Source organism: Neofelis nebulosa, chromosome 3, assembly GCF_028018385.1.
Source record: "Neofelis nebulosa isolate mNeoNeb1 chromosome 3, mNeoNeb1.pri, whole genome shotgun sequence".
Taxonomy (NCBI): Eukaryota; Metazoa; Chordata; class Mammalia; order Carnivora; family Felidae; genus Neofelis; species Neofelis nebulosa.
This window is the reverse complement of record NC_080784.1, coordinates 11,990,605-12,062,693: the sequence shown is the minus strand read 5'-3', so window position 1 is coordinate 12,062,693 and position 72,089 is coordinate 11,990,605.

Here is a 72,089-nt window from a genome sequence, read left to right as displayed (position 1 = left end):
ACCAGGTCTCCAGTCTTCTAAAAAAAGGAACTTATTTTTTATGTAGTAACTGAGAACTTTTTGTTAAGTTATGATAAATCTGGGCTAAGCCCAGTATAATACATTTGTATGGCCAGATCATGGATCTGTAATGACTGCTGCAAGTAAGCTTGCTATGCATTCGTTCTTCTTCAGAACCAGACGCCAACTGCTCAACATTTAAGGAAGCGCTCACACTCAGGACTCCGCAGGTGTTTGGTGAACTCCTTAGACTTGAATGTGAGCGTCTCCTTAGACTTCGAGCCCAGGGTGCCTTGCTGCTGCTAGGTCTATGTAAGTGGCAAAGCGGATGTACACATTCAACAAGCGGTTGGGTGTAAACTAGGCTGAGGCAGTGAACATTCAGGTCAAGTGCTACTTGCAGTGATTGTTTTAGGTTACCAACGCATCAACACTCTATGGCACAGGAGCGAAATAGAGTCAGTTTTCCAAAGGGCTTCATTCATATAGACAGTAAGCCTAAAAACACAGTGGCCCCAAACTTCATCCTCAATCGATACTCTTTATTTATAAATATATATCATCTTTTTTTTGTTTGTTTGTTTCTGTCTTGTTAAATTTCAAATCAGTAAAATTCTAGAGAAAGTAAGTCCAGGTTTTACCTGTGGGAGAATAAGGCCTGTGAGAGGTGCTGCACACTGACATGCCTTCAGGGGCCAGGCGATCTGCAAACAGGCCCAGCAGCCTTGATACGAACTGTAGTAAACAACAAACCATGCTAGTCTGATGACATTCAACTCCACATCTGTAAATAGTGTGCCTGAAAACCCGTTGGTACTAGTGTCCTAGAACTTGGTCTTTTATAACTACTCTTTGCAAACCTCTGTCTATTAGAGGCAGGATTAAAAGTTTATATTTTCTCCTTAGTTTATCCTCTCCTTCCCTCACCGCAAACAACAATAAAACAGCAATAACAGCAAAAAAAAATAATAAAAACTCAGTCTTGCACCTGAGAAACTGAAATGATCCTGATTTGTGGCCATTTCTGGAAAGAAGAAAGACTTGAAGGTGTTAACTGACAACTCAGTGTGGTTTTCTCAGCAATTGTCAGCCAATCACCCGGCAAGGTCTTGAAGGGATGAGAAAAATCTGCTGCAGTTATAGTGGATGTGAGGACACGGAAAGTCCAGAGACAGATCTTAATGGGCTGCAACCAGAGTGGCATTAAGCACTGGGGCAGCAAGAAGATAAGGCCAGTCGCTGGGTGAAAGGAGCTGTTTGGAAAAAAAACAAAAAGGGAAATCAAGAAAGATCAATTTAAACGACTTTCTCAAAAAAATCTTTATTTAGTGGATTCATTTGCCTAGGACTGGTGCACTGCAAACAGCCTCACAGTCTTTAATTTCTTTCCTTGTTCTGCAATAACTGTTTTTTATTTTTCATCAGTATAATTTGTTTGGAACAGTACTAGCATATTGCAACACCTAACATAATTTTTGTAACTAATTTCATGACTTACTTGAGTCCAATTGGCCTTGATATAATTATAACATTGTCGATAGGAAGGCCATGGGTATTGTGGAATGTTTAATTTTTAAATGAATTGATGATTTAAATATAGAAATAACCATACTCAATCCTATGTACAAAACTAAACCTTCTAATGCTTTGTGTCAAGTTCTGTCACAAAGAATAATAAGGTAGTGAAAGCAAAGAAAATGTGCATTCCTATAGTGGGTTCTTTTACTTAGGAAGAAAGTGTTTCAAGGGAGCATGCATAGAAATGGCTTATACATATAATCATTGGGCCATTCAGAAGGGTTCCTGAGAAATCACACAACATTATCCCTCCCTCCTGCACTATCCTTTGTGCAACTTTTGGTAGCATGAAACTTTTGTTCCTGAATCTGCAAAGAATAAGTTTCATAAGCTCCCTTCAGTAGCTTTCGGGCATTAACGCTCGGACTGTGATCACGCACAGCGGAACCCAATTGAAAACTCATTTTTTTAAGGGAAAAAAATACTGTACATAACTATGGGTGCCAGTATATCACTTAAAAAATGTTCATTCATAAAATAAGGTACATTCACCTTTGAAATTGAGTCTCGACATCAAAACTTCTTTTACAGTTATGGACACAATGGTTTCTGTATGAGAACAGGAACTGAATATCCCGTCACTTACTTTTCTGAGCCTCAACAGTCCCATTAAAAACCTCATTCCCTGCTGGTGCCCTGAAAGCCAGAATTTGAACTGGTTTTTATATCACTTACAAAGAAGTGAGAAATCATTTTTATCTTGCAACAAGATGTTACCATTTTAGGGGAGAAATTTTAGAATGTTCCACCTCCCCAAACCATGTAAGGTTAGGTCATTTGAACCACTCTTCAATGCAAGTGTCAAGTGTCATTTTTTTTCTCTCAAAAGATTTCCTGATTCCAGTTGTTTTACAATTTTAGTAATTCATTCATCTTTCCTTTAAATAAAATTATTTCCAAATCTATGATTTATACGGAATCCTGATTAAATTAGTAACGCTCTTGAGGTACTCAAAGGTTTTTTTAAAGAAACAATGAAAGCGAGAAACAGTCCTGGATCTTTAGTTCAGTTTCTTGCTGTTGAAAAATTAAAATAACACTAATATATTAATTATTTTAACTTATTAATTCAGCCAAAATACTGCCAAGTTTTTCCCCATTTTTGCTACTTATTTTTCTCTCATATGGATGTTTTAAATTTTCATCTGGTTAATTCCAATTATCCTTTCCCTTGTGATTTATAGCTCTGAAGTGTAGAAGATCATCTTTTAACAGATGTTGGATAAATATTAATTGGTTTTATCTTCTATTTTTTGTTTATATTGATATTTTAATGTGAAATTTATTTTGAAATACAGCATAATGTTAAGGTGTTAAGATACCTCTTTGTAAATTACTAGTCAATAATTTCGTATTATTTACTGAATAATTCTTCCCTTTTCTTTAACTTCTTACACTTCCCTTATCAATACTAAATGTATGTGACAAGATTTACCTATATCTTTTCCTGCGTCTTCTGTGACTAGATGCCTTTATGCTCCCTGTGACCAATGTACTATTTCCCTGTTCTTACTGGTGCTGCTGAAAAACCCCATCCTTTGTTGTAGCCACTCACACACCTTTAACAACAACAAAAGAATGGTTTCAAGAATAAACTATCTTTAATTGAAAAAAAAAAAAAACACTGTAACAACCATGTGCTAAGTGATCTATTAATCCTTGTGATTATAACAGAGAATAATAAAGCAAAACTATCCTCCTGTGTCACTCACCATCCGAGGGAGAAGCATTGAACTAGTACCAAGCTGATGAGCATGAAAAAGGAGAAAAAAAAAATCAGGTGATTTGTAAGAGTATTAAAGAGTTACCTTTCTAAGCTGAAATAAACAAAACACATCAGAGGAAGGATATGTCAATGGATCCTTGAAGTATGGGAGGTGTCAGCAAATTGAATAAAGGAAGGTGGTGAAAATGAAACTATAAGAAATGTATGAAATAATAGAAAGTACATTAAAAAAAATTCATACTAACTCTCACTGGAAAACACCAAAGAGTGCTATCAAAACACCATAATATTTGAGGCATTCCTCACAGATAGAAAAGAAATGGGATCACAACAACAGAGAACAAGCAGACAAGAAACCAATCACAGGTCTCAGAATACAAAGAAGACTGGATGGAGGCAGGTGTGGCTGCCCCAGCAGCGGACTGAATGGAGGATAATTGTTGGAATTACAGACTGAGGCGCACATTCAGAATGGACTGCGCAGCTCAGCCCCCCTCCGTATTCTGGACACTCAGTGTCAAAAGCGTTTGTTCTCAGGCAGAAGCAGTATCTGGGGACAAAATCTGCAGCATCCATAGTATCTGTGAACAAGTGAACAGTAATCTTTACCAGTAAATAAAATGTCAATAGGAAATTGAGGACACTGGGCACCCTGAGACAAAATAGCTCACAACAATAAAGAAAAAGAGGAACATCATTAAAGACAAAGTTATGAGAGAATAAAAGAAAGAGAAAACATTTAAAAAATGTAATTAAATAGCCACCCTCAGAAGAAAGTGAGAGGAAATTGCATACATAATGGTGGGGTGAAAGAGGTAGAGGCTACAGAAAATAAATTTTTTTTTTCCTGACAGAAAAAAAAAGAGTTGTTAGGTTTAATGCAGAGAAAGAGAAAAATTAGGGAACAGAAAAATGAAGTCTAATATTTCTCCCAGAATTAAATGCAAAGGGAGAATGGACACTATAAGTTTCTGAAACAAAGAGAATATACACATAAACTTGAAAACCTTTTATTTATTTAGTTAAAGTTTTATTTAGAGAGAGAGATCACGAGCAACGGGGGGGCGGGGGCAGAGAGAGGGAGAGAGAGGGTCCCAAGTAAGCTCTGCTCTGTCACCGCAGAGCCTAACGCAGGGCCCAAACTGAAAAACTGTGAGATCATCACCTGAGCTGAAACCAAAAGTTGGACGCTTAGCTGACTGAGCCACCCAGGTGCCCCTGAAAATCTTTTAAATAGGTATTGCAGAAATAATAGAGACATGAAGAGAAGTAAATGACCAAAAGATAGAATTAATTACCAGAGGGGCACCTGGGTGGCTCAGTCACTTAAATGACCGACTTCGGCTCAGGTCATGATCTCCCAGTCCCTGGGCTCAAGCCCCGCCTTGAGGCTGGAGCCTGCCTCGGATTCTGTGTCTTCCTTTCTCTCTGCCCTGCCCCCGCTCGTGCTCTGTCTCTCTCTCAAAAGTAAATAAACGTTAAAAAACATTTTTTTAAAGAAAAAAGAAATAATCATTGGAGCTCAAAAAGAAAAAAAAAAAAAAAAGAAAGACATGGCTATTACAAATTCCTTACTTTGAAAAAAGATGAGTGAAAACACTTCCATATCTGCTTGTAGGAAATTAAATAGCTATGTCCTGGGTTAGGAGATCATAAGGAACACAGTACAAAGCAGAAAACTGCTTTCTGGCCTTGCTGAGAACAGCAGACCACACTTCGCTTATCTAGTTCGTGCCTATCTAGGGGGCACTCACTTTGCTTATCTAGTTAATGTATATCTAGGGGTTAGATCCTGCCTATTCTCATCAATTCCTTAGACCATGTTATTGCATGGAATATTTTACCCTGTCTTGCTTTTCAGCATGTTTTCTATAGGTTCTTACTGGCATGTAACCCACTGACGTATTGTGCAATGTTACCCTAAATGCAGTTCAATACATAGGGAGCTTGAGACCGGCTCAGGGAGACTTCCCCTAGCCTCCCTCTCACCTCTCTTGACTTGCATGGAGTCCTGAGTAATCCTTTCTGCGGACATCGGCTTTGCTAGACAAGGCCTGAAGCCAAACCCACATCTGGTATTATCTCATTGAAATTTTAAGAGGCCAAGGAAAAATAGAAAAACCTAATACAACAGAACAAAAATAATTATTATCTGGTAAGTTTTACCTTTCGTATCTGCATGATCATTCATTAATGGTTTTGTTCAGACTATAATGGTAAGCAACATAATGGCTTCCCAAAGATGCCACTTTCTAATCTCCAGAAACTGAGTATATGTTAATGTGAAAACTAAAAGATACTTTGTAGATAGCATTAAATTAAGGACATTAACTTGAAATTATTCTGGACTATTCAGGTGAGCCCTATGTAGTCATAAGGAAGATGGAGGAGGCAGAGAGTATCTAAGAAGAGAAACAGAGGTTAGGTTATGTGATTGAGGGCTATAAATATGGAAAATACCTATGAATCAAAGAGTATGGGCCAACATTTAGAACCTGGAAAAGCAAGGAATCAGTTCTTTCCTAGAGCCTCTGTTGCAGGCTAAGTGTTTACACCCCCCAAAATTCATATCCGCAAAGTGATGGCCTTAAAAGGTAGAGCTTTGGGGAAGTAATTAGGTCACGAGGGTGCAACCTTCATGAATGGAATTCATGCCCTTATAAAAGAGATCTCAGAGAGCTCCTTGCTGCCTTCACACAGCGAGAAGACGGCCACCTGTGAATCAGGAAGTGGGATATCACCAGACACTGATTCCTTTGTCTTGGACCTTACAGTCATTGGGATGACATTGTCACTTCACTGGGCCTAGAAGGCAGAGCATTCAGCCAAGAGAATTATTCTAGAGACTGAAAGTTGACTGTTGTTTGTCCTGTTAGGTTTTGGAACATGGGCCTTTTACCCTCTTCTTTTTTACGATTTCTCCCTTTTGTAATGAAGGTGTACTTTCTATCCTTTGCCTGCCTACCCTAGGTGTGTCCATTCTTTGCCTGCCCCACCATTCTTTGGAAACGCATAACTTGTTTGTTTTCACAGGTTCACAGTTGGGAGAGGAATTTGACTCAGGATGAATTGTGCCTTGGGTCTCACCCATATCTGATTTAGATGATATTAGGTAAGACTTCGGGCTTTTTTGAAGTCTATCCCAATCCCCCTGATTAGTCCTCTGGTGGCTGTTTCAAGAAATGTGTCCAGGCCTTACAGTTACAGTCAGTGAAAGAGGCAGGGTAGAGTGTGGTAACATCATCTTATCCAGAACCAGAAGTAGAACTGTCATTTTTAATGCTTGCTTACAACTTGATTTAAATTCAAATTTTCAGAGACTAAAATAGGCAGGTCATGGTCTTAATAACCTTATATTTGTGGGATAAGACTGTTCCAGAGCTCTGAACCAAAGATGTATCTTGGACTAACTCTGTCTCTAGCGTTAAGCCGAAAGCATAGTTTCACTAATACTACTGGTCAACTGGAACAGGATCAAGGCCCGATTTAATCCTTAAGCATGATGAGCTGGGAATGATACCAGAAACCCAAAGCTACAGCAGGAAAGTCACTGTTGCAAATGATCTCTCTTTTCTGTATGGGGCATACTGGCAGAGAACACAATCTAGGGAGCATTAAATTAAAAATAGATTTCAGGAATGAAATTTATTTTGCCCTAACTTCCAAATACATGATTTCTTAAGATATTAGATGCCTTTTCAGATGACGATATGAGACTAACTGAGGAAAAATCATGCTATTTCACAGGATCTGCTATGCTCAGAATGAATGTCTTGGACATATGGCCATAACTAATGGATTTACAACATACAGACATTGGAAATGCTGAGCTAGATGTTAGTCTACAAGATTCACGTGAATTCTGTGGAGAATATATCCCAGGATCCAGAGAGAAGGACTGATTTGTGGTTCAAATGTACTACAAGAATGGATGACCCGGAAACTGAGAGATTTCTAAGAATAAGAGAAATAAGGTATACATGTAAATCGATAAAATGACTAGAATCCCAATTGCTTCATTTTTTAATTAATTAATTAATTTATTTTTATTTTGGAGAGAGAGAGTGCACGCAACCAGGGGAGAGGAGTGAGAGAGAAAGAATCTTAACCAGGCTCCCTACTCAGCATGGAACCTTACACAGGGCTCAATTCCATGACCCCAGGATCATGACCTGAGCCAAAATGAAAAGTTGGAGGCTGAACCAACCGAGCCATCCAGGCACCCCTGGAAACCTAATTTCTAACCAATAACTGAGAATCACAAAAACTGTCAAAGGAGCTTGTAAAGGAAAATTTAAAATTTTAATCTTTATATTTGCCCCTTTTCAATGAAAATGTATTTATGCTGCATTATAAAATTATAAAGAGAAAACACTTTAAAATAAATAATTGAAAGTCAACTTTATTTTATTTGGCGTTGTTTATAGGTCTTCTTTTCTGCCTTATTGAATGCACACACTATCACATACACAAAAAATTAGTTTAGGATTTTTTTCCCTAGTATTTGCTTCCTTTTTACCCTTAAAATGGAATTGCTTGATATATACTATTTCACAACATATTTTTATCAAATAACTCTATCTCAGTGATATTTCTCCAGACTGGTAGGCATAGATATAACTCATTCAGAGGGCAGTCCTAAAATTTCTTAAATCAGACCATAATTAATGAATGTTATACTTATTTATTATAAGATGATACATTTTTATGTGTCTTTGATTTGTCACACAGCATATAATAAAGAAAAAAATATAAAAAGATCTTTGGTGCTCAAAATACCTTAAAAATATTGAGATATTTGAATGAAATGCATTTAGATATCTTTAGTTGTCACATCATTACTTGCATTATTTTTATTATTCAGTTTCTTATTTTTCTTACATTTTCTTATTCAGTTTCTTATTTTTCTTACATTTTCTAGATAAAAGAAAATGATCTTTACTTCAATTGATATCAGCTTTATTACCACTCTCTGTTAGTATAAGTATATTCTAGAAATATAATATTGGCAATTGATTATTGGAAACAGAAAAGTCTAGCTTTTGAAATGTGTTTTACAACAATTTACCAAGAATATTATCTTTATGTAATATTTAGAGTATTACCTACCTTAAAGGTATAAAATTAAGTAATAGCCAACTAACTCACACAAATGTCAAGATCAAGGTTATTCTATTGAGTTTTCTGTCTTAAGTTCTTTATTAAAAAATTAATATTGGTGCCTTGGCAACCTGAATTATTTATTTGCCAATACTTTAGTGAGAAACATAAATGCACATGATTTTGAAGACACTAGGATCCAAGATGGTAATCAGGTGAAGGTATCTACATTTGGAGTTATTTTTATTTGGGGCTGAGTTGTTGTTACCCGCTTTGCGATAAGGTAGGCCTTATTCCAAGGAATACCGACCCACTGATTACTAGACTTGTTTTTATCCCCTCTTGAAATAATATATTCAGCAATCCTGGGAATTTCTGCTGTAATGAGAAGTTATGTTTTATACTATGTACATCTACACCTTTATAACCTAACAATATGTCATAGTAAAAATTTCAAAAATATTGTTGAGTCTTATTCATCTTCTTATTTCTGAAATTAACTCACAGGCTTATTGTCAAAATGAAATGATATTAGGAAATATTAAAATAAAGTTATATAGCTTAATAAGATGGCCAATTCTAAGATTGCTAATACTTTTTTTAAAACTGAAAAATGGAATACTATAGTATACATTTTTATTGAAATAGAAATTTTCAAAATACAGAGAAACGGCAAATTGTGTGAATGGTCAAACATATAACTAATATATGTGAAGAAAAAATTAAGTTATTTAAAGCCTACAGAAAAAAAATGCATTAATAAAGATTTCACAGATTATGAGTTTTAGAGAAACTTAAGAAGTTAAAATTTAAAGCTTCTTTTTTGCACTTAGTAAATGCAACAAAATGTTCAAAGAGATTTATAGTAAATATGTGAAAAATATTATATGGAAAAATAAACCAGCTAATACAATCAAATATATTTATTTGTGCAATGTCCTTCAAATTGTCTTTGGAAAGAAATCTTTTTGTTCTGTTTTTGTTTGTTTCTTTGTTTGTTTTACAGAATTTGATATATCTTTAAAGTTAGTTTGTCATTCTGTACTTTATAAGTTATGGCCTCTTTCTTATTAAGTAAGTGAACATAAAAGCAATGTATATTGCAAATGTTGTAGTTGTATTCAATTTAAGGCTCATTGACATAAATAGATTAGAAATGATCATAAGATATTATTTCCATGAAAATCTATTCTTAGTAATAAACAATGAAAAATAGAAACTGACTCTAATGTGGCATACCATTTAAGGCTCTTTTTGTGGAAACCATTCCAATGAGGGTGGCCCTTAAAAAGAACTTTTTAAGACACTGAGTAATATGAATAACACAATTCACTTAATGACTACAACAACTGTGGTTGTTTTGTTGGAAAGAGAATAAATTATATCTCCATAATTATGAATCTTATTTTCCCTTTCACTATGGTGATACGACTAAATCTCTATCAAATTTTACTTACTCATACATTTAGGTAATCACGACATACTCAAGCATTGTGTCTGTGTGTCAGGCATGCCCAAGATCATTCCCAGTTCTGTTGATGAGCTAGGCGGACCCACAGAACTTAGCATATATAGAGTCCTACCCCAGGTTATGCTTTACTGCAGCAAAAGGAATCAAAGTCAACAGAAGGAAAGGGTGTGTGGGGCAAAGTCCAGAAGAAACAAAGTGCAAACTTCCAAGTCCTCTCTTTGTGGAATTACACAGACACACGTAATTCCTTCTGCAATGAATTTTATAACACGTGTGTAGTGTTGTCTCCCAGGGAAGCCCATGGCAGATTTAGTGCCCAGGGATTTTTTTTTTTTTTTAATTCAGGGTGAGTGATGTGGGCATTCTCTGGCTAGCACATATCAAAATTCCAGACCCCAGAGAGAAAAGAGATATTCAGCAGTGACCATTTTACATGCACAAACTGTTTAAGGATATTGTGACACTCTTATTCAGTCAGGGTGCTGGAAATTCTATTGGAACTGTGTTTCCTCAAGCCAGTCAAGAGCTACCCAGGCAAGCAAGCCTTTGTAAGGATAAGAGGCTCAGGGCTGCTATGTTAACTCCTTTTGTGTGGTATGACACAGAAATAAAATTTGCTGAGAATGACTTAGGGAATGTAATAACTCAAAATGCTGTAATGTAATTTAAATCTTTTCCTACCATTTTCATAATTATAGGACAATATTACCAAATACTTGTTAAAATGAAGATGAACTTTATAACTGGGAGTTAACAGAGTTACCTGAACTAATACCATGAACATAGGAACATAAAAACATTTATTTATCTTATTTTTAAAGTTTCTTTTTAAGAGAGAGTGAGAGCAGGCAAAAGCAGGAGAGGGGCAGAGGGAGAAAGAAAGAATCTTAAGCAGGCTCCATGCTCAGCACAAGGCCCTACACAGGGCTCGGCCCCACGAACCACAAGACCATGACCGGTGCCAAAATCAAGGGTCGGGCGCTCAGTCAACTGAGCCACCCAGGCACACCTACCTAACTTATTTTAAAGACAATATACCAAAAGGTCAATAATTCTTCACTCAGTCTGAGAAATGTCAATATAGAGATTAGACATTTCATAGTTTATTCACTGTATTTTTACGTAAGTTATTTGAAAAAATTAAAATGTGATAAAAGGGATGTCTCACATGTGACAAAGTTTTGTGCATTTATTAAAAACCACCCCTAATTTAAAAAATTCACTGAACATCCAAGGGAGGATAACAGAGTCATCATCTATGTGAATAGAGTTCACATACTGAAACCATCAAGTCGTTCATAACCTAAATCAACTTTTTGTTGTCTTTTCTAATTCTGAATGAAGGTGGTTTATTCATCGTCCCTTTGTTGTTATTTGGTTTGGAGTTATACTTGGTTGATGGCATTATTCAGAAACTTTGGAGGTCTGGTGGAAAGATGCTTTCCGGCACAGAGTGATTGATTTTTGATATGCCCAGGGCCTCGAGCACTTCAAACTTAGACCCACAATTATCCCCTGCCAAGTCTTCAGGTTTATATGTTAGTCTCAGTAATCCAGAGAAGGGCCCAGTGTCCCAAAAGCAGTACTGATAATGTGTTCCTGTCCACAGAACCTGTCCTTCATGTGTTTGCAGGGCTCACCTCTCCAGTAGAAGCCTGTACTGTTCCTCTATCTCATTCTGTCTGTCTGTCTCTCTCCCTCTTTCTAGCACGTGTGTTCTAGCTCTCTCTTTATTTGTAGTGATTTCTCTTGCATCCTGGAAGTCCAGAAATGAAGTATAATTTATCTTTTATGCCGGATTTTGTTTCAGGAAGGCTCCTCAGAGAATGTAATCCACAATACTGGTGGAAACAGAAGTCCCTACAGAGCACTTTGATGCTGTGTTATTCAGTGAATGATGGCTGATATTGGATCATGGAATTATAGTACAGAAAAAAATCACCATGGAAAAAATAATGTTCATTTTTCATCTTTTCATTCAATAAATCCTATAAATTCAGTATGCATTTATAGAGGGTTTATTGAGATCCAAGAATTGTAGTAAACATTGAGGCTTCAGAGAGAAAGAAAGAAGTGGTCCCTACTCTTAAGGACCAATGTATAGTGAAGACACAAACCAATTTGTAATGAGTATGTTATAATACAATGTGATATAGAGAAAATTAGGGAAAACAGGGATACACGAATCAGACGCAGTATCATGAAGTCATCACATTCTACTCATATTATTTCTCCCTAAGCATAATGAAAACTATCCTTTGCCACTCGATGCAGGTGGCCTAGGCCATATAACCTTTAACCAAGCTGATTAAATGCAGACCAACTAGAAGTGGACCACTTCAAAGTGAAAACTGTGAAAATCCTGTGTGCAACCTCTAGTTTCTCCATTCCTTCGCAGTGACAAATATGGAAGTCTTTAATGAGGCCACAAGCTCAAGGTTGACTGGGTTACCTGGGTACCACGAGGTGGACCAGTGCCTTTGGCCATGACTAGGACTCCTGGTGAACTGTGTAAAAGTTGGAAAGCTACTTAGATCTTGGAGACATTTATTAAATGTAGCACAGCTTAGACTATCCTAGTAATAAAATATGGAAACAGCAAAAAGAATAGAATTGACTTTGTTTGGTAGAGTAAGAAAGGATTTGGGGAAGAGTGGTGTTTGCAGGTACACAGAGAGAAGATCGTGTGCAAAGTCATTAAGGTGTGAAACTCATTATAGTATGTGGGAAAGTAGAAACTATTTCAGAGATAATTATTTTAGGTCTCAGGAAAGGAATGAATGTTAATATGTCAGCAATAATGAACAGCATTCTATAACGACTTATTAGTCAAGAGTTTTGGGTTGCAAGTAATAGAAACTAATTCTTGCTTATTTAAGTAGAAAAAGGGAAATGAAAGAAAGACAAAGGAAAGAAAGAAAGAAAGAAAGAAAGAAAGAAAGAAAGAAAGAAAGAAAGAAAGAAAGAAAGAAAGAAAGAAAGAAAAGGAAGGACGGAGGGGGAGGGAGGGAGGAGGAGAGAAAGAAAGAAAGAAAGAAAGAAAGAAAGAAAGAAAGAAAGAAAGAAAGAAAGAAAGAAAGAAAGAAAGAAAGAAAGAAAGAAAAAGGAACTGGACAAGTTTTTAGTAGATTACGGAAACTAGGGAACCATCTCAAAAAACAGATATAACCAAAAGATTCTGGTGATCAGGAACCATTGCCAAGGTTACCCAACACAACATACATAGTCTAGTCTCAAACCCATATTAGGCAGTTCCTACTAGACTCCCATTTTTTTTTTCTTCACTGGATGCTGGGGTTCCTGCCACTGTAGAATTCTTCTCTGAGATTAATTACAACTGTCCTTGTATTTACTCATTACTTGCCCAATATCCCAATCATTTTCCAGAGACATTTTATTAGATAATGTGAGCTAAAATAGTATGACCCATTAACTGGCAGGGTACAGGGAGTGTGGATATCCTCTTGGTTTTTGTAGGAGGTGGCAGGGTTTGGATATGGGACAGACAAAACAACAATCAAACAAACAAATGAAAATATGCAAAACAAACCTATATGGCTCTAGTTTGTCTCACTTTTTTTTAATGTTTTCTTTTTGTTTTTGAGAGAGAGAGAGCGTAAGTAGGGGAGGGACAAATAGCAAGGGGTACAGAGGATCTGATGTGGGCTCTGTGCTGACAGCAGAGAACCCCTTTGCGGGACTCGAACTCATGAACCATGAGATCATGACCTGAGCTGAATTCTGGCGCTCAACTGATTGAGCCACCCAGGTGCCCCTAGTTTATCTCATTCATCTCCTCCTTACTCTCTGCATGTCACTGTGCCTTTCTTTTATGTCTTCAAATAAACTTGACTCCAACCTACATCCACTTACGCTTGGTGTTCTCCTTCCATGGAGTTCTCCTCCCATCAATCTTCACATTCAGTGTTTCTACAATTCCAGCGCCACCTCCGAGATAGACGTTTCTCAGACATCAATACCCTGCGGTCCACTCTCCCCGATCACTATATGGCATATGGCTCTTTTATCAGCCTTTGTTGATATTTGAAGTGATATCTGTCATTTTGTTTGGTTACATGTTTGTTTGCTGTCCTCCAGCAGACTGTGTTAGCAGGTGCATTTTCCAGAACACAAGTACTACAGCACATTGAGCATTAGGTTGCCCATATTATGTGTTCGATGGACCCCCGGTGAATGAAGGACTAGGAAGCTGCAATTCTTTTGACATTAAAAGGTTACTGATGAGGGGTATGTAGGTGGCTTAGATGGTTGAGTCTCCCACTCTTGATTCCAGCTAGGGTCATGATCCCAGGGTCAGAGGATCAACCCCTGCATCCGTCTCTACCCTGAACATGAAGCCTGCTTAAGATTCTCTCTCTCCCTCTGCTTCTCTCCCCAACTTGTGTTCTCTCTGTCTCTAAAATAAAAAATAATAAAATAAAAATGAATTAAACATGCATTTTAAAAATACAAATAAAATTTTAAAAGGTTACTAATGATTATATGGAGATAATTTTCACCTCATGATAAGGAGTAGGAAAAAAAAATTACAGTACACTGAGGAATTTTTACAATAAGAATAAAAAAATGAAGATGAAAATTGCAATTTTAAGAGGAAGCAGTGGTTGTTGTTTTTTTCTTCCTAAGAAAAAGCACTGCAGATAATCAGTCAAGGGTACCTCACTCTAGGAAGGAGATTTAACTTCTTTACCTTCTTCTACTACTGATTCCACAGCTCCTTCCTCACACGTGTCACATCCATTAGTTTAGTTCCTGTCAGTGTTAGGTTTTCTGAGTTTCACTAAAATCTCTCATCCTAAAATAGCACATGAAACTCCCATAAAGGTAAACAGAAAGCTAAATTAATAGGATAATTCTATTTTATATTTTTACTATAATTTCAGGATCAGGGAAACTTCATTATCAATTACATAATTTTACTATTTAATGATATTTAGCTTGTGTTAGGAGTCTTTCTCCCTTTCACACTTTTCCATAACCAGTAATTTTCATCATGTTTGTGAAAGATTTTCTTCTAAGAGAATCACTATTTCCCCCTCATTAAGAGGCATCTTACCATTGTAAGGTAAGTCTTAAAATTGAAATGGGAAGCATAATATCCTTCCTAGCGGTACAAAATCCAATGGTGTGTCTTCAATTAAGTTTACATTCAACTTGAATAAAAATTACAGAATAACCCAAGAAGTTAAGTAATTTGCCCAAATAACACAGTTAATAAATGATTGGATTGGAATATAAACACAGGCAGGCTAATGATGAAGTTTTCACTTTTAACTGTTCTTTTAGTATTTAATAAAATATTTTAATATGTTATTTCCATTAATCTCAGTATATTATATAATTATTATGTGACTCTTACAAAAAAATCTTGTTTTGTTTACGGGGGAACAATATACAAATACATACTTCAGCTGTCCATGTATCAAGAGTACTTACACTACACGATGGAAAATATCATTTGAGTGATTTATGTTTTACCGACTCCCATTTTAACAGTTGGCAATTATATCATCCAATTTCTTCTGCTCTGATCTTTAGGATGCAGTGAAACATGAACATATCCATACATTTTGAAGCTAAAACTTCAATGTTTCCATGATATTCCTGACTTCACCTATAATTTTACTAAGACCTTTATTTGATATGGAGAAAGGTTAATGGAGAAGGAATTAAAACATTTAATTATGTGATATCAGAAATGGTATAATTATTCATCAGAGGGAGTTTAGAAAGCTCCCTTCAGTCCCCTATATACAAATAAGTGCAGTGTAAGTAATACAGCATAGGCACAGACACGACTATTCGTTTCAGAAACACAACCAGAAACCCAGAGACATGTATGTCTTCAAACAATACACCTAGAAGGCAGAGTTACACTTGAGTAAGAAAACAGCTCTTGAAGCATATTAGAAGCCCTGGCTTAAAAGGAAGTATACACATGAGCAAATCAAGTGGGGCTCTTCTGCAGGAGACTAGAGCATCAGAGCATAAACCACAACATCTGGAGTGCTTTCCTCACAAAAGCATGAGGGTTATGAGATGGAAAATGAAATAGAAAGAAAATAACTCCACCAAAAGTAGGGTTGAGTACAGACATGAAAATGAAAGTGAATCCAAAAAAAGAAAAAAAAGCTGATATAAAGTTCTTTCAGGGTCATAGAAAATGTATTCCTGTCATATTATCCCTATTTATTTCATTAAAAAAATGGTCCTTGTAGGTACGAATAGCGTTTTCATTGCATCTGTGTCATAGGGGCCTCTAAAACAGAAGGGATTCATTTTCTATTGAAGATAGCTTTTATTTTAATTTGAATATTAGGATTCTCTTCCTTGTATTTCAGTTTGGAGACTTTGAAATTAAATAGGTATCAAGACTAGGGGTGCATGGGTGGCTCAGTTGGTTAAGCATCCAGCTCTTGATTTCGTCTCAGGTCATGATCTCACATTTCATGGAATCGAGCTCCATGTGGGGTTCTATGCTGACAGCACAGGGCTTGCTTGGGATTCTCTCTCTCCTGCTCTCTCTGCCCCTCCTATGTTTATTCTCTCTCTCTCTCTCTCTCTCTCTCTCAAAATAAATACATAAACATTTATAAATAAATACATACATACATAAACAAATAAATAAATAGTATCAAGTCTAATTGAAATTAAAAAATGGCATTATATTATCAATAGTCAAAAATTCTTCGTAAAATCAAGAGAGATTATTTTCCAGATTTTCAAGAGTTCTCAAGGTAGCATACTTAGATAGGTTGGAAAGAAAAGTGCAAAGGTAAAAACTTCCTTGAGATTAGCAAATCTGAAGTGAAACAGTGAAGTTATACATCAATTTATTAATCCCAGAAATACCACTTCCTGGGGATAGAAAGAACAGGGTTATTCATTATTATCAAAAATCTCACAAGCCAATAGATAAAGGAAGCCAAGGAAAACTAATTTATAATACATTATACTTGTTATGAGGAGTTATGTTAAATATTATATAAGAGTGCAATACTACATTATACTTGTTGTCATGGAGTTATGTTTAATATTATATAAGAGTACAGAAAATAATTGCATTTTTCTCATCTCTTATTTTTCACTAACGCTCCTTGCTTATTACCTTCATGAAATTGATCAAAATATTTTACTAAACGTTTCTTTGTTCACTTATGTCTCTTATTAGATATTAGTCTACAGTGCTAATTTATCGGCGAGGCATTATAATGTTCTATTAACATACCAAATGCATGACATACTTTTAATGTTATACTTATTTGGTCCAGAAAATGCACACAAGGTTTCTGAATCAGAGGCTGAGTTAGAAGAAGTAACTCCTAAGCACATGCATCTCCTTCAGGGCAATGCAAAAAGAGTCAAATGGCTATGCTGGTGGGGTTTGTACCATACCAGAGAAATCTCAAAATTGTGACTCTGGGGTCTTAGATGGTACCTGGCACTTACCTGCCTCTCTTTCCCATCTTTCTAAAAAAAATCTCTCCAGAAAGAGAAAGGAAATGGAATTGGTTTACAATCCTTTGGAATATGGACAAATAACTTTGAAAAAATAAATCTAAAACTCTGGAATTCTGTTTATTCAATCACCCTTTAGTTTCTAAAGCTTGTCATTTAATTCAGGAGTTTTATTAATTTTTGCTCAGGAAGCCCTGATCAAAACCAAACATAAAAATATTCATATTCCTTCCCCACACTAAGGAAAATGCTAATAGAGAATAAAAAGAACAGTGTCATACAGAATTCTTAAAAGGCATATGTAACAAACAAAACCATATTTATCCCACTCCTTCTTGTCTAACTATTTCTTGAAATATTTTTGAATGTCATTTATTTGGATTCTTTTCCCAATAAATTGTTTCACATCTAAAGGATTCAAATAAAAATGATGAAGTAGTAACTAAATTTATCGACCACTTACTGTAATCTGTCGACTTTTTGTGTGTGTGACACATGGAATAAGTCTGTGTACCTAGGACCAAAGATAGAAAAAGAGGACTAATAAAGCATGATATGGGAGTCAAGAATACTATTTCATGGGATTTCTTATGTTAATCTATATGGAGCTCCATAAATATCCTAGCGATATAGATATATATTAAACTGTGGATATAAGGAAATACTCATATACCTTTAATATGTCTGAAAAATGAACAGGGTAAGAAATATGGACGATGGAATTATAGTGTGGGGAGCCATTGTGTTTTGTAAGTCATTCAAATTTGTAGGACTATTTCTGGTTTCTGATTTGTGAAATTTGGGGTTTGGACTACATGGTATTTATCGACTTGTGAAATTATATGGTTAGACTAGACAAAGTTATGAGGTTGTACAACATGATATTTAAAATCATTTTCAACTCAACAGTCTATGTATTGTCTTGTTCTATACACACACACACACTTTAAGAAACAAAGTCAGAAAAAAAGTAACTGAAATTATAAGAAGATTCAGTAAAGCCTCACAGGTAGAGAGTATTATTAGTCTTTTCTTATACACACATTACACATTACATAAAACAGGCTGTTATTTTGCATGGATCTTGTTTTTTTCAAATTATGAACAAGAACAAGGGTTCGATAATTGAATTTTCATCTGCTCTCTAACATCCTTTGAATTATTTGTCAAGAAAGAATATCAATGTTGACTCCGCAGCCATGCTACACTTAATCACACAGATAGAGAATTCCATTTTACATCAACCTGAACATATTAAAATATTGGATATTATGATTTGAAGTTATAGACTTACCTTTTATTTTTTAATTAAAAAAATATTTATTTTGGGGAGAGTGCGAGCAGGGAGGGGCAGAGAGAGGGGGACAGAGGATCGGAAGTGGGCTCTGTGCAGACAGGTTGAATGCAGCAGGCCTGATGTGGGGCTCGAACTAATGAACTGTGATATCATGACCTGAACCAAAGTCAAGACGCTCAACAGACTGAGCCACCCATATATTTCAAGAATCGTCTTACAAGGTTTTATAGCATTTAAAAAACATTAAATAATGATATCATAAGATTTTGAAAGTGAACATATGGCTGTTCTAATTGTAAAATAAGTTTCTGCACGTGTTAGGGTAAACCATTAATTATCTCTGGTAAGTGGAGACAAAAGATACCTAGGAGTCTTTATGTAAGTTCAACCTCTCTAAATCTTAATTGTATTAAGCCTTTTCAGTCTTAGCACAAACAGAATATAAAACATGAATCAAACTCAGGTGTGTGTGTGTGTGTGTGTGTGTGTGTGTGTGTCTATACATACATACACAGGAGAGCACTCACCTATACATCCCAACAGAAAACTTGGAGCTATTTTAATTAATTATATCTGAAATAGTTTTCACTTCTATATAATGTATAGATTTCTACGATTCAGATAATTACCAACAAAAAAATAACTAAAATACAATATGAAATAAACAGAATTCAAAAATAGCTCCCACCATTTCTGCTCCCTGGGGTACAGAACCTGACTAATCCCTGGAGACTGATAGGATGGACTTTCCTGCCATCGTTAGGTTATGCTATATGGCACTGTTGACTTTAAGCAAGGGAGATTTTCTAGGGCCTGACTGACCTAATCAGAGGAGCCCTTTAAAAGAAAATTTTCTCCAAGTGGTCACATAGGAAGAAGCTGGAGATTAGAAGCAGGAGAGAGGTTTTCCATTTCCGGCTTTGAATACAGAGGCAGCCATGTTGCATAGATGGGAAAGCAGGAGTTTCTGAGAACTGTCTCACTTACCAGCTAACAAGCAACAGGGACATCAATCCCACAACCACCAGAAAACGAAATCTGTCAACAACCTGATTGATCCTGGAAGCCAATTCTTCCTCACAGCCTCCGGAAAGGAACACAATTATGGTATTCCTGATACCCTGGCCTGTGAGACCCTTAGCGGAGTTCATAGCAAACCTGTGTCTAGGTTCAGATATTCAGATTGGTAAACTAATAAATGGGTGTTGTTTTCAGCTTCCAGGTTTGTGGTAATTTATCATGCAGCAGAAGAAAAATAATACAAAAACAAAACAAACAAACAAAAACAAAGCTTGAAGTACAACTGAAAACTTTTATAAAATGGGTAAAATTTAAAAACTGTATAAAATTGCCTGTCAAGTTGGTCAGTCTTGATAATATTTTGCTTCATAAATCAAAATAGTGATTTGGTAGAAAGTCATGAATACCACCTAATTTTTTTCTGGGTTATTTTTGTACAATGTTATCATCTAATGATATATTCAGGAGATTATATGTATTTTCCAGATGTTTTTCAACATTTTCGATTACTTTTTATATCTCTATATTTTAAGACATTTTTACTGTTCCAATTTTGTTTGGAAAATGTGGGGACTTGAATGAACAATAAAGGGAATGAGAAACTGAATCTTTAAGGATTGTCAACACTGGTTTTGATATCTGTTTCAGTGTTACTGACATTACACTAAAATAATATTTAACTGAAACTCATCCAATTATATTTCAATAAAAGAAGAGGACTGTTAACAGCTTTTAAATTTTAACATGGAATCAGAAAAATTATTAATCCTAGTTAATATAATCACTCCCTGAACATTTTCGGGCTTCATGCAGTGATCTAATTCTGTTAAGTCAATGGACTTCTGTCTTCTTTTTCCCATAAATATATAAGTTGACTGAAAAACATATAAGTTGACTGCAAAACAAGAGAGCAAAACAGTTACACTCTTTCTTTCCTCCGGTGGGCGAACCAAGAACAAGTCTTTGTTTCAACTAAAATCATTAGATTTTACTACATAGTGAATAGATAAAATGTTAGCATATAAAACCGGATCTTAAAATAACGGGTAAAGAAATCAAGAAATATAAGCTAATTGAATTTTTTTCCTAATTTGTCCTATTCTCCTATTTTGTTAGTTTATTATTATTTAGCAGTGGACAGTAGGGTCAATGTATGTAAGATCTTTATTGAGCCAAAGGTACTTTCAAAGTTTTTCCATTGCTCAGTCCCTATTAACAAGAAAGAATGAAAATGGTTCTTGAAGAAATTAAATACATAAACAGGGCTCAGCATACCTATTGAGCCGAAACGGTCTTAGTTTTTCTCAAAAGCGGTTTTAACCAAGAAGTTTTGTTTCCTTTAACACATAATATATTCAGAGAAAAACAACAAAAGAGTGCAAACTCAAAAGCATCATAATTTAAAATATAGAATATAAAATTTAAAATATAAAATATAAAATATAAAATAAAAAATAAAATAGATGTTATTTTTAAAATATTTTTCTAGCTTGTTCAAAGCTTATTAATTGAAATAATTTTACCTGTAACATTTCAAATATTTACTAATGATTATCTAGACAATACATAACTTAAAGTACTACCACATCATTGCTGCTGTAAGTTAAGAAATTTTTTTTTTAATGCAGGAAAACATAAGTAAAAGAATGTGCCAAATTTTAATCTCCTTGGTTAGGAAATAACGATGGGTTAACAACAGTGTTTTACTAAAAGACATTTAAACATTTTTTAGTTTAGAAATTTAAGTTCCATAAGCAGCTTAATTTACTTCTTTTAGGAGCAAAGTCTCATGCACTTTTATCTATGTCTATGCTATTTAATATGCTATACCTTACTTGAGCTAAGTTACTATTCTGAAGCAAATTTTAAAAAATAGCACTGAGATACTTTGAAAGTGCTCTCTGCCAAATATGATTTTGCCCTGGTCATATTTGGGCCATTATCATTAGTGTTTTCCTGTAGTTTTATTTTAACTTTTTTTTTTACCTTTGTTATGACCTTGGGCACGAATAAGCTCATTAAAAATTAAATTGCTTATTATAGCTTGGCATCACTTTCCGCTTTGATCAGAAAGTACAATAGGTTCCTTGAGTGGATTTACCTATAAAATATTCTAGCAATGAGAACAAAAAAAGGCAAATTTAATAACCTTAATGCTGAAACAAAAGCTAAGGAAATGCCACCAAGAGGGCGATAAGAAACATCGTGTATGGCAAAAGTAAACTATAGATTTGTGGTATCAAAATTTGGTTTTCTATCTCATGAAGTAAGCCTTCCTTACATTAAAAGCTAGTTGTCAATTTCAGCTCTACGATATTAGGTTCTGCCACTCTGTATACTTATTTTGTGAATCATCGTCACGTCCATGTCTTTCTCCTAACTCTCCCCAAACAGGGGAGTACCAGGAGCAATTCTCGAATTATTCCTTTAAAAAGAAAATTACAAAAATAGTTTCTAAATTAGGTATCTTAAATATGCTCAAAGCTTTATGCTTCTTTTTTTTATATTCTGAGGCTGTTATTTCCCGGTTTTGAGTGTGCTATAACAACGTAGGGTGGGGCAACTCCATTTCTAGAGCTGTAGTATAATTTGTAGTCTACCTTTTCAGCATATGGGAAGGGAATAAAGTAAAAGCAGAATGGATCATATCCAAGGTTTACAGTAATTAAATATGAACTAAAAATTCTGAAATTTTTTATTTGCATTTAAATTTCCTCACATTTACAGTATATAAAGGTATTTGCATTTGAAATTTGAAGGCTCTCTGTGTAGGATCCCTTTGTATTGATGAAAGGAAAAAAGCTGGCAATAAAACACATTACATTTATATCTACTTGCTGTCCTTGGATGGAGTGAGATCAACATGAAGAAAAGGAAATATTTTAAAGTTATTATTTATTTATTTACTCAATATTTTTTAAAAGTGATTTATCTTTTTAAATGTTAGGAGAAAATGTACTGTAGAAAGGAAAAATTTAATATCACTTAAGCAAAAATTCTAGTACTGTTCAACTCAAATTATCACAAAACCATCAGAAGCATCGAAAGGATCAGAATCGCTATCATTAAACTTTTAACATTAACCTAAAACCAATTAAACAATACAGAGGTCCATAGTTAGGGTCTACTCTGGACTTAGGGGTTTTGGACTTAGGGGTGTATTTAATAAAATGCATATAAGCTATTGTAATGCAATAATACTTATATCAAATTTTGTAGGCAAAATGCATTTCTATCATTAAAGAGTAAATTAATTTTGATTTGTAACTCACTTTGTACTCCAAGTATAAGATAAAAGAAACTTAACCCCCAAAACTATATTTTTATTATCTATATATTCTATTCTTTTAGGTCCATACTAATTTTGCTACAATGAGTGTGTACCTGCAGCTCTGAGAAACATTAACTCTGGCTATTTCTTTGCATTAAAATTTGAGGTGGATTTATTTATGTATTTAACAGATTATTTATTTATTTAATTTATTTGATAGGCAATTCTATTATCTGTTGCCCAAAATTTCAAAGAAAACATAATGCTACTTTTATCATACACAAGAAGCAATTTGAATAACTCACGAATTTTCATACGTTTTACAATAAAGGGCAGAGAATAAAGACAGACAATTAGAAATAACACTGGAGATGTAAATTTGACTCTTTCTACATATGGGTGTTCAGGATCATCAGTTTATCATGTTGACATAGAGTTGCCACATTTTAATATACTTATTTGTTCTTATACTATAGTTTATTTTGGCTATTAAGGGTTTTCCCTTTTATAATTAATACCACAATATGTATAATCTTACCTTGTAGCTTTTTACCTATACCTATATTTGTCCCACTAGATAAATGAGTACTCAATACTTTTTTCAATCAAGAAGCACACATAGTTTCTAGTTTCTTAACAAACTGGTCAATTGACTTAAAAAGCCATTTTATTAACTTACAGTGATGTGAAGCAAAAGAAAACTAGTAAGTATCGATTTCTCAGTTTTGTTGTTACTTTTGCTTATATGATTGTATGCTAAAGCAAATGGACCATGACCCATTTTTCTTTCCTTACCTGCAGGACATTCTGAGAAGGAAGGCAGGTGACCCAGGCTAATCTTCCTAGAAGCATGCTAATAATTGGACCTCTTGGCAAATAGACTAATTATACTGCCATGAGGACAATCTTTATCTGTGGAATGGTTTCAGCAGACTGTCTGCAGTTTAGGATTGCTTTTTGGAAAACAAACCCAGAATCTTATATTCACAAGGCATTCTCCTTGGAAATTGTCCTATAAGCTACATCTGTGTGATTCGTATCCAAAATTCTCTTTGTGGGTGAGACATCTGAGGAAACTTGCAGTGTAGTGGGGGAACATTTTCTAAGTGCCTTCTGTAGCAATTCAGAAGGCAGATAAATGTACTAAATGAGTCCATGACTTTAGTTGGGTCAGGAAATGGACCACTGGTTACCATTGGCTACATTTCACAGAGTACTATAAAACAAGTTTAGAGAAGCAAATCCTTTACAAATAGAATTAAAAGAAAAGTCAATGAGTGTACATTCTGGGACTTGTAGGGTAAATAAATGCAACTGATCTTCATTTAACTGTGAAAAACAAAACAAAAAAGGCTATCAGGTAGCAAGATAGAAAATCAACCTGTGGTAAGGACTGAATTAAGGTAATTTCCTTTGTTACATCTTCTAACACTGCTTAAGTTGGTACCCAGAAAAGACTAAGAATTGGTCAAAATTGGCTCAGAGGAAAAGGTCAAAGGAATCACTATCCTTTTAAGTTCAAAGTACCTATAATTAAGACTAGAGAGAGATGCTGACCAAAAAAATCTGGGTATGGTTATAACACATGGAGCTGATTGGAGGAAAAGATAAGTTTTTGAGAGATATAAGCCACCAAACAATCCACCAGTGATTGACCTTAAACCCCAAATCCTCCAGATTATGGAAAATCTGCTTAAGCAGCCAAGGACAGACTTCTCTGTAATGCTTTTTGCAGATGCAACCAAGAAAGACATTTAAAAAGAACATTCAGAAGGCAGAGGCAGGGATCACTGAAATCAGTAAACCACAGTGCTTCCTCTCCCAGTGAGACTTCAGAATTTTTATGTAGTGGTGTCTGCTCTGCAATTTACATTCTTCCCTTTCCTGAGTGTGTGTGTGTGTGTGTGTGTGTGTGTGTGTGTGTGTGTGTGTTTGAGGTTATCCTGTATTTATGGGGCGTGTTCTTTTAATTCTTTGATTTCTACATCAAGAGAAGTTATATGCAAATCTGACACAGACACAGGACACTGATTCTGATGATTCTAAATCTAGACTAGATTCTTGGATGTACATTGCAGGGGTGAAGAGGGTGAGCATAGGTGCATGTAAAAGGAGGTAAGTCAATTTTTGTGACCAAGAGAACAGTGTGTAAATTTTTTGATTTTCAAATATTTACCTCCTCCTTTTGGTTATTCAGGATGAATAATGATCTCCCAAAGATGTCCATGTCCTAATCCCCAGGAACTATGAATGTGTTAATTTACATGGCAAAAATATTTTTGAAGCTATGATTAGTGTATGGATCTTGAGATGAGAGACAGTCTTGCCTTATCTAGGTGGGCACAATGTAACACAATGTAATCACAAGCATCCTTATTAGAAAGGAGCAGGAGGGTCAGAGTGAAAGAAGATGTGATGATAGGTGAGAGAGAGAGGTGAGGGAGGTGAGGGGAGGTGGGGAGAGGGAGAGAAAGAGAAAGAAAGAGAGAGAGAGAGAGAGAAGACATTTGATGATGCTATGCTGTGCACTTTAAAGATAGTGGAAGAGGCTGTTAACCAAGAAATGTAGGCAGCTTCCAGAATCTGGGTAAGGCAGGGAAATGGATTCCACCCTAGAATCTCCAGAGGAAATGCAGTTCTGTTGATATCTTGATTTTAAAACTTCCGACTTTTAGAACTGTAAATTAAATTTATAAGATAATAAATCTAAAAAATAATAACTTATGGTAATTTGTTACAGCAGCAGTAGGAAACTAATAAAATGACTTTCGATTCTCATCTCTGTGAGAAATTATACCTGCCTACCACATTGACAGCATTCTTGACAACATGACTTCCTTTAATTAATTATTCTGAGCAGAAGTGACATGCTACTTCCAAGGAGAAGTTGGGTTTTTTTAAATTTTTTTTTAACGTTTCTTTATTTTTGAGACAGAGAGAGACAGAGCATGAACAGGGGAGGCTCAGAGAGAGGGAGACACAGAATCTGAAACAGGCTCCAGGCTCCGAGCTGTCAGCACAGAGCCCGACACGGGGCTCGAACTCACAGACTGAGAGATCATGACCTGAGCCGAAGTCGGATGCTCAACTGACTGAGCCACCCAGGCGCCCCCCAAGGAGAAGTTTTAAGACCCATCACATGTTTCCCCCATGTTTCTTTGTTTTTCCTCTGCCACAAGAACAACAATGTCCCGGGATAAGGATAGCTTCATTCACCTGGGCTCTAGAATGAAGATATATGCAGTATGACCATAACCAATTCACAACAGACTAAAAACATGAATGTAATAGAACTTTTGCTGCCATAATTTACATGTTATGCAGCTATAGCTTAAGTTGGACAAAATGGAGATTTTTCTCCAAAACGTCTAAGTCTTTCCATTCAGGATTTTTATGTATTACCTTTCACATTTTTAAAATTCGCCAAATACAATGGATTAAAAACCTTATTATATATGGTATATACATTTCTTAAAGATTTACCTAGATTTGTTATTTTTTATATTTTAATGAGTAATTGTTATATGTAAGGAAAGAGGAACATGGATATATTCTCAAGCAATTTGAGGCCAATTTGTGTAAAAACAGATTATGAGCCCTGGAATTGTATTACATCTCTTTTATGTTGGCTTTAATTATGCATTCGACATAAAGTTTCTGGGTTATATAAAAGGATAGTATCCCATTGGCTTCTGAAAGTTAGCATATTAAAGAATACTGTAGTCAGATGAAATTGTATTATAGATATGTCATGTATATTATATATTACTTATAGCATGTATACTTCATATGTATATATTTTTTAGAAAGTTCAATCTCAAATATGTTAAAGATTCTTGTGGCAGACTGAATTCTTTTTCCAGTTCTTTACTTCCCTATTTATACTTCTACACCGTTGCCAATAATTGTTGAGGGCATCATAGCAGAATAGGTAGAAAAAAGCATTCTTACCCCATCAGTGGCTTTTTAACCATGTGACTTGCTTTGACCAATAAATGTTAGTTGACATGATGTGAGGGGAGGGTTAAATTTGCTTGATCAGTTTGGCATTGACTTCTTGTACTTCTGAATTCCTTCACGAGAACACTCTAATGTATAGTTTCTGATATCAGAACAGAGACACATGTAAGCAGACCTGTACACAATCATAGTATGAAACCAAGCTCAGCTGATATGGGCTGAGTTCAACACAGCCACACTTGATGTGTATCAATAAGAAAAATTAATGTTTGCTGTTTTAGCCATTGAGATTTTAGGATTATTGATTAAAGAAGATTATGAAGCAATAGCTCATTCAATTGTTACATCCTGTTGTTTTATCCTGTTGGGCATATATCTCTTTAAGTCATTTAAATTACTATTTTATTAAATTCTATTTCTCTGGTATTAAAATTATCTAATTAAAAAATGCTAACCTTGCTTTATTTGGCTCACACTGGCCTTGAATTCTTTAAAAAAAATTTTTTTTAATGTTTAATTAATTTTTTAAGAGAGAGAAAGACAGAGTATGGGTAAGGGAGGGGCAGAGAGGAGACACACAACTCAAAGCAGGCTCCAGGCTCTAAGCTGTTAGCACAGAGCCCAACATGGAGCTCGAACTCACGGACCATGAGATTATAACCCAAACCGAAGTCAGACGCTCAACCGACTGAGCCACCCAGGCACTGAACACGTGCCTTGAATTCAATTTTTTTTTTAAATAATTTTTCATGGTATCAGTTTAAGTATTTTTTTTTATTTTTGGACAACTCCTTGATGAATTATGTTTATTGTTGTTCAGGTGACGGGAGTAATTTTGTGCAATATTTCAGTCTTCGTTTTTCAATTGTGACCTTTAAATTTACTGAAATTAATTACTTGTTCTGAGTTAGTTTACCCAAATCTTTTATGGGTCTTCAAAATATCAACCTTTTGTGTTTTGGCTTCTTATTATTTATATTGGTTTTTTTTTTGGGGGGGGGTTCTTTTTAATGATTTGTTTACTTACGGAGATTTCTCTCTATTTTGGTTTAAATGTTACACCATGTGTTCTAACACCATTGCTGTCTAGGTACACTGATTATAATTCTGAAAAAAGCTAAAGAAAAATAATTTGAATAATGTATTTAAAATCTTCATAAACAAGTACCTGTCCTGGCAAGAATATAAGCTATACACAAAGGCCAAAATTAAATTGAAACAGTGACCTTGGGATGAAAGAAAATCCCAAAGTATTCATTTTGAAGATACCAGTTAAATGATGTGTGAGTTTCCACTTTGAAAGCATATCCACATTCCAAAGACAGCCAGTATATAGCCTGCCCAAGGTGAAAAGTCTAATAGGAATGTTCCATATAAGGCTGACAGTAAACATGCAAATGAATAAGAACTAATCCCATCTGTGAAAATGAGTCTTGGCTTAATTTGGTGCTGAGAGATAAGAGGGAAAAGAAAAATCCCTCCAGAATTTGGTAATAAAAACTGGGATATCAAGAAAATGAAAACCCAAATTGGAACCACATGTGTGATTTCCAAGTATAAGCAAATCATTTAATTCAAAGTGTTCCAAGATTGATAGGGTCTTCCTCAATACATGCAAACAATCCCTGAATAGACACAACTGTAACTCATTCTTGAGGAACACAAACAGCCTCAAAAATTGTGAGTAGTATATAGCTTTTTTTTTTTTAATGGGCACCATACATGAAAGACAAGACTAATACAAACAGAATTAGGTCTTCAAAGACTGCATAATGAAATCATTAAACTGTAAGAAAATTATATTCAATAGGATTTCATAAATAAAAGGTTTGAAAGTATGATAAAGAGACAAAAGTCCAATAAAAAAATGACCAGATAGATTTGATACAGGACTAAATATTATCAGTAGAAATGTATGTATCCATATCTATCCATAGAATTGAATAAAAGAATTTCAAACTGATTAGTCATCACTAAAGAAAGAATAAGTGGCTGGAAGACAGATGCTAAGAAAGTATTCAGAACACATCCCAAAGACAAGAAAAAATGGAACAAATTTTAAAAGTTTAACAAATATGTAGGAGGGGCGCCTGCAAGGCTCAATTTGTTAAACATCTGACTTTTGATTTCAGCTCAGGTCATGATCTCACAGATCATGGGATCTAGCCCCATGGCAGCAGAGAGCCTTCTTGGGATTCTCTCTCTCTCTCTCTCTCTCTCTCTCTCTCTCTGCCTCTCCCCCCAACTCTCTCTCTCAAAATAAATAAATAAAAACTTTAAAAAAATGTTGGATATAATGAGCAAGTGTAATATACATCTACTTGAATGTTTAGAATGATAAAATATACACAGAGAAGAGAAAGTATTTGATAATAAAGTGAGTAAAAAATTTTTGGACCTATTGAACAATGCCACATTCAGATTTAGAAAGCTGCAAGGAATCTCTACCATGGCAAATCAACAAAAAGCCACACACAGATTGATCCTTCAAAACTGCAAAACATAGGGGTACCTAAGTGGCTCAGTTGGTTAGGCATCTGACTTTGGCTCAGGTCATACGCTCATGGTTCATGGGTTCGAGGCCCATGTAGGGCTCTGTGCTGATAGCTCCGAGCCTGGGGCCTACTTCAGATTCTGTGTTCCCTTCTCTCTCTACCTCCCCCACTTATACTCTGTCTCTCTCTCTCAAAAATAAATAAACATTAAAAAATCCTGCAAAACATGAACAATCGAAAATCTTAAAGACAGCCAAATAAAAATGCTGATCACCTAGGAACAAATTAATCTGAGAGTTGATTCATAACAGCACCATTTGGAAGCCATAAATCAACAGGATACCATGAAGAATGTGCTGAGGGAAAAAAATAGCTGTCAATCTAAAATTCTGCACCAAGCAAAACAACTTTTCAAGTTCAGAGGAAATAAATATCAATCAAGCATATAAATTGATTGCATTTATTGCCAACACAACTTCACTTAAAATACATATACTTTTTCTAATGTCTATTTTATTTTGGGGGGGGCACAAACAGAGAGGGAGACACAGACTCCGAAGCAGGCTCCAGGTTCTGAACTGTCAGCACAGAGTCTCACAGGAGCTGGAACCCATGAACCACAAGATCATGGCTTGAGCTGAAGTCGAATGCTCAACCGACTGAGCCACCCAGGCACCTCCATTTAAAATATATATAAAGAAGGTGTTACACAATTTTCTGTAATTTTCTGTAACACTCTGAATCTAAAGTATAGTTCTTGGTCACTCCCTTCACAAGGGTCATTTCGCTTGTAATGGTACAGATGAACACTTCTAATAGTCTAATAAGTGCCTGACATTAAGCTTTTGACTGTGGAGGCATCCACTTCCAAGACATCCACCTTGAATAAACACATCACCAATCATACGACTGGATAGAAAGCCAGACTGCCTTACCCATGAAATCCCCATTTTAGAAAACCCTGGGTGACCCAGATAACTGATCATTTCACTGACTCTACTTTTTACCTTCCTATGCTTGAATTCCCACTTTGCTATTTTCTTTTTTTTTTTTTTTTTTTTTTTTTTTTAATTTTTTTTTCAACGTTTTTTATTTATTTTTGGGACAGAGAGAGACAGAGCATGAACGGGGGAGGGGCAGAGAGAGAGGGAGACACAGAATTGGAAACAGGCTCCAGGCTCCGAGCCATCAGCCCAGAGCCTGACGCGGGGCTCGAACTCACGGACCGTGAGATCGTGACCTGGCTGAAGTCGGACGCTTAACCGACTGCGCTACCCAGGCGCCCCTACTTTGCTATTTTCAATTCACCAAAAAAGCAAACCCATGCAAGCCTAGTCACCCCATACTTGACTCCAATAAATGCAGAATCCCAGGTTGGCAGTCTATCTCTTTCTACCCATGGCCTTGCTGTGTGGCCCCCAGCCTCCTAGTACTCTCTAGGATTTGTTGGTGCTAAACCTAATTTTTGCAAAGTTCCCTTACAGTTATTGCTGAGGTGCATCTTGCAATCATGATAAGAACTTCAAGGGTCAGTCCAGGCACAACAGTGGACCTAGTTGGGGAAAATCTGTTGAAATTTGCCATAAGTAATATCATCCTAGAATGGGCCTCAGGCATTCCAAGTTGATAGCCAGGTTGAGATTGACACAAAATAATGTTTTATTGTGCACTTTTAAATGCTTTCAAAAGTTAAAAGTTGATATAAAGCTTTCCCTTCTGAAAACTTTATTCAATAAAATAAGTGACTCAATTTAAAAAAATGTGCTGTAGTCACAAAGAAAAGTGATCCAGATGGAAAGTATGCATGGAGAGTCACACACACACACACACACACACACACACACACACAAACCAACAACAACAACAACAACAACAACAACAAAACCCTAAAAAACAAAAACCAGAAAGGCAAAAAAATAAATAAAAACAAATATTGGTTGAATAATGATGATGTTTAATTGGGAGGTTAAAAATCACAGATAGATATGGACAAAAATTGCATATATAGAGAGAAATGCCTTCAATGTTAAATGGTTCTAAAGAATCTAGTTTTGTTCAGAAAATGTAAAAAGCTTTTGCATAGCAAAGGAAATGATCAACAAAATGAAAAGGCAACCTACAGAATGGGAGAAACATCTGCAAATCCTATTTCTGATAAGGGGCTAATATCCAAAATATATTTTAAAAAGCTCATACAACTCAATAGCAAAAAAAAAATCTAATTTAAAAAATGGGCAGAAGATCGGAACAGACTTTTTTTTTCTAGAGAAGACATACAGATTGCCAACAGGTATATGAAAAGATGCTCAATATCACTAATCATCCGGGAAATGCAAATCAAAATCACAATGAAATATCAATGCATACTTGTTAGAATGGCTATTATAAAAAGACAGGGAATAACAAGTGTTGGCAAGGATGTGGGAAAAAAAGGGAACCCTTATGGACTATTGCTTGGAATGTAAATTGGGGCAGCCACAATGAGAAACAGAACAGAAGTTCCTCAAAAAATTAAAAACAGAAATACCATATGATCTGGAAATTCCACTTTTGGGGATATATGTGAAGGAAACAGACACTATGTCAAAGAGATATATGCATCCCCATGTTCATGACAGCATTGTTTAGAATTATCAAGACATACAAACAACCCAAGGGCCCATCAATGGATAAATGGATAAAGATTTTATAGTATACAGTATCCAAAATGTATAAAGAATTTATCAAACTCAACACCCCAAAAACAAATAATCCAGTTAAGAAATGGGCAGGAGTGGGTGGCTCAGTCAGTTAGGCTTCTGACTTCAGTTCAGGTCATGATCTTGTGGTTTGTGAGTTCAGCCCCGTGTTGGGCTCTGTGCTGACAGCTCAGAGCCTGGAGCCTGCTTCGGATTCTGTGTCTCCTTCTCTCTCTGCCCCTCCCCCACTCATTCTCTCTCTCTCTCTCTCTCTCTCTCTCTCTCCCCCTCAAAAATAAACATTAATTTTTTTAAAGAAATGGGCAGACGACTGAATAGACATTTTTCCAAAGAAGACATATAGATGGCCAACAGATACATGAAACGATGCTCAACATGACTCATCATCAGGGTCATACAAATCAAAACTATGATGAGATACCACCTCACACTGTCAAAATGGCTAAAATTAACAACATAGGAAATTCTGCTCTTACACTGTTGGTGGGAATGCAAAGTGGTACAGCCACTCTGGAAAACAGGATGGAGGCTCTTCAAAAAGTTAAAAATAGAACTACCCTAGGATCCAGCAATTTCATTTCTAGGCATTTAACCAAAGATACAAAAATATTCATTCAAAGGGACATACATACCCCAATGCTTAGAGCTGTATTATTATACCAGCCAAATTATGAAAATAACACAAATGTCCACTGACTTATGGTTGGATAAACAAGATGTGAGATATATATGTATATGTATACATATATGCACGCACACACACACACACACACACACATGCATGCACCTGCATGATGGAATATTAATCATAAAAAAGAATGAAATCTTACCATTTGCAACAACGTGGATAGAGCTACTAAAGTATATTGTGCTAAGTGAAATAAGTCAATCATGGAAAGACAAATATCATATGATTTCACTCATATGTGGAATTTAACAAAAAAAAAAGATGAACATAGGGTAAGGAAAGAAAAAAGAGACGGAGGAAAACCATAAGAGACTCCTAACAATAGAGAAAAATCTGAGGGTTGCTGGAGGGGAGGTGGGCAGGGGATATGCTAAATGGGTGATCGGTATTAAGGAGGGCATGTGTGATGGACACTGGGTTTTGTATGTAAGTGATGCATCACTGGGTTCTACTCCTGAAACCAATATTACACTATATACTAAAAACTAATTAGAATTTAAATAAAAACTTGAAACATTAAAAAAAATGTAGTATATATACAATGGAATATTATTCAGCCATAAAAATGAGGAAATCCTGCTACTTGCAACAATATGGAAGAACCTTGAGGGCATTATGCTAAATGAAATAAGTCAGACAGGGAGAGATAACTTTTATATGATCCCTCTATATGTGGAATCTAACAAAACAAACAAGCACTCATAGAAAAAGGATCAGATTTGTGGTCAGCAGACATGAAGGTTAGGAGTAAGGGAATTGGAGAAAAGGGGTCAAAATTCTACATATTTCTACAAATTTCTACATATAAGATAAATAAGTAATAGAGATATAATGAACATCATGGTGAACATAGTTAACACTGCTGTATGGTATATAGGAAAGTCGTTAAAAGAGTAAATGCTAACAGTTCTCATCACAAGAAAAACATATTTTTCTTCATCTTGTATATCTATATGAGATGATGGATGTTCACCAAACTTATTGTGGTCATTTCACAATATACATTAGTCAAATCATTACACTGTATACTTTATACAGTGTTGTATGCCAAGTATAACTCAATAATGCTGGGGGGGGTAAGAATTTCAGCCAATATTTTAAAATCTTTACATAAGTGAAAGACTAAATCCAAGGGGCCTTAGAAAGAAGATTTACCAAATATAGAAAGAATAAATAATCCCACTCTTACATAGACTGTTACAGAGAATAGAAAAAGAAGGAACATATGTCATCTGGTTTCATGAGGCTAATAAAACCTTGGTATGAAAAACTGACAACAAAGGTAATAGGAGAAAAAAATTACTTACCATTCTGGTCATTAACACACAGTACTGTATTAGCCAAATGAAAGTAGTAATGAAGGGGAAAAAAAAGTAAACTTGACACAATTGTGTTGATTTCCATTAACAGATAAAAAGAGAAAACAATACAGTATGTAATTACCTCAATAGACAAAAAAGAGTTTCAGTAAAAATTTATATCTATATGTGATTAAAATATGTTATTAGAATTTAAAATGGAATGTCCTGATGAAGGGTATCACAAAATAATACAGCAAATACAATATTTAATAGCAATGCATTAAAAGCATTTGCTTTTGGACTAAATACACCATCACCACTCTTATTCAACATTGTGGTAGATACCATCAATATTAGAGCAGGAAAAAAAACTGATTGAAAATGAAGAAATGAAACATCATTTTTTTTCAGATCATATGATTTCGCCATGCAGAAAACTCAAAAGAGATGACATGGAAATTGTAGAATTAATAAATAAATATGCTACCATTTTTGGATTATTAATATATAAGCCAACTGCAGTGTTTTGTACAAGAACAGCAATTTTTAATGTAACCTAAAAATTAGAATCACATAACTATTTTATAAATTACCTAGAATATGCCAACTCTTATAGAAGAGTATTTACTTAAAGATAATAAAACTTTAATAAAATACATTGAAGCAGATGTAAACAAAGGAAGAAATTTACTATGATTTTGTTTGCGAGGGTCAATGTTGTGAAGTTGTCAATTCTCTCCACATATAAATGCCATCATAACCAAAATCTCGATGGTGTTTTTTTTTTTTATTTTTTAAAACTGAACAAGATAATTATAAAATTTATATGAAAGGACAAAAAAGTAAGAAAGAGCCAAGCCTTTCCTGAAAAAATACAGAACAAGAGTTATGGACAGTAGTAAGAGTATGCAGGTTTGTGGAAGGAGAAAACAGACAAAGGATGATTAGAACATATTTTAAAACTGTAGTTTCTCCTCCTTGGACGGTAAGGATTTCTTTAATCAAATGCAAATGGTACAAACCGTAATGGAAAATATTGATTACTTTGTCTTCATCAAAATTTACAAACTTTTCATTAAAACCAAAACAAAATTAACAAATATTCTCATTATACACCACTGATTTTGGACAGTAAACTTGTATAATAACGTTGAAAAACAATTTAGAAACTCTTAAAGAAGTTGAACCTTTATGCACTGACAAAATTCCAAAAACAGTAAAAATTAAAATCTAATCAGTAAAATAGTATTTAGTAAGAGTTTTTTGTACAGAAAACAACAGTCTTCAAACATAAAACTCATATGAAGCTCAGAGGCATGACATCACAGGAAAACCTAGTAAGTGAAAATGAGGAAGTTATTTAACTTTTGTCATGACTGATTATTACACTGGGGCTTTCCAAGGGTGCCTGCATGGCTCAGTCGGTTGAGCATCTGACTGTTGATTTCGTTGCAGGTCATGACCCCAGGATCGTGGGATCAAGCCCTGCATCAGACTCTGCACTGAGCGTCAAGTCTGCTTAAGATGCTCTCTCTCTCTTCCCTCTCTCCCTCTCTGCCCCTAGCCCCTGCTCTCTCTAAATAAATAAATAAATAAATAAATAAATAAATAAATAAATAGAATAAAAAACAATCAGGCTTTCCAGGTGGCAAGGATAAGGGATTGGTTAAAAGTAATTATATCATTCTAAGAAAGAGGATTTAAGTTTATTTTATGATTTTCAAGGGCATTTATAAGAAATGACCTAAGTTTTGCCTGTGTTCATGAAGTAATAAGCTTCATTCAGTTTTGCTTAGTTGGCTTAAATAGTTTTGTCTGCTAAAGGAATTTTCAAGTTTGATCTCCCTTATGTATTTAACCGTGCACTATGGTAAAATCCCTACGAAAAATCTTTGGCACTAGAAGCCCTGTATCTGATTGATCAAGATAGGGAAGCTGTATTGATCAAAATAGGGAAGGAAAAAAAGCAAGCGGCTGCCTAAATTTCCATTAATAGTATAATAGAATGGATGGAAGAAGAAAATGAGGATTACATTATAGTATAATCACAATACAGAATCTATGTAGCAGTAAAAATGAATGAACTAAAGCTGTATGCATAAACATGATTGATTCTCAAAATGTACTATAACTTTAGAAAGCAAGCAAGTCATAAAATAAATACACTACAAAAAAGCCTCAAAATTATTGATGGAAGATAGATAGGATAGATAAATAGATCGATACATAAAGACATATGTGGTAGAATCATAAAAACAAGCAAAGATTAAGTATTCATTGTTATAATTATGTCTCAAAGTGAAGAAGAGGTATGAATCAAGTTTAAAGGACCGTCAAGGTCCAGCTAATGTTTTATCTCTTAACCTGGATGTGGACAACATTTTATTAGTATTCTTTAAGCTGTGTATTTGTGTGTGTGTGTGTGTGTGTGTGTGTGTGTGTGTGTGTGTGTTTGCAACATATATTCTTTTCAAACGTGATGAACTTCACAATATTAGCAATTTTTAAATTTAAAGGTCAATTACACCCATTATATTCTTCCAATGTTTTTTGACCTGCTTTTCTACTTTTTTTCTTTATCAAGGTTAAAGCTTATCGTTATGTTCACTCTCCACTCTCCACATCTTTTACATTTTTCTAGTGTTTCCAAACACTCATATCTGATGTTTCTATTTGTAAGTCATTGCCTATTTATAAAATAAAGGCTTTTTTCCCTTTCAGATATGTTTTATGTACAATAAGTTTTCTGAGAACTTAAACGCCTCAAGTCTCTTAACCTGGCACTTATGCATTTAAACGGTAGTGTAAAGTGCTTTACTTACAGCAATTTAGGGATATTGCCTCATTTTATTCTTCCACTCAGTGTTGTCGTGGAGAAACCTGATGTTGATCTCATATTCTTTCCTTTTATGTGATCTATTTTTGTTTTCTTTCTGGGAGATTGTCACTGATATTCCTAAACTCCCCCAGCATGTGTCTAGCACAAATTATTTCTTGTTTCTCCTGTTTGGGTTTTACGGGCCGGCCGTTTCAGTGCGAATGTATTAGACACACATTAGAGTCCTGCACAGCATCCCCTCTGCTCCAGCAGCAGGGAAGGAACCTTCTCTTCATGCATTCACAGCAACTCACCTCAGGAGCCTAGCACCTCTGCTTTTCAGCCATAGGGAAAGGGCTTATTCAGCTTGTAGACAAGCCACACGATTCAGGAACTAACCCCCAAAGGCCACTCTGGGCGTCAGTGGATATAAAACCCAACTTTGTGTCCTTAGGAAAGACAAATCTGAAATACGGTCCGTGGAGGTCTGAAGCTCCTCATCAAAAAGAGGCCTCATTTGCTCAATAGCAAACCAGATTCTCCTTACGCCAGCTCACTCTCTCCTTTACTTTTGCTTCTTAGGATCAATGTGTCCATCTGGGTTCCAGCACTGTTTTATGGGGAACACAAACTATGACATTTATATTAAAGTATGCTTTTCTGTACCTCTGGAATGCTGTGCTTGATATTTATGTCTATAAACACACACTATCCTTTCCAGTTCATTCCTTTATTCAAAGGTTCCTCTTAGAAATTAATCCTATGAATTCTAGCTTTTGTATTGATTATTTTTTTTAGTTTGTTTCTAACTAAGATTTCTTCAAAAAAAATTTCTGGGAGAGTTTCTCACCTCAATTTTCCAACTCACAAATTTTCACTGGGCCTGGAGCTCATGAGACTTTTAATTAAGAAATGAGCTTTGAAGAGGTGATGTAAGGTCTGACATAATGTAATTTGTATTGTTAACAGTATATAAAAGATAATCGTTTGTCAAAAATAAAAATGTTCTTTAATTTATTTTTTGTTGAAAAGAAAATTATCATGTCTCAATTTCTTAGACCACTTAGAAATTCTAGACATCCATAACCACCAGAAATTTTTTGGCATCTTCAATTATTATAGAGATTTCAGAATTTTCTCACATATTCCATTATGTTCTTCAAACATACGTATATCCGTGTGTGTGTGTGTGTGTGTGTGTATGTGTGTGTGTATGTGTGTGTGTGTGTTTATGAGGGCATTTATATACCAATTTTATCAGTCCTAGTTAAACGAAATCAAATTTTTTGATCCTCATGACAGCTTTTTTTTCCCAGACTATTTAAAAATTATCCTAAAGCATTATGTTTGAATCATATTCTATTCATTGAAACCTCAACTGAGATGTCAAATAACATTATACTTGAATGCATGCAAATGTACATTGCAATTGACCCAGGACAGTAAAGCCACTTCATATAGTAAACTTTGTTATTTTTCTCCTTTCAAATTTTGCACCGCTAATTTTAAAGAGCTATTTTGAAGCATAATTGGACAACTCTCCTACAAAGCTTTGGCACGGAGTAGAACAGAGAAGGAAAATTCATGAAACAGTAAAAGAGAGAAACACATACTTTTGCCCTATGGCTTTCAAATGAAGTTGCTTAGGAATACTTATCCATATTGTGAATCTGCTGCTGATTATAGCAGTAGCCTTGGACATAACCTCTGCACTTCTCTATTTGTCACCTGAATTATGGAGATAATAATACTTACCTGCTTCACAGGGGTGGTGGAAAAAGGTAGTGCATTCTTATTAATAAAATGAAGGAGAAAAATATGTATTAATAAAACAAAACTATTTTGCTTATTATATTTTTCCTTTAGAAGTTCAAATAATTTAAACTACATCAAAATCAATGAAAGAACCTTGAAACAAAGTTCTTGGACAACAGCTCACTTTGTTGTGTGCCTTGTGTACACACTTCAACCGTAAGCAATTTTTAAAAGATGGTAAGTTTCTATGTTCAGGGCAGCATAAACCTTAATTTTTAAAAACATTTACAGTAAATTAGTCATATGTTAGTTCAAGTTTGTTGGCCTTTGTATATCATAAAGCAAATAAAACATATCATTTATACGTCTGGGAATTTTTAATTTTATAGTGAATTATTATATAGTGTGGTATTTTTCAGATTTTATTTTTCTATCCAAAACTATATTTTGTTTTGTAATCAAACTCACTTAACTTGAAATTTTTAAAAACTCAACTTGAAATATTTAAAAACTCAATTATTTGTTGGGAACAAGTGGCAATATTTTGATTGGCTCTCTGAACTACAGAGGGGACAATGAAACATAAAATTGACTTTCAATCCATAGTGTCACATCGGCTTATCACCCAAAAGATAATTTCACCTTGCTTCAGTACTCATACTTCAGCCATCTTTGTAACCCATCTTTGCACACTGCACACAATGGGAACTCGACACATATAACTTGAGTAAACAAATGTATGGAAGGTGACAAGAAATGTTAGGACTTGTATCCTTTTGTCAACTAAGAGCTCAAAAAAGAGTTCCTGTTTGATTGAAGCAAATAGCTAATTGAGGTAACTATTTCCATTTATATGATATCGATCTGACAATTATTGTCACAGAGCTACCTGACTGGTTGCATTTTTCTCTATTACTTTCTTTTACTGCATTTCTGAATCATATGTCATGCTATATAATCTACTTCTATTCAATGTAGACTTTGATGAAACACTTCAGTATCACGGATTTGGATATCTCCAGTCTTCACTAAAATCTTTCAAGGACTGTTTAAACTTGACACAAATCCCCGGTGAAATTCTCACATCTCGACTATGTATAATGGCAATAAAAATCAAGATTTAAAAGATACAGCATATATTTACAGCTGTGCTTACAACATTGTATAAAGAGCATCTTGACATTGAAGTTGCCAGCAGACTGTGCATGGGATGAACAGAGTACATCATGTGTAACTATTTCTACTCCGAATCACTTTGTGCTGTTTCCATCTACGAAATCTGTGGTCATAAGGGCATCTTTATAATTCATATGCTCAAGAGCTTTAGTTTAGCATTCATTTTTTAAAATGAGATTCTACTTAGACTTGAGCCAGTTTTATACTTGGTCATATGAAGGCCAACTTTTATACCAAGGCAAAAGAAGAGATCAGATGGGATTTGAACTAAGAAATCCAGGATGCCCTAGTTTTCAACCTTTCCTTTCATCCATACGGATCTCACCATTCCATTAATTTAAATTCTCCATTCTGGTTTAAGCAAAGGTGAAAGTACAGGCTTAGCTGAAGGGGAACTGTACTTAGTTTGGTATAGATTCACTTACAGGGTATGTTAAGTATGAAAAAAAAAAAGCAATGATAATAATCACTTTGTTATTGCAAATTTTCTATGCAACTCAGGGAAATGCTTCAAAGAGAAGGATTCTCAAGGCAATTCCTATTGAAAACCTGCAACAATAATCTTTCTCCTGTATTTTTAGGTTAAAAAATGAGCTTCAACTAAAAATATGCTCCACGCAGGCGTTTTTCCCCTCATTTGAAAAATCTACTTAATTACCTTTAGGATATTTCCTTTCAAATATGCCCCCTGAGGTACATCCACTTATTCTACACTTGTCACAGAAAGGTCAGGTCTCCCTAGTGTTTGTGGATACTTGGTTCCACTTAAAGAGTTTAAAAGTCAAAGAATAGAAAAAAGATGGAAATATTACTTCTTGTAAGATGGCTTTTTCATTGTTATCCTTTATTTATTTATTTATTTATTTATTTACTTTGAAATTTTTTAACGTTTATTTATTATTGAGAGACAGAGCATGAGCATAGGAGGGGCAGACAGAGAATCCAAAGCAGGCTGTAGGCTCCAGGCCCCGAGCTGTCAGCACAGAGCCCGATGCGGGGCCTGAACTCACAAACCGCGAGATCATGACCTGGGCCGAAGTCGGATGCTTAACTCACTAAGCCACCCAGGGGCCCCTCATTTTTATCCTTTAAAAATAAATTCACCTCAACAAAAAGTGCAGATGATTTTTTGCTTTCTAAATGCACAAAATTAAAATAAATATTTCCAGGTTACATAAGTGCAATTATGTATTGCTATTAAACAATTAACAAAAGCACTGTACTGACTGCCAGAAACCACTTAGGATGAGTCACCCAAAAATCACCGAGGTGAAAAATAACAAAAAGTACTCATTAAAATCCATTCTCACCCAATGCATATAGCACACTTCTGTGACAAATCCTGAGAGAAAGTGCTGCATAAATTATCATAGCACCAGATTCTTTTTTTAAAAATGAAAATCTAAAAGCTACAAAAATCAGTGAATCACAAACAAAAGCTGTCACTGTCTGGAAAGCGTGCCTCAGTGCTTGCACCAGCTTGTTTGGCTGCTGGTTATGGGCATTAGAAATCCACTCTGGCCATATATGTAGACAATCAGCTTAGAAATATAGGAAGTAGTTCATGGAATAAGCAGCCTGGAAAAGCAGATTCTGCAATCTCACTGGCATCAGGGGCCTCAAGATAACCAGAGGCTCAGCAGCTCAGCACTAGTATGGTTAGAATGTTTTTATTGTTGCACTGGTGGACATTAGCCATTGTCACTCTCATCCTCAATTCCAACAGAGCTGCCAAAAGAAACCCAATGTCATTGTCTCTTTGAATCCCACCTTCTGATTCCATCACCGTGAGTGACAGCATTTTATCGACTTTGTCCCTGCCATGTGGGAGTGGCCTGGTTGAGAGGAGATGCCTGGCTTTGAAGATTTCTGTAATCGTGTCACCAACCAAATCTTACACTGCTGCTTTATATAAACAAAAATAGTCCTCACAGGCTGCCCAATGACATCTCCAGAACAATTTTTTACTTTATTTTGTTATTCACAAGTTTATTTATTTTGAGAGAGAGAGTGAGTGGGGGCGGGGGCAGAGAGAGAGAGAGAGAGAGAGAGAGAGAGAGAATCACAAGCAGGCTCCATGCTGTCAGTGCAGAGCCCAATGTGGGGCTCCAACTTATGAACCGTGAGATCATGGCCTGAGCCAAAGCCAAGAGTCGGATGCTGAACTAACTGAGCCACCCAGGCACACCTCCAGAACAATATATATATATTTTTTAATTTTTTTTAATGTTTATTTATTTTTGAGACAGAGAGAGACAGAGCATGAATGGGGGAGGGTCAGAGAGAGGGAGACACAGAATCTGAAACAGGCTCCAGGTTCTGAGCTGTCAGCACAGAGCCCAACGTGGGGCTCAAACTTACGGACCGTGAGATCATGACCTGAGCCGAAGTCGGACACTTAACCGACCTAGCCACCCAGGCGCCCCAATATATTTTTTTAAATAGCAGGCAGACCAGTGGACTTAACACTACCAATTTTTTGCTGAAGTTACGGGGCCAAAGAGAATGACTATTGGATCATTCCTTCACACCTTCATCACAGGTGTAAGTCATTAAATTTTGGTAAAGAAGAAAAGAAGAAAAAAAGGGGGGCAGGGAGAGAGTGGTTTGACATTCAGATCCCTTGTTATTGGTTAGTCACAGCAGTTGCCTGCATAATCTTACTTGCAGAGGGAGTGTAGTTCTTGGACAGAACTTCTGGACTGTGTTCAGTGCTTAAGCACTTCTGTGACTGCATGTGAGGAAAATGGAAGGGGTGAAAGGTTGTACCTACCTTGTATGCTTTTCCCCTTTTTTAATGTTTATTTATTATTGAGAGAGAGACAGAGAGAGAGAGAGAGAGAGAGAGACAGAGAGAGACAGAGAACGTGAGCCAGGGAGGACAGAGAAAGGGAAACAGCATCTGAACTGGGTTCTGCACTGACACCTGTCAGCACAGAGCCCAATGTGGGGCTTGAACTCATGAACGTGAGATAGTGACCTGAGCCAAAGTCAGTCGCTTAACAGACTGAGCCAACCAGAATCCATGATTTTATGTTTTTCTTATGTCAGCACATCTTCTAATCATCTATTGCCCCTGTTTGGAGTTTCAAAGTCTTTATCACTTCTATATGTTTTAATTCTGAAGTTCCTTACTTAACTCTCCACTTTTTTCCTAGGCTTTATATTCTATATGTAAAGAAGACAAATGGATGGATAGATAGACAGACAGACAGACAGGAGACTCAAAACCTGTATCTTAAATTTTATGTCTCAAAACAATTTAATATTTATTGAAATGATACTAATTTTCCAGCCTTTTCTAACATATGCTAAAGAAACTTATCTTCATAAATTCTTTATAAATAAAAATATCATCTCCTATTTTCTGAGACTTCATGAAACTGCTTGAAAATGTTTGCATGTTTTTCACTTTCCATGAAATCATAAAATAACAGAGTCACTTTTTAACTTCTTAAACTGCTTTTTAAAGTTTATCTATTGTAATTGTTACTTGTATCAAATAGATTCTTGAGAATGGCATTAGCTGTTCAAAGCACTAACCTCATCCTTCAACAGTCTCCGAATAACCTTTGACAGAAAATAATACACTCTACAATACTTGCTTTTGATTTTCTACCATATAGATTAAAATTTTTACAAGAACAATGTCTCATACCACTGCAGAAATAAGCACCTCCAGCTGAAATGCTAGAGAGTGTTTCCAACTTCAAATAAAAATCTACTGACTTGGCTAACCTTTCAAGGACAAAACTTTTCTCAATGACCTCTGCAAAAAAAAAATCTTTAGGGAAAGTTTAAGAGTCTAGAAGAAACTTCTCCTCAGACCTTGAAGAAATACCTCATCTAGATTTGAAAGCAGAATAGAGATTCTTTTACACTACAATGATAAATTCAGATGCCTTGAAGATTAGACCAAATTCTTCCCCAGTACAATGTTCACTTTCGCATGACCAATGACATCTTTAGTCAACTGTCTGATAGCCGTACTGTTTTAACTCGTAATATCCATCAGTCATCTTTTAGATATAAAAAATAATTTGATGACTGGGCTAGACTTGTAGGGAAATCATTTCATGCCTGGAATACTGTTTTAAGGCTGAGGAAGTGAGAGTCTTCGTTTATTTCACAAATATATGTTTCTCTATATTGTCCCCTCTAAGGAAGTGGAGGGAAAGTTGACCATCTCTCTTCCACGGGCAGACTAGCAATATACAAACACACCTCTTCTCCTAAGTATGCACCGCAACAAATATAAAGACGTATTCTGAAACTCATTTTTTGCCTTTGGATTCACATGCATCATTCTCTGTGCTACACTCCCTCTGCAAGTATGATGCCAGAGTGGTCTTTTAAAATATGTCATCATAGTATTCCTCTGAGCAGTTAACATCATCTGACAGCCCCTCCTTTCACATAGAGTAAAAGCCAAAGACCTCACAATGGCCTCTACATGAGATGCCCACATCCCTCTCTTGTTACTCCAAGATTTCATCTCTATTATTTTCCCCTCATTCATGTTACGATAGCCATATGAACTTCTCTGTTCTTCTCCAAACATCCAGGCATAACATTACCTTAGGGTCTTATTCCCTCTTCCTCCATATTCTTCATCACTTATTCCTCATGGTCATTGTCTCACCTTCTTCAAGTACAGGATCAAGTTTGATCTTATCTAGGTCCTACCCTGATCATCTCTTTGTAAGAACAATCAGCTCCATTCCCCAGAACATCATAGTTTTGTTTCTCTGCTCTATTACCGTCCATGGACATTTATCATGTTTTAACATACTCTAAAATTTAGCAAAGTTAATTAAATAATTCGAAATTTAATTCAATTCACTAAGGTTTTAAATCAAAGTAAAGCTACTCACAATTCTAGCATTCACTGTTGAGCTGGTTGCTGAGATGAACTGGTATCACATTTCACACATGTTACTGCAGCAATCCCAACCACAGGTAGATAACCCAGAAGAGATCCTGCGCATATAAAGAGAAGACATGTACAAGAAAGCTTACAGTAGTCTTCGTCACAAGACAAAACACAAAAGAACCTAAAACAAGTGAGCACATGAATGAACTGTGACATAATGCAAGACAATATGGCAAAGTGAATGTACTAACACGGCACACAAAAATAGGGATAGCTCTCAGTAATATAACATCTAAGGGAAAAAAAATGTTTTGTTTAATTTACAAAATTTCCTCAAATGCCAACCATAATTGAGTAGAATACTTTTTTTACTGAATTACTTATTACTGAATAAGTAATAATTACTGAATATCCTCAGGGTCACACACTGGAACAAACAGGGTTAACAAAAGGACTTCTGATAATCCCAAGAAAAAATACTTTGTTAAGGAGGATATATTTCATTAATTCAGAGAAAAAGATGATCTTCCCAAGCTCTTTAGCGGTTCAATCCCTCTCTGCACCAAATCAGTCTCTCTTCAACAAAGGTAGAACCATAAGCCAAAAAAGATCATGGCATTTGGACATAGTAAGTTTTTGTTTTGAGGAGAAAGGGAAAAATATTTGAGGGACATTTTCATGGCCCTGAAGATCTACAAGTTGCACTGAACCATCACTGAATCCACAGTGATAGAAATATCCGTGTGAATTTAAAAATAAATTTGTATGTATGCACATGCGTGCGCGTGTGTGTGTGTGTGTGTGTGTGTGAGCGTGTGCGTGTTTAATAGTTTGATATGTGGGGGTTTTCTTTCTTAGGCAGCACTGCCTGAGCATAACTCCCCATACATCTGGGCAACATTTTCCCAGGGATTTTTTTTTGTATCCTCTCCAATAAAAATAAGAATGTATGCCAAAGAACAAAGAAATCGTTAAATGGAGTCAGGATCTTTTTTTGGTCCTATTCCAATTTAACCTAAGCACATACTAAACAAGCTAATACAATTTTTGTTTTTTATTTGGTTGTGTGATTATTCCAGAGAGACTACAGAAGTGACTAAATGGTAGGAAGCAAGCTAATGTCACTGCCTTCTTCGAAAAGAACAATTTTTATAGTGAAATTTGATGGGATAGAGGAAGTCAGGGGTAATAAATTATTCAAGATAACAATAGTCTTAAGGCATCCATAAGTTATCTTTTTAAATAGTAGCCTATAGCTGAGTTCTATGTCAGAATATAGTTAACTTTGTGCTCGGGGTTGAGATTGTCATGTAGGTAAGGTTAAATAACAATTATGCCATCTTTCTTAACACCGTATATTTTTCTACTATTAATTCATCATTAAACAGACCAACCAAAATTGAGGCCATACATTCAATGAAGGAATTAAACTAATATATCTTTTAGCACTCTGTGTTGTTAGTCAATATAAAGCTACTTTACATGAAGTTATTGGTGGACTACAGTTTCAGGCAAATTACAAAGTATCTCTAACGAATCAGATTTCTGAGAGCAGTATTTTCATTTGTCCTAAAATTCCACTTTGAAATTTCCAATTAACTCTTCTGTTTGACCCTTACCTCAAGAGGTGCAGGTTAGAAAAGCCTATAAGGTCATGGCTAATTGGACGCACACTTTCTAAGCTAAAAGTTTGAAGAAGTACTTTCATAAGTAATTCGTACTAGGGTATGAATACTAAGGTATTTTAGTCTAATTCCTATGTTTCACATTATAAATAGTTGACCTTCTTTATGGTTTTCTCTTTGAAAAAAATGATTTCGAAGAATCATGTCATTTCAATGAAAGAAAATTATTAATGTTTGCCTCCAGTTTACAAAATGAAGAAGGTAGGAGAGGCTAGAAAATCATCTCTGTTGTTGATTTCTTTCAGGGTTTTTATTTTCTTCTGTTTTTAGAAAACTGTTAGAATGAATAAAAGTGTGGTAAATGCAATTATTAATTGGTATGGATTTGGGCTGCTTATAATAAATAATCTAGTTAAAGATTTTATAGAATAATTGCATAATAAATGTATGTTTTGATTATAGCTCCTACTTCAAATACATCAATTTTAGTTAATTATATATATATATATACATATATATATACATATATATATATGTATATATATATATATCCAAATTCAGAAATGTTACTATTGATTATTAAAAAAAAAGGAAATGAATAACATGGTGCTTGAGACTGAGTATTAAGTTTACTGTGCCATAAAGCAAGAAAGACTAGTGCTGGTTTGAAAATTGTAGGTTAAAGAGCACTAGAAGGAGTCCATGTAAGATTTGTCTCAAGGTATGAGGCTGGGTAGTGCTTGCATCACTTCTCAGTAGGTCGCCTGTGGCTACAGGCTCTGAGCCTAGGGAGGAAAGATAATACACACAAAAGCAGTAATTACCAACTGTCAAGAGATTCTGCCTATAAAGACATGAGGCTAGAAAGGTGTAATGTGCCAGGCAGGTAGTTGTCCTTGAACATGACAACTCCATAATCCTTATCTAAGAAGGGGTGAGAACAGAAGAACAGAGAGAGTAAAATCACATAAAAGTGAACCGAAAGAGTAAATACACCCTGCTTAAAATGAACATGCAAAAAAGCAAGTAGAAAAAAAATCCAATTGTATGAAAGATAAGCAATTATAACAGAGAACTAACATGTTTTTTCCCATGAATTGCAAAGACAATTCTAGTATTTTAAATTTATTGTGAAAGAAATAAATGAAGAAATCACAACCATAAAAAATAAGAAATGATGAAACAAAAACACAATCAAATGAAGCAGGCTAACTGAAATATGAAAGTGAACAAATTAAATTTTTTCCACATGAAAAATGCAGCCTTTAAAATTTAAAAATGCACAGACTCTAGGCAGTATAAAAAATAGTAAATCGGAATATAAAATTGAGAAAAATCACACAGAATTAAGCATCAAAGATGAAAAGGATTAAAAATGTAAAAAACAGGAAAGAGGAAGACAGATAAATTCAGAAGCTAATATTTTTCTGAGAAGCTGAAGGGAGGACAAAGAATCAAGGGAACAGCAAAGAAGTGATATTCAGAGTTAAAATTCCATTATTTCAATAATTCAATTGCTATTGAGTATTTTTCTCAGAAAAGCTTGATGTAGATATAGCACTTGGTATATTAGAAGTGAAAAAATTACACATAGGCTGTCAGGTGCAAAAGGAATAAAGAAATATTTTTAGAGGTGCCTGGGTGGCTCAGTAGGTTGAACAACTGAATCTTGATTTCAGCTGGGTCATGATCTCAAGGTTCTTGAGATCAAGCCCCTGCTTGGGATTCCCTCTCTCCCTCTCTCTTGCTCTCCTAAGATAAATAAATACTTTTCAAAAATGGAATAAAGAAGTATTTTTAAATAAATACTAGAAAAAATAAATATATTAACTAGCATAATGATAATTAGGTTTACAACAATGTTTTACAGCAGCAATTCATGCTGGAAGTAAATTGAGTTGTATATGAAAGTAATGACAAAAATGGGTATCTACACAGAAGTAATTACCTTGCTAAACAGTCACTCAGGACATACACCCAGCTTCCGCCTTTAAACAACACAGTCACTAGGATCAGATTTACATCTTCCACCCCTATTTTTATCAATTAAAAATCCAGATTTTATTATTTGTATTTAAAAAAAAATAGTCCCCAAATGGAGTCTTTCTGTTAAGCCCAGGACACCAAACCAAGGTTTTATACGTAACCTAATTGCTGTTTCAATCTTTCCCAGGAATGTAAAGCATAACCAGTAAGTCTGGAGTTTTCTCATCAGCACCAATGAGAAAACCTGCCACTTAGGCCCTTTCTTTCCCCAAAAGAAGAGGAGGTAATCTCCCTGATAGATCCTTTTGTCCCCCAAAGGAAGATACCTCACCAGACACAATCATTCTTTTGTTTATGAATTCCTTACCCTGCCTTTAGAATGTTTTTCCTTTTTGTAGCCTTTTGGAGTTCCTTTCTGTTTTTGGATGGTATGCTGCCTGATTTATGAGTCATTAATTAAACCAATTGGATCTTACAGCTTTACTCAGTTCAATTTTTGTTATTTAACAGAATTGTGGCTCTCAAGAAATTAGTATTCAGGCAATGAAATATAGAGATCCTTCAGAGATAGGGAATAAACAAATGGAGTGAGTCATCTAACTGCTTTAGTTTACTGCCTAGAGATATCTGAAGTCATGATATAGACCTTGACGTCCGTGACACTGAACTGAGTATGTAGGCAACTCAAGTGTCTTCAGTGTGCAGGTCCAAGTATCTGAGAAGGAAAAGGACACAGAGAAAGAACTCCAGAAATCTACAAAGGATCCCCTTCAGGTGTACATCCGTATACTGATCAGCACAAGTGTGTGAGGAAACTAAGAGAGGTTGGTCAGTGAACCACCTAAAGGGAGTAGGGGGAACAGTGTCTGACATTCAAACAAGGCTTGGACTGGTGCCTGTTCCCTCCCACTGGACTTCAAAATGCCCAAATTAATGGGACACTGAATAGAGTACATGGAAGATTTTGTATCAGCAGCAGGGGAAGACACCCTACACTAAAAGTGCTTTGATCTGACCTGAGAATGTTCATCAGCAAGCCCCAAAAGAATGAAATTGTTTCTAAGTCTATTAGCAAACAAAGCTCAAGAATCTTTATAAGAATACAGAAATATCCAGGACACATGACCTAAAATTAACAGCATGTGGCACCCAATTAAAAAATACAAATCGGGCAAAGAAATAGAAAATTATAACCTAAGGTGGAGAGAAAAACCAATCAAGATTGATTTAGAAATGGCACAAATAGAATAGAGAAGGACTTTAAAAATAAAATTATTACTCTATTGCATATTCCATCAAGAAGCTATAGCAAAGATTGAACATGTTACACAAAAATATGAAAGAAATAACAAAGGACCCAAACTGAATTTTGAATCATGAAAAATACAATGTCAGAGATAAAAATACACTAAGGTGATAAATGCTAGATGAGATACTTCAGAAGCAAAGATCAGTAAACTTGAAGGTATAGCAAAGAAATCTAAGTAAAAGTGAACCAGAGGGGGGAAAAAGATCGAATGGGGGAATAATGAACAAAGCATCAGTGAAGTGTGGAATGATTTCAAGCAGCCAAGTCTGTGGGTAACTGGAATTCTCTATAGTAGGTGTGTCTGTTGGGGGTAGAGGAGGGTATCAATAAATATTAAAGATATAATGGCCAAATTTTTCTAGTGCAAGGGAGAAGACAGTAGTACAACATCTTTAAAGTGCTAGGAAAAAGTGTAAAAGTCACCTTATAATCTTTTACTAAGAAAAAATATCTTTTAGAAAACAAAGGTGAAATAAGGACTTTGTTCTGACGTACAGAAGCTAAAAGAATTCATCACAAGCTAACTGTCTTTGAAAGAAATATTAAAGGAAGTCCTTCAAAAAGAAGGAAAATACCACAAGAAAACCAGGATCTATACAAAGACACAAAGATTATCAAAAATAGAAAAACCAGGGGCACCTGAGTGGCTCAGCCAGTTAAGTGTCTGACTTCAGCTCAGGTCTGATCCCATGGTTTGTGAGTTGGAGCCCCACGTTGGGCTCTCTGTTGTCGGTACAGAGCCCACTTTGGATCCTCTGTCCCTCTGTCTCTCGGCCCCTCCCACACTTATCCTCTCTCTCTATCTCTCTCCCTCTCTTTTTCTCTCAAAATAAATAAACACCCCAGAAAATCCATGAGTAAATACACACACACACACACACACACACACACACACACACACACTCCAATGTACTGTAGGGTTTACAACATCGTTTAAGTAAAATGTATGGCAACAATAATGTAAAGGTTGGGAAGGGATAAAAAGAAGTACATTCTTATAATGATTTTGTGTTTTATGTTAAGCAGCATACTATCTTTTGAAAGTAAACTGTGAGGAGTTAAAATGTATACCATAAATATTATAGCAACTACTAAAATAACACCCCAAAAGAGAGCTATAGGCAATCAATCAACAAAGAAAACAAAAAAGAATCATAAAAATTATTATTTAAAAAGAAAGCAGGATAAAGAGAAAATGAAACAAAGAATAGATAGGACAAAGAGATAATGAATGAGAATATAATAGTTTTAAACACAAACATATAAAAAATCACATTGCATGTAAATCGTGCACCAATTAAATTAAAATACAAAGATTATCATATTGAAATTAAAAATAAGCACCAAATACATGCTGCCTCCAAGAAATCTACTTATTATAAAACACAAAATTGGTCAAAGTATATGAAAGTATAAATAGATTTGCAATGCTAACACCAATGAAAATAAAATTTAGTTTGGCTCTATTAATAACAAAGTAGATTTCAGAACAAACAATGATAATAGAGATCAAGAGAAGGATAAAATTATGGTCAATTCATCAGGAGAACAAAACAATCCTAATCATTCATTTAGCAAGTAATAGAAATTTAAAATATATGAAACAACACTGACAAAGCTGAAAGGAAAAATAATCCACAACACTACTCTCAAAATAATTGATAGAACACATAGAAAATCAGTAAGGATATAAAATATGTGACAAATATTATCAACCAAAACTTCCTAATTGACACTTTATAGAATGATCCATTTAACAATCACAGGATACACCTTCTTCTCAAGTGCATTCAAAACACTTGTCAAGATAGATTCTATTTTGAGCCATAAAATCAATATTTTTAAAAGGATATAATTCTTACAAAGTAGGTTACCTAGCTACAGTTGAGTTAAATTAGAAATCAATAACAAGAAGATATCTACAATATCAGCAACTAATTGGATACTCCAACTGGAGGTTGAGTGAAAGACAGCTTAAAGTTCTTTGCCATTAATTTAAAGAGAGGATCTTAAGCATGATTTTTTTTATTTTTCTCCAGCCAAATAGAGCTAGAGAGAGAGAGACAAACAAAATTAGTGAGGGTAGACTAATTACAAACATGAGTCTTGGGAATTAAAGAATGTGAAAAAGAAAAGATAGTACATAAAGGAAGAGAGGTGGAGGGATCTCACTGGGGATAGTGAATCCTTGAATTTAAGGTTGAAATTAGAGGGAAGGTCATGGTCAGACTATAATGCTTGAAATTTACATTATGGAATGTTTGCAATTATTGCTTTTGCCAATTATCCAAATAAAAAATAGTTTCAGGAGCCCAAATGTCCATCAACGGATGAATGGATAAAGAAGGTGTGGTATACATATACAATGAAGTATTACTCAGCAATCAAAAAGAATGAAATCTTGTCATTTGCAACTATGTGGATGGAACTAGAGGGTATTATGCTAAGCGAAGTTAGTCAGTTAGAGAAAGAAAAATATCATATGACTTCACTCATATGAGGACTTGAACACAGAACAGATGAACACAAGGAAAGGGAAACAAAAATAATATAAAAACAGGGAGGGGGACAAAACATAAGAGACTCTTAAATATGGAGAACAAACAGAGGGTTACTGGAGGGGTTGTGGGAGGGGGGGATGGGCTAAAAGTGTAAGGGGCATTAAGGTATCTACTCCTGAAATCACTGTTGCTCTATATGCTAATTTTGAGGTAAATTAAAAAAAAATACTTTCAGAATTATAAACAAGTGTATTCAGAAGGAAATTTAGAAGGAAAGGTGGAAGAGATATATTAAAAAATTCAGAACCACCATAAAAAGGTGAAAAACAAGCATAACTTGAAAGAATGTGTTTATACCACATGTAACTGATTAAAGAATAACAGAAAGCAGAACATAAGAATTACAAAAATGTAATAAGAAAAGCAAATATAGCCATAAAATAAGGACAGATAATATGAATAAGTCCCTTAAAGTAGTAAACCTGAACAGACACAGTATATAATGAAGCTTAACCCCATCACTGATCAGAAAAATGTATTATTTAAGAAGATCAAACCCTTTTGTATGAAATATTTTTTTTTAAATGTGATCCATTCCAATACATGGACACACAAGAGTTCTCACACTGGTTAGAATATGAGTTAGTCCAAATCACTTTGAAAAAGCAACTGGCAATATTCAGGGAAGCTGAAGATATGCATAGGCTTAAACCAGAAATTCCAATTCTGGATAAACACTCAGACCTGTACTTGAGAAGGCATGTACAATGATAATACTTACTGTAATATTAGTTACAATGCAGTAGAAATCAGGGGACTATGGGTGGCTCTGTTAGTTAAGCATCCAACTTTTGGTTTTGGCTCAGGTTATGATCTCACGGTTTCGTGAGATCACTGACTGGGCTCTGCACTGAAGGTGTGGCGCCTACTTGGGATTCTCCTCTCTCTGCCCCTTCCCTGTTCATGCTGTCTCTGTCTCTCTCAAATAAATAAATAAAACCTAAAAAAAAAACCCAAAGTGGTAGAAACCATAATACCTATCAATAAAGGAATAATTAAATACACTGAGGTATTGTTACACCATGGGAAAACTAGGATGAAGTAAAGCATTCTGGTTGAACTAAAACTATAAATACCAACACAAGTAACTCTCAAAAAATAGCAAGATGCAAAAAACAATATAGGTACAAATACAATTCAAAATACCAACAGCATTTTTCACAGAGCTATAACAAACAATCCTAAATTTTGTGTGGAACCACAAAAGACCCTGAATAGCCAAAGCAATCTGGAAAAAGGAAAGCAAAGCTGGAAGCATCACAATTTCAGATTTCAAGTTATATTATAAAGTCTGTAGTCATCAAGGCAGTACGACACTGGCACAAAAATAGGTACATAAATTAATGGAACAGAATATAAAACCCAGAATTGAAGCCACAACTATATGGCCAATTAATCTCTGACCAAGCAGGAAAGAATATTCAATGAGAAAAAGTCTCTTCAACAAATGGTACTGGGAAAACTGGACAGCAACATGTAAAAGAATGAAATTGGACCATTTTCTCACACCATACACAAAAATAAATTCAAAATGGATGAAAGAACTAAATGTAAGATCTAAAACCATAAAAATAATAGAGAACACAGACAGCAACCTCTTTGACATTGACTATAGCTACTTCTTTCTAGGTGTGTCTCCTGAGGCAAGGGAAACAAAAGCAAAAACAAACTATTGGGACTACATTAAAACTAAAATCTTCTGCACGTAGAAGGAAACAATCAACAAAATTAAAAAGCAACCTACGGAATGGGAGGGGATATTTGAAATTGACATATCTGATAAAGGATTAGTATCCAAAATATATAAAGAACTAATAAATCTCAACACACACAAAAAATAATAATCCAGTTAAAAACTGCAGAAGTCATGAACAGTCACTTTTCCAAAGAAGATATCCAGATCGCCACCAGACACATGAAAAGATGCTCAACATTACTGATTATCAGGGAAAACAAATCAAAACTACAATGAGATATCGCCTCACACCTCTTAGAATAGCTGAAATTAAAAAAAATGCAAGAAACAAGTGTTGAGGATGTGGTGAAAAAGGAACTCTCTTACACAGTTGGTGGGAATTCAAACTGGTGTAGTCACTCTGGAAACAGACAGAATGGAGGTTCCTCAAAAAGTTCAAAATAGAACTACCCTATACTATAATCCAGCAATTGCCCTACCAGTTATTTACCCAAATAATATAAAAATACTAATTCGAAGGGACACATGCACCCTGATGTTTATAGCAGCATTATCTACAACAGCCAAGCTATGGAACAGCCCAAATATTCATCAACTGATGAATGGATATACACAACGGAATATTACTCAGCCATAAAAAAGAATGAAAACTTGCCATTTGCAATGACAAGGATGGAACTAGATAGTACAATGCTAAAAGAAATAATTCAGTCAGGAAAAAAGAAATACCGTATCATTTCACACATATGTGGAAATTAAGAAACCAAACAAACAAGCAAAGGGGGATAAAAGTAGAGGGAGGCAAACCAAGAGACTTTTAACTCTAGAGAACAAACTGGTGGTTACCAGAGGGGAGGTGGTAGGAGGAAAGGTGAACTCGTTGTGGACTTGTGATGAGCACCAGGTGTTTTATGAAAGTGTTGCATCACTGTATTGCACACTGGAAACTAGTATGTTAACCAACTAGAATTTATATAAAAACTTAAACAATAAAAATATTTAAGTTCAGTACAATGTTATTTATATAAAATTCAAACTAATATAAACAGTGGTTATGAACATGTACACATATGGGTATTAAAGACTATATACCAATAACACAAAATGGTGATTTCCTTTGGAAATGGATACGGTGGGATTGCAGAGTACACGGGGAGAAGGGATTTTATCTGCATTGTTTTCTTTCAAAAAAATCTTAAGGAAATATTGAATATGATCAGATTCAGTATAACTTGTTGATGGGGTATGGAGTGAAAGACGTTATCTTCATACTTGCTTTTTTTTCTTTAAATATGTCATCATGAAAGGAGAGAAAGTATGAAATATTGGCTTATCTTACCATTTGAATGTAAATACAGAAGAAATAATATTTAAGGAATATCATGGTACCTAAATGAAATTTATATTATTAACTCCTTAAGGAAGTATTTTATTGGTTGAAGGTAATTTATACTCTTATGAATGCAATGAGAAATTGGGCTTTTTAATCTGTGTAAGCTTAATACAATTCATCACCTGGTCATAACTTCCTTTTCTCTATGTTTTTGGACATTCAGTTATACCGGAAAACTATTTATGCTCAATATTTATAAAATATTTTCTTAAATAGTTATAAAATATTCTCTTAAATATAATAAATATGCTATTTCATATAAAGAAAGTAGATTTTTTTCCCCACAAATGTTCCTACCAGCTCTCTTTGAAATTTATTCATATAACTTACACCCTCTTATTTTAAATTTCTCAAATTCATCAAAAACATTCATTGACCTTAAAGTTTGGGTTTATGAAATATACAATGGGGATATTAAAAATAAGTAAATATTTAAAAGATTAAGTGATAAATGTGTTTTCAGAGATTTTGCCCATGTTATACTTATGCTAAATTATTTACAATTGACTTATAAAAACATTTTAATAAACGAGAGGAAGAATTTATCAATGTTGTCTTGTGAAATGTGGATGCATTTCAAATAGATGAGAAAATCTTAATAAAGGACAATTATGATCATAGGAAAAATGTAAAAATTTTTAACAGGCTAAAATGTTATTTTACAATGTTTCTACTTCTTGAGATGATCTTCAGTTTTGGTTAATGTTTTAGAGCTTCAAAAGAGCCTTTTAGAGGGACACCTGGGTGGCTCAGTCCGTTAAGCATCCAACTTCAGCTCAGGTCATGATTTCGCAGTCTGTGAGTTCGAGCCCCCACCTGGGCTCTGTGTTGGCAGTTCAGAGCCTGGAGCCTGCTTCAAATTCTGTCTTCCTCTCTCTCTTTCTCTGTCCTTCCTCTGCTCATGCTCTGTCTCTCCCTCTCTCTCTCAAAAAAAATAAACATTAAAAAAAATAAGTAAAAGATAAAGAGCTTTTAAAAAAAGTTTTATAGAAATACTCCTCACTTCAGCAATATATGTATGTATTTTTCCTAAAAGCTTCCCCCCTATAGTCACATACACAGAGCTGCCTCTCATTATGGAAATGTTAATAGCTGTTATCAATAGTGAAATATCTTTTACACATTATTCATTAGTAAAAATTCTAAACTCTAACTTTCTTTTGTTAAGTAATCAGAGTGACATTCATGGATGACTGGAAATATTTGAAGTGATATCTTCTATATTTGAAAATTAGCTTTTTGTGTTGATAACATAAGCTTAGTGATGCCAGACTGCTTTAATCATGAAGGCTTTTCAGCAATGAAACTATTCAATCTCGGTTCATGATTTCCCTCTGCCTCAATCCATAATCATGACAATAGTTTTGGAAGAAAAAATTTCAAATAAGAAAGAGAAGGTTAAGAACATTGAGTACATATATTTTAATGTTTAAAATAGTATTAGCACACTAAGAAATAAATTTAATATTTTGTTGATGTCTTCTGAAGGCTAATTTGCTTTAATGGACCGCTTTGTATTCAGTGAGGTTATTCTAATTAAACAGAAAATTGTTTGGAAGATCTTACGAAATTATAGTTAAGAGTAGTTGACATTGTGTTTTAATACTGTGGCTTGAACAAAAACAAAAAACAAATGAGACCACCAAAAATGACCATCAGCAAAAGTGATTAAATTTCCATTGTTCCAATGGCACTGGAGAAGGTACCCAGGTTTATCCTTGATCAAACAACTTGACAAATTTCAGTTTGTTGGCTAAGAAGACAAAACCACTGCAAATAATGTTGGCTTTTCAAGAGTTAAGTAAAATTATCTTAATTCTGCAACCAGTGATGATATAATCAGACTTGAGTTTGTCAGATTATAGCTCCTTTTTGGGGGGCACTCAAAGAAGTCCCTAAGGGCTAAATAGAGGGAAAAAAGACAAAGACACAGACGAGTTTCCTCAACCTGTAAACTGTACTACTGCAGGTCATATTTGAGTCTAAGCAAATGTCTCATATTTATATGCTTTGATTGACCCACACTATTTGGATATAGATACCGAACCCACTAGAAATCTGACCTGTATTTCTGTCCAGGCTAAAAAATGTAATAATTTTGTTATCTTTTGAATGGCAATTAACTATTCTGTGTCTATTCCTTACTTCTAAATGAGGATTATTACTATTTTGCAGAGCACTATAGAAAGGGGTTCAAAGTAAAGAATTTGGGTTGGTTCAAGGTAAGAGATTCTGTGTGATCTAGGGAGGTGACACACAGGACTTTATACATCATGAATAGGACAGCGTATGAGGCAAGTCCTCAGAGAAGTGACGACTACACAGAAAACAAGGACAGATTTAAAGAATAAGGGAGAGGGTCTTTAGTCTGATAAGGGCTGTCTGCTCTTTAATGTGCTTTTAGACAAGTTGTCATATTTCTGATAGATAATGGCATATCTCTTTTGCCACTTACTAGCTTTGCAATTTTTGGCTCACTCAAGCTGCATGACTTTGGCAAGTAATTCTTCTGAATCACTTTATCTTTAATATGGAGGGAATTACAGTGCTATTATAGATTTGTTATGATGATCAATAAAGCTAACATTTAAACTGCTTTCAAACAACTCCCAGTCCGTAGTACTTAATAAATGCTATTTATTATTATAATTACCATTGTATTTGCTTCTATCCTATCTTTCATCTTTTATTGTTCACATATATAGGTATGTATACATACAAATCTATATTTAAACAATATACAGTATTCATAGAAAGTATGTGCATTTTCAATAATAATAATAAATGGACATTTATGTACTTACCCCAAACATGCAATGTATATTATCTCTATCTTTGAAAAACCCACTATACCCACTATGATCTCTTTTCCAAACTTGTAACATGTATCATTCTGAAGCTTGCTTTTATTATTCAAAGTTATATTTTGCTATTTGACACGCAGGCATCTATAGTTCTTTTAATTTTATTGCCATATGCTATCCTGTTGTTTAAATATACTACTTTAGAGTTATTCCCTTTATCTTTTGATTCAATTGGGAAAATTGTTATCTTTATGATAGTTAATGGTATCTCTCCTTCATATTGTTCAATAAAGTTTTATAATTTTGTTCCTAAAGGCCTCTCACATCATTTGCTAGATTTACTCCTAGATACTTCATATTTTTTATTTCTGTTGTAAAAAATATTGATGTTGACAAGTATGGAAGCATACTTGGGAAGTGTTAGAAAATGAAGAAATAATTGTTGACATGTATTGATTTTTTGTTAATCAACCATGTTATACTCTGTAATTAAGCCAAATAATCTGCAAATTCCTTTCATGTGCTAAATACACAAGAATTTCATTTGCAAGTAATTATAATTTTGTATCCCCCATTTAAATCTTTTTTTTTTTATAGTAAACTGCCTAGGATTTCCTGAAAAAAGATGAACAAAAGTGTAAATGGTTCGCATCTGTATCTCAACCCTAGTCTTCAGAAAATGGAGTAAAATCTGTAGTAAATTTTGTGATACAGCCTTTACTTGGTATATAAGTAACTTTTATTCCTTGCTTGCTGAGAGATTTTACCCAGATTGGATATTGGATTTCATTACCCTTTTTTCAGTATCTATTATGATAATTATATTTTTCTTATTAATTTTTAAATATACCTGCTTACATCATTTTATTTTGAAATGTTAAACCAAACTTGCATTCTTTGCATGACTCTAAATAAATCATGAAATAATATCTGCTTTACCTGATGTTGTGCTCATTTGCTAATAGTTACCTTAGTATTTTCACTTCTAAATTCACAAATGAGATAGGCCTGTCATTTTTATGCATTTTAAAGTGCTTTTCTAGTTTGAATATCAAAACTGTACTAATCTGACAGCATTGGATGAAACAGATTCCTTCTTTCATCAGAATAGATTATATACAATCTGAATTATCTGCTACTGGCAACACTTGTCCTGAAAATTGTTTGGCCTGTTAACTTTTTTTGTGAAAAGATTTTGAGAAGTTAAATTTCCTCAGTGATTATAAAATTATTCTGCTTTTCTACTTCATCTGAGTCAGTTTGAGTAAGTTAAATATTTTCCAATATTAGTTTTTAATTTCCTTTATCACATATTCCTTTTAAGATTTGAATAATTATAAATCTACAATGAGGCTTCTTGTTTAAAATATATATCTTCTAGCTTATCTACTTTTCCTTTATTAATATTGGGAGGATTTTTTTTTTTTAATTTTTTTTTTCAACGTTTTTTTATTTATTTTTGGGACAGAGAGAGACAGAGCATGAACGGGGGAGGGGCAGAGAGAGAGGGAGACACAGAATCGGAAACAGGCTCCAGGCTCCGAGCCATCAGCCCAGAGCCTGACGCGGGGCTCGAACTCACGGACCGCGAGATCGTGACCTGGCTGAAGTCGGACGCTTAACCGACTGCGCCACCCAGGCGCCCCTGGGAGGATTTTTTAGTATTTTCTTAGCCTTTATGAAAAGAAGTCTTTATTTTTATTCTCCATTTGTTTTCTTTGGGTTTTTTGTTGTTCATTTGTTTTAAGTTTTTATTTAAATTCTAGTTATTTCACATATACTGTAATGGTTTCAGGAGTAGAATTTAGTGATTCATCACTTACATATAACACCCAGTGCTCATTCCAACAAGTGTCCTCCTTAATACACATTACCCATCTAGCCCATCCCCCGACCACTCCCCCTCCAGTTAGTTGTCTATAGTTAAGAATCACTTTTGGTTTGCCTCCCTCTCTTTTTTTTGTTCCCCTTCCTCTATGTTTATCTGTTTTGTTTCTTAAATTCCACATATAAGTGAAATCATATGGTATTTGTCTTTCTCTGACAAGTCTGTTTAGCTTAGCATAATATACATGTATATATATATATGCAAGCATATATACATATATACCTCTATATATATACATTTTTTATTGGAAAGAGAGAGAGAGTGTGAGCATGCAAGAGAGGCAGAGGGAGAGGGATAGAATCTTAAGGAGGCTCCCTTTTCAGCACAGAGCATGACACAAAGCTGGTTCCCATTACCCTGGGATCATGGCTTGAGATAAAAATCAAGAGTGAGATGCTCAATGAATTGAGCCATCCAGGCTTCTCTACACCACGTTTTCTTTATCCATTCATCAGTCAATGGGCATTTGGGGTCTTTACATAATTTGGCTATTGTTCATAATGTTGCTATAAACATCAGGGTGCACGTATCCCTTCGAATCAGTATTTTTGTATCCTTTGGTAAATACCTAGTAGTAGTGTTGATGGGTAGTAGGTAGTTTTATTTTTAAGTTTTTGAGGAATCTCTATACTGTTTTCCAGAGTGGCTGTGCCAGCTTGCATTCCCACCAACAGTGCAAGAGGGTTCCCCTTTCCTGACATTCTCGCCAACATCTATTGTTCCCTGTGTTGTTAATTTTAGCCATTCTGAAAGGTATGAGGTGATATATTTTTGTAGATGTGATTTGTATTTCCCTGATGAGTGACGTTAAGCATATTTTCATGTGTCAGATGGTCGTCTGTGTGTCATCTTTGGAAAAATGTCTATTTATGACTTCTGCCATTTCTTAACTGAATTATTTGTTTTTTGCGTATCAAGTTCATTTTTAAAAATTTTAAAGCTTTAAAAAATGTTTATTTTAGAGAGAGAGAGAGGATGCTACCAGGGGAGAGGGGCAGAGGAGGAGGGAGAGAGAGGGGGAGAGAGAGAGAGAAGAGGGAGAGAATCTTATGCAGGCTCAAAGCTGAACATGGAGCCTGATGCAGGGCTCAATTTCACGACCCTGGGATCAAGACCAGAGCTGAAATCAAGAGTCTGATGCTCAACCGACTGAGCCACCCAGGTGTCTTGTTGGTAACTCCTTTATAGATTTTGGATACTAACCTTTTATCTGATGTGGCATTTGCAAATATCTTTTCCCATTTCATAGGTCACCTTCTAATGTTGTTGATTGTTTCCTTCCTGTGCAGAAGCTTCTTATCTTGATGAAGTCCCAATAGTTCATTTTTGCTTTTGATTCCCTTGCCTCCAGAGATATATCTAGTAAGAACTTGCTACAGCCACAGTCAAAAAGGTTGCTGCCTGTGTTCTCTTCTAGGATTTTGATGGTTTCCTGTCTCATATTTAGGTCTTCAATCCATTTTGAATTTATTTTTGTGTATGGTGTAAGAAAGTGTCTAGTTTCATTCTTTTGCATCTTGCTGTCCAGTTCTCCCTACACCATTTCTTGAAGAGACTGTCTTTTTTTCCACTGTATATTCTTTTCTGCTTTGTTGAAGATTCGTTGACCATATAGTTTTGAGTCCATTTCTTGATTTTCTATTCTATTCCATTGATCTATGTATCTGTTTTTGTGCCACTACCATACAGTCTTCATGACTGCAGATTTTTAAAAATTTTTTAACGTTTACTTATTTTTGAGACAGGGAGAGACACAGCATGAACAGGGGAGGGTCAGAGGAAGGGAGACACAGAATCCGAAGCGGGCTCCAGGCTCCGAGCTGTCAGCACAGAGCCCAATGCGGGGCTCGAACTCACGGACTGCGAGATCATGACCTGAGCCAAAGTCGGACGCTTAACCGACTGAACCACCCAGGCGCCCCATGACTACAGATTTTTAATATAGCTTGGAGTCCAGAATCATGATGCCTCCAACTTTGCTTTTCTTTTTGAGGATTGCTTTGGCTATTCAAGGTCTTTTCTGGTTCCATACAAATTTTAAGATTGTTTGTTCTAGCTTTGGGGGAAAAAATGCTGGTGGTATTTTGATAGGGTTGCATTAAATGTCTAGATTGCTTTGGGTAGTATAGACATTTAAGCAATACTTTTTCTTCCAATCCGTGAGCATGGAATGTTTTTTCCACTTTTTGGTGTCATCTTCAATTCCTTTCATAAATATTCTATAGTTTTTAGAGTACAGATCTTTTACCTCTTTGGTTAAGTTTACTCCTAGGTATCTTATGGTTTTTGATGCTACTGTAAATGGGACTGATTCCTTGATTTCTCTTTCTGCTACTTCATTGTTGGTGTACAAAACTGCAACAGATTTCTGTACACTGATTTTGTGTCCTGCAACTTTGCTGAATTTGTGTATCAGTTCTAGCAATTTTTTGCTGGAGTGATTTGGATTTTCTACATAGAATATTATGTTGTTTGGGGATCATGAGAGTTGACTTCTTCCTTGAAGATTTGGATGCCTTTTCTTTTCTTTTTGTTGTCCAATTGCTGAGGCTAGGACTTCTAATTTCTATGTTAAATAACCATGGTGAGAGTGGACAAACAAGAAAAACAAACAATCCTTGTCCATGTGTCTCAGGCTTCCCTCAGAGCTCTGCCTGTTGAAAAAAAAATTTAATAAAAAAAATAAATAAATAAAAAATTAAATTTTGAGATGGCTTTATTTCATTCAAAGCCTCTTGCCATTGTTTCTTGCCAGCTCCCCAACTTTATTTCCATCTCTCTCCTTCTCGTTCAGTAGGATCCAGTCCTACCTGGTCCCTTCTTTTCTTTTTTTTTTTTTTTTTAATTTTTTTTCAACGTTTTTTATTTATTTTTGGGACAGAGAGAGACAGAGCATGAACGGGGGAGGGGCAGAGAGAGAGGGAGACACAGAATCGGAAACAGGCTCCAGGCTCCGAGCCATCGGCCCAGAGCCTGACGCGGGCTCGAACTCACGGACCGCGAGATCGTGACCTGGCTGAAGTCGGACACTTAACCGACTGCGCCACCCAGGCGCCCCGGTCCCTTCTTTTCTTAACACACCAAACTTGCTGAGTGAAATAAGTCGGGCAGAGAAAGACAAATATTGTATGACCTCACTTATGTGTGAGCCTGAAAAAAAAACAAAAACAAAAACTCAAAGGGATCAAATTCATGGTTATAAGTGGTGAGAGTGGAGTGAGGTGGGGAAAGGAAACTGGATGAAGGGTGTCAAGGGCACAAACTTTCATTTCTAAGATAAAGTGCTGGACTGTAACATACAACATGGTGACCACAGTTCTCACAACTTCATGCAAGAGAGTAAATCCTCATAGTTCTCATCACAAGGGAAAAATAAAAGTCTTTCTCTCTCTTTTTTTTTAATCTATATGAGATGATGAATGTTAACTAAACTTATTGTGGTAATCAGGTCATAATATATGTAAATTGAATTATGCTATACACCTTAAACTTATACAGTGCTGTATGTCAATTATACCTCAATAAAATATTTTTCAACAACATCTGTTCTGGCAATAACATGCATAAGACTGAAATATACTTGTTAATAAAATGAAGAATAAGGAATAGAATGAAGAGAATGAAGAATAACATTGATACAGATTAAGGGAACTCACTAGCAAAGTCTACATGGAACATTTTTTTTGGAATAGGTAGTGAATTATTCATGGTGTTAGTTTATTGTATGTTTTCCTGAACTAATTTTACACAGAAGATTTATAGCTCTCTTCAATCTATGGATTACTTTATTGCATTCAAATATATCATTTTTATTCTTTCCATTTTACAAAAAAATGGAGGCATTGTCAGGGTGAGTAAGCTCATATCGAGTAAGATATTGGGAAGAGTATTGAGAAAGATGATTAAATAAGGTCTGAAATTCATGTATGATACTCTTTCATTTTCTGATATTGTCAAGAAAGTTACCTTTCAAAATGAGTAGGTGTGTTCCCATCAATAGACATCTTTAATTAAAATGTAGCCTCTTAAATAGGAAGAAAACAAAAGAAAAAAGACACTCATGCAGGAGATGTTTAAGTCAAAGATCTAATTCAAGATGGATGTGAAATGTGCATTCTAATCAAAGTGTAATAATAAGACTGAAATAAGATTAAATTGCAATCAAAAGGAATTAAGTGCGGATGTTTAAACATATTGAAGTCAATATGTCTTGACTTTGTTATATCTGTATCATTTTCAAGAGTATTATTTGCATCTAATTGTGGGAATCAAATTGTTACCCAAAATTCAAATAATTACAATTTCAAGAATCCTTTTATATTGACATGCCTTCTACATTGCAATGACTATCTAAGCAACTGTCTTGTTACTTGGTGGATAAATGCATTCCCAAATATGAATTTGGGAGAAATGTAAAAATAATACAGAAACTATGAATAGTATCTGATATTATTTGCTAAGGCTAGTGATAATTCAGGGCTTATTTTTCTAAGAATAATTATCATTAAGGTTTATATGTTTTTATGTAACAGTCCTGAATAAATGTTTTTCAAGGATGATTATTTTCCTTTACCCCCTCATTTTCTCTGTAATGGTGATATTACAATAATGTTACAACAACTTACCTAATTCTCCAATTTTGAGGCTTATATTTTTTAGTGTAACATTATTTACACTTTCTTAGCTTGAAAAGACATTAGAGATTAGTTAAATTCAACAATTAAGACCCAAATCCTAATATTAACTTTGGTTCTATTGCCAGAATAATTAATGCTTGCCTTGACTTGTCAGGGTCTACTATCCTTCAAAGTCAAACACTATAAAGATAGCAATAGTCTGTCACTCATTAACACCTCTGAAAACTATAGTGCACTATGTATGCTTGTATTCACTTCACGGTACTAACTTGACTGAATTCCTAAGTTTGCTCATTATTATTATGATTAGTAATTTAGCATTTCATTTTACAATCAGTGAGATGGCAATCAGTGGAATCAGGGTCTAGTGAACAAATTAAACCCTGGTGTTTCTCCTGTATGGTCTTAGATGTCATAGGACCTCTAATGTGGAAAGGTCGTCTCCTCAGCATGTTCATTACAGCTACCCCATCAATGGTACACCGTGGTTGCAAAGAGTATAATACTTAAATACTCAAAATCTATAAAAGGTAAGAGAGTTGTGCTCATTCTGCCTTTTGAGTAACTAAATTCACCCACCAGTAATAAGTATTTTGCATCTCAAGAATGCATTTTAGGAGCACTTTGGTGGCTCAGTTGCTTTAGTGACCGACTCTCGGTTTCAGCTCAGGTCATGATCCCAAAATTGTGGGATCCAGTCTCGTGTCCAGCTGTGCACTGGAATTGGAACCTGCTAGAAATTGTCTCTCTCTCTCCCTCTGCCCCTTTCCTGCTCATGCTCTCTCTCTAAAATTAAAAAAAAAATGTGCATTTTACAGCAATGAGAAGAAAAATAACCTTATTTATAATCAGTAAGTAACAAACTATAAGTGAGTATGTATATATTCATATATGGCTTATACATGCTAATGTGCATACATGTATATGTGTATGACCGGTACCTGTCTACACATATATACAAATATAAAGATGCATATACATGCCTATACATACACAAATAGATTCATAGATTGAGATCTGTGTGTATATACATCTATAAACATGTATGAAATGAATATTTTAAAATAAATGACTGAAATACTGAATATCCATATGGAAAAAATGCATCTTGATCCCTATCTTGTAACATAAACAAAGGTATATAGACAGATTATCTATCTAAACATTATTTATAAACGTGAATGTTAATAAACCTCTAGAAGAAAATATAGAAGAATATTTCTATGATTGTTAGGTAGGGAAAGAATACTTAAGGGGAACCCAAAAGCACTATTATTTCAAAAAGATAAATTGTACTTTATAAAAATGAAGAATCCTTGTACCTCCAAAGATACCCTCAAGAGAGCAAGTAAGCAAACCACCTTTTGGGGAAAAAAATTGTATCCTCCACAAGGCATGTTTGAATCAACAAGTAAATAAGAGAAAATCCAAGACATAAATTTCTCAGGCTTAAACAGGTACTGCATGAAAGATGATATACAAAGTGTAAGTAAACAGGATAATCTCCTTTACCAAGTTCATCACCAGATAAATGCAAATTGACACAATGTGCTACCACTATACCCCCACAGAAGAACTGGAATGAAGAGATGATAGCATATGGTACTAAAAACAAAGAACTAAAGCACTCCCATACACTGCTGGTAAGATCACAATTTCATAGAAGTATCTGAGAAAATTGTTCGGCAGCAGGTACTAATGCTGAAAATACATTTCTCACGGCCCGACAATTCCCCTTTGGGAATATACTCAATAGCAATATGTACATAAGTTTACTGAAGGCCAATACAAGGAGGTTCACAGAAGCACAAGTTATACATACACTAAGATCAACTCAAATAGCCATCTACAAAGGAATGTAAAAACAAACGTTGCTATAGTCATCCAGTGAAATACTATAGAGCGATGCAAATGAATGAATGACCTACTGTTAAACAGAACAAACTGGAAAATTTCCAAACAGATGTTGAGTGGAAGAAACTTGACACAAAGAAAGGAGATGTTTTATGATTTGTTACATAAAGTTCAAAACAGGAAGGGGAAAAACTAATCAATGATAACAGAAGTCAGCACAGTGGTTACTTTGGGGACATTTGGCTTTTTTTTTTAACGTTTATTTATTTTTGAGACAGAGAGAGACAGAGCATGAATGGGGGAGGGTCAGAGAGAGGGAGACACAGAATCTGAAACAGGCTCCAGGCTCTGAGCTGTCAGCACAGAGCCCAACGCGGGGCTCGAACTCACGGAGTGCGAAATCATGACCTGAGCCAAAGTCAGCCGCTTAACCAACTGAGCCACCCAGGCGCCCCAAGGGGGCATTTGGCTTTGAGACAGGCATGAGAAGAGATCTCTGTGGTGGTGGCAAAGTTTTACTTCTGAAACTGGATTATGGTTACATATTTGTGATTGTACCATGAAAATTAGTCAAGATGCAAACTCCATAGTTTTCCTAAAAAATCGTTTAACTCTAATAAAAATTTTTTCAAAAATCTGTTGTATATTTTCTTAAGGAATCAGTTGCTCATAGCACATTTACAGTAAGTTTGGTCCTCAGAAAGAAATCTTCTCTCTTTCAGATGAATGATCTAATTATAAAGAAAGTTTGAATTTAATTTCACTGTAAAACATCAATAACACAATGTCCATGATTTTCATTTACCTAGTTAACTAAAGGTTGGCCATCAAAATGTTCATTATTCTAGGCTTCTGATACCTTTCTCTGGCCTAGATGATTCTAGAAACCTTTTTCTAAACAAACACTGACTTTTTAGTCAATTCGTTTCATGTTTTATTTTATTTTGGAATCATGTATTTTGTTGCATTTATTATATCATTATACTAATAGTAGGTATTTATTGCAGGCAATTCTGGAAATAAAGAATGGCATAAACATAAATGTCATATATTAATCTATTATATCTATCTCACAATTCAACATTTATATATAATACAAAAATACATTTATGTGCAAACATAAAGAGAGTTATAAAAATGAAAGTATACTCAAGGTATCATGTCACCTGTTTTATTTATTTAAATTTTTTTTAACGTTTATTCATTTTTGAGAGACAGAGCATGAACGGGGGAGGGTCAGAGAGAGAGGGAGACACGGAATCCGAAGCAGGCTCCAGGCTCTGAGCTGTCAGCACAGAGCCCAAAGCGGGGCGTGAACTCATGGACTGTGAGATCACGAACTGAGCTGAAGTCGGACGCTCAACTGACTGAGCCACCCGGGTGCCCCTATTTAAATTATATTGAGAATATTTCTCCCTATCATTATTTCCTAAGCCTGATGTTTGCCAGCTGTTTACAATAATCTCAACTGAACAGAGTAAGGATGATTTATATAACTATCATTGTTGCATATTTACACCATTTCTGAGGTAAAATCTCCCGATTTTCTTTCCTTCTCAGATTCCTTTGCAGGTAACTTTTCACCTCCTCATCTTCTTAAGGTGTGAAAGCCAAGGCTCAGACTTTGGATTTCTCATGATTTCAAATATAGTCATATTTTATACTGCTTCTCTGTTTTCTTATTTCTACCTCACGACTGGTTGAGCAGGAGTGATTCAAATTAAGGGCTCTTCTTGAAATATCAATTATAGGAAAAGTCTATAAATAATTGTGCAACAATATTATGATCTCTTTCTGTTTCTCCTCTTCTCCCACAGACAAACAGGTTTTGTTTTTTTTTTTTCCCCTGGCACATTTATCTTTGTAATTTTTAAATTATTACCTCATTGCTTCAATTGCTGTGTTTTTTATGTTTAATATTTAATAGTGAAGTCAGCCGATACAATTTTAATTTTTTTAAATACCACATTTTCCAAAAAAAAAAATCACATTATCACCTGGAGATTTATTTCAACAAGTTCTAAAAGATTAGAATTTTTATAAAGTTATAAATTCATTTACAGAGAAATGCCTTTGAATCTGTCAGGGTTATAAGAGGAAGAAGATGGAATACTTAAAGCAGGATGTTGTGAAGAACTTTTACATATTAAGGATAACATATGGAAGGGTGCATGCTTGGAAATGGTAGTAGGAAGGCTTTTCCACCCTCAGGCCACAGAAGAGAAGTGAGCAGATCTCCGAAACGGGAGCCCGGGAGGTTGATGCGGTACCTTAACACACAGCGGCATCCAGTTAGGGTTCCAGCCAGCTTAAGGTGAGTATGCTGACAAGGGGCAAGTCAATAACCACGAAGATTCTCCTTCCCCTGCCAGTCTCCTGCCAGCTCTCTTCACTGGCTAAACCCAACCAGAAATCACTGGACAAGAAAGCCCCCTGGATGTATTCCATACACTGGTTACCCTCATAATGGACAAGAGGCAAAAGGAAGGGGACGCCTGGGTGGCTCAGTCGGTTAAGTGTCTGACTTCGGCTCAGGTCATGATCTCATAGTTCATGAGTTGGAGCCCCGCATCTCTGTGCTGACAGCTCAGAATCTGGAGCCTGATTCATATTCTCTGTCTCTCTCTCTCTCTCTCTCAAAAACAAATAAACATTAAAAAAATTTTAAAAAGAGCCAAGAGGAAGTTGGATCTGACAGGGCAGACACAAAACAGACATGCCTTTTTTTTTGGAAATACAATTAATACAATGAATATCATTTGTTTAATCATATAGACAAATATATAATCTGGTCTCTTTATATATCTGGTCTCTAATACAAAAGTTTAGAAAAGTTTAATAGTCATCATGTCTTTCTTCAACAATTTTCTTGCAAATTTACCTAAATGTAGTTATATTTGTGATATGTTTGTGAATATTAATACACTCTATCTGGCAATTAATGAAAAAAGATATACTAAATTTGTTTGTGGACATCCTACTGAAATCTCATGCAAATTTCGAGGTTTTTGTTTATTTTTGTTTTCAGGTGATTTTTCTTTGTTATTTAATGCAGTGGGTGACTATTCTTTTTAATTGGACACTTGAGCCCTTCTAGGGTTATTTACCTTTTTAAATAACTGCCTAGGGGCTCCTGGGTGGCTCAGTAGGTTCACAATTGGACTCTTAATATCGGCTCAGGTCATGATCCCAAGTTCCTGGGATCGAGCCCCATGTTGCCTGCTTCAGATTCTGTGTCTCTCTGCCCCTGTCCCATGCTCATGCATTGTCTCTTTAAAAGAATAAAAAACAATTCCATAAAAAACTGGACAAGGTTGTTTTTTAGAAGGACTAAAACTGGTATCTCCTACTCCCCCAACTTGCTGATATTATTTATTTTTCTTTTTAATAAATTTCTATGCAACTGCTTTTCTCATTCCTTTGCTCTAATTAGTTAATTATTTTTTCTCGAACACAGAATTTTACATAAAGATTTTTTTAAAGGTTTTTTTTTTAATTATTTTTTTTTTTTTTTAATTTTTGAGACAGAGAGAGACAGAGCATGAATGGGGGAGGGTCAGAGAGAGAGAGAGACACAGAATCTGAAGCAGGCTCCAGGCTCTGAGCTGTCAGCACAGAGCCCGACGTGGGGCTCAGACTCACAGACCGTGAGATCATGACCTGAGCCGAAGTCGGACACTTAACCGACTGAGCCACCCAGGCGCCCCAGAGATTTTTAATTACTGGTAACAAAGTATTGGTATCATCATTTTAAAAATAAGATGAATATCTTCTGTACCTATGATAATACTAACATTATGTTCCCAAATGTTTTTGTTTTCTTATTTTTTCATTCTATACTGTTCTGATATTTGAGTGTATACTTTTAGTCATTTTAGAAACAGATTTGTAATTAATATATAGTGCTTCTAATTTTATTCTTTTTTTTTTTTTTTTTTTTTTAATTTTTATTTTTGGGACAGAGAGAGACAGAGCATGAACGGGGGAGGGGCAGAGAGAGAGGGAGACACAGAATCGGAAACAGGCTCCAGGCTCCGAGCTATCAGCCCAGAGCCTGACGCGGGGCTCGAACTCACGGACCGCGAGATCGTGACCTGGCTGAAGTCGGACGCTTAACCGACTGCGCCACCCAGGCGCCCCAATTTTATTCTTAATAATGTATTAATTTCAGCTAAAATTCTCACTAAATACTGTATAACATTGTTTTAGGTGTTTTGCTGTTCCAGTTTTAAAAGTCTTAGTTGGATTTTCTTTTATGACCATTCATTTTCCCTCATAATCTAATAACTCAAGACTCATATGCATTACTATTAATGGTTAGGCTCACACTGCATACATTTTAAGTTAGTATTCTTTTTCCTCTGATTTCTAAATTTTGATACATGGTAATGCTGATTGTGGTGATAGAAGTCCTGTTTTCTGTTAAAATTAATTTATAAATTTTGTTTTATTTATATCACATAGTCATTGAACAAGTCTACACGATTTTTCCTAAATAAATTATATGAAAGCATAATTCATAGTCTAAGATATTTCATTTTTCCATCCAGTGATTGAAAATAAATATGCATTCTCAGAATTGAAATATGATTTTTAGCTATAGTGTTATTTATTTAAAAATTTTTTAAACGTTTATTTATTTTTGAGACAGAGAGAGACAGAGCATGAACAGGGGAGGGGCACAGAGAGAGGGAGACACAGAATCTGAAACAGGCTCCAGGCTCTGAGCAGTCAGCACAGTGCCCAACGCGGGGCTCGAGTTCACGGACCGTGAGATCATGACCTGAGCCGAAGTCGGACGGCCAACTGACTGAGCCACCCGGGCGCCCTGCTATAGTGTTATTTAGATCCCCTACATATTGTACTTTCCTAACTCATAACTGATTTATTTTTTTTATTTTAATTTTTTTTTAACATTTATTCATTTTGAGACAGAGAGAGACAGAGCATGAACGGGGGAGGGTCAGAGAGAGGGAGACACAGAATCTGAAACAAGCTCCAGGATCTGAGCTGTCAGCACAGAGCCCGAGGCGGGGCTCGAACTCACGGACCACGAGATCATGACCCGAGCCGAAGTCGGCCGCCCAACCGACTGAGCCACCCAGGCACCCCTCATAACTGATTTAAAGAAAATATTAGCACTGTGTAATAAAGTTTCACTTTCATATTTTTTGTAAATTTGTCTTTTATTTCTTAGAGGTTTTTGTTCACTATGAACATACAATACATAAAAAATTGGTGCTGTATATTTTATTTTGGTGAATGTTACATATCTTCAATAAAGAACGAAACTCATTTTGTGGCTTTCTGTGTTCCTTATTTATATGTTGCCAAACCTTCTTTCTTTTTACCTGCATTTTCTTGGCGTCCTTCAAATATCCTTTGCTTTAACTTATGAGTCACATATTTTGAAATTTATTTCCTATCATCAATAAATAGTTGTACCTTTTTAATCTCCTAATTAAAAAAAAAAAAAAAAAAAAAAAAAAACTAAAGTGAGATTTTGCTTATCAAGGTAAGAAATTAAATATCTAGGTCAAGACTGGAGATTGAAGTATGGTTACCGAAACTTCCCCCTAAATTCTCTGAAACACCAGTTTAAACTAATAAAAAAAAATAATATAAGAAA